This window comes from Hypomesus nipponensis, chromosome 27 (genome assembly GCF_054491055.1).
Source record: "Hypomesus nipponensis isolate SF chromosome 27, ASM5449105v1, whole genome shotgun sequence".
NCBI classification, from domain to species: domain Eukaryota; kingdom Metazoa; phylum Chordata; class Actinopteri; order Osmeriformes; family Osmeridae; genus Hypomesus; species Hypomesus nipponensis.
In genome coordinates this window covers 14271401-14338673 of record NC_140387.1, presented here as the reverse complement: position 1 = coordinate 14338673, position 67273 = coordinate 14271401, and the positions used below count along the sequence as shown (strand labels likewise).

Here is a 67273-nt window from a genome sequence, read left to right as displayed (position 1 = left end):
AGGTTGAAGTCCAGTCCAAGTAAAGGAGAATATCAAACATGTACTAAAGGGTCCTGAATTGTGGAAACGCATCAGTAGTAAACCCAGGGTCATTGGGTGTTTTCAGCCTTATTGTAATTCACTAGACACCCCTCTCCTTAGGCAGGGCCACCAGGGTTGAATCAAGTCCCAGTGACGGCGTCGAGGAGACACGTTGCGAAAATGGGATACTGGGAAATGCGGAACTCAAGATACGGTCCAACACTTCTTGATTGGGGGGTCAAAATGCAGGTTGTTTGCACAGGGATGGGTAATGCCCATTCTGTGACCATGGGTATGCAAGTGGGTCATATGAAGGTCCCCCTAGGGTTAGGGTTAGACGGCAAGTCTCCCAATTTGATGTGTTTATCACCCAGGGGTCCAGCAATCGGGGAGGACAACCTTGATTGGTTGGGTGTACAAGATGACATCAGTTTCATGACCGCCTCCACAGATAAAGATAATGGGCGGGGTTGTTTGGTGAGGTCCCAGGTGGTAGAGGGGATAGGGGCTGTTGGAGTAAAGGATGGGGTTTTCAAAATAAGTCCTGAAAAGGGTGAGAAGGCTAATGAGCGAGTAGGAGGGCCCGCCATGGGTTTTATTGAATGGGAGTACAAGGTCAAAGGTACTCGGTGGCGGAAAGCCAAAAAGGCTTGTCAAAATAAGTCCCTTTAGGAAGAGGACAATCAGGGTAAGGAAAGATCTTACAAGGGCCTTATTGAAGGAAGACCATGAATGACAGTGGAGGGTGAAAGGAAAGTCCTTCAAAATAAGAGTCCCTTCAAATTGTGCCCGAGAGGGAAAGTCATGATGGTAGCAGAGAGCTCCAATGAGGGTCTTATTAGAATGTGAGTGTGTGGGTAACCAGAGATAAATGGTATGATTTTCAAAATAAAAGTGCCAATGAAGTGAAATTATGGTAGGATGATGACCACTGGGGGCGGGAGGGCCCTACAAGGGTTCAACAAATGAAAGGCCATGGGTGACCAGTTGCAGGAGGGGAAAGCCTTTTAAAATAAAGGTCCTTTAGAATTTCAGGCACGGGGAGGGTGGGCAGAGACAATCAATGAGAGCTTGGTAAAATTGAGTGGAGGAGGATGCTGTACATCCAGTTTTAGGTTTAGGCATAGTTCCCAAATGGTTAGGGTTAGACTCAGAGGGTCGGGTAGGGTTCTGGTCACAACAGAGTGTAGTACAGTTCCGAAGCTCCAACAAGGTTACATTTTGGTGTTGGGGCTGACCCTAACCCAGAGGCTCAAATTGGGAGTGAACTACCAGGGTTGGTAATGAACTGCCAGGGTTGACGTAACAAGAGAAACCAGGTCAAGTATGGTAGGAATCCTGTCCATACTTGTAGGTAACTAGGTGATAGAGATAAGTTGTGGCATAAGATTGGTTGGTGCTGCAGGTGTGTGATATGAGGGTAAGACAATGTTGAAGATCAATGTAATTATGTGAGAGGAGATTGGTGCGATTCAAGAATGAGGGTATTGAATAAGAAAATGGTGAGACATCAGGAGGAATAATATCTTTACAGGGCTGAGAGATTGGTGACCGAGGAGATAAGGGTGGGGTCAAAGCTGGGGTGACTGGGAATGGAGGGGAATCGAAAAGGAGTTGGTGAGTTCAACTAGAGGGTAGGGATAAGTGGAGAATAAGGTGTGAGAAATGGAAGCTAGATATGGGTGAGGTGTTGGTGTAATAGGAGATGAGGGCCACTAGATGTGTGTGCATGCATCGGGGGGGGTGTCAAATTGAACTTTATTTTTTTGTGATTTTTTTTTGAAATGTTGATTTCAATGTCCCTGAACCTCAGGGATCCCCTGTCCAGCATGTTTTAGATGTTTCCCTGCTCCAACACACCTGATTCAAATGAATGGGTCGTTATGCAGAAGCCTGTTAACGACCATTCATTTGAATCAAGTGTGTTGGAGCAAGGAAACATATAAAACATGCAGGATAAGGGGACCAAGGTTGAGAACCACTGGTCTAAGGTAATGTGGAATAAAAAAAATAATAAGTTTGTTTAACAATCAGTGTTGAGCTAATAAGCTAAATTGTGCAATTCTTACCTTGGATCCTGCCCACTGCTCTCGCCACACGGAAAATGTTGGGGTAGAATGGATACCCAGTAAGAGGCACAAAATGTGCAAGAGAATGTCCAAGAGAAGAAATTTCTCATGAGGAAGCCGACAAGCGCCAGGAACCAGGGAGGCAAAAGCGTATCCTGGGGTATGGGTTTGATCACACCCCTCAGGCTAAAGGGTGATGATCAGGATCAGTCAAAGGTGCAGTGGTGCATGAGTGGGGCTACCCCCCGTAGAAGACTGGGCTACGATCAAGGTCCTGAGCCCTGGACCACCACATCCTGCGTGCTGTCCCAAATGGGACCCAGGAGGGCCGCATACTTACCGCCCACCCAAACAGACTGCTTGTTAACACCGCAAGGTTACCGCAGCCTGCCCGGAGAGGGCCTGAAGAACCACTTGCTCAGACAGACTGCTTGTGATCACAGCCTGCCCAGAGTGGATCAAAGTCTCCTGCCCACCCAGACAAGCTGTACCTGTCACAGCTTGCCCAGCAAGGGCAAAGTAGAGTGCTGGTGGAAGGGAGGTAAGGCTCTTATCGAGCCTTGGAACTCCCTACAAGCTTCTACCAGCGGCTAGGGCCTAGGATTGTCGGCGGGTGAATCCTGGGAATATGTCCCATTGTGCTAAACCACTGGACCCACCAATCTTCTACCGACGATAACTATACCTCGGAAAAGTATACTCACCAAAGCCATGGAAACCCCGGTCTGGAACCCCTACTTGAGGAGTCTGCCGAGGGATCCGGATGAGGCTTTGACATGTTTCAGGGAGACCCCATCAACTGAGGTAGCAAACCTTTCAACGGTGAGAGCGGCAAGCGGCGGCGAGTATCAAAACCCAATTGAGCCTCTGAATAAGAGCATCTGCTAAATGACTAAATGTAAATGTGAGCTTAATCAAACTGGAAAAATCTGGAAAATGTTCGAAGTCCATCAAACAGTCAGCCCCAAAGGATCATGGGAACTCAAAATGATTGAGAAACCAAAGGCAGGAATGGTAGCCCCGAAGAGGGGTATCTGCCTGAGGATTAGTGAAGATTCAATCGATCTGCTTGTCTATAGACGCAGCGATTGGTCAACTGACACCAAAGTATCAGGGCAGCTCCCCAGACATGGGGAGGGGCCCCTGTTAAATAAAACCGGTCACCCAACCTGTCAGTTCAAGGAATGTGGCAGTGTAGGGAGGACCCAGGCACCTGAGGGTGTCAGGGCCACCCCCTCCAGAAATGGGGAGGGGCCCTTGTGAAATAAAATAGTCCAGGGGACATGGCAGTGTAGGAACAAAACCAGGCACCTGAGGGTTAGAGAAAGAGATATTAGGACTTAGGAAGGCCCCAAACTTGGCCTGGCCTATTCCTCAGAGTCCCCTCTAGGGGCATGATTTGGACTGGACTTGGAGATTTTTTGGACCAAATTCACCCTGCTCTTTTGTCGGGCCCATAACTCTGCCTAGGAAGGCCCCAGAGGCCCCAAACTTGGCCTGGTCTGTTCATCAGAGTTCCCTCTACAGGCGTGTTTTGGACTGGATTTTGAGATTTTTTGGACCATATTCGCCCTGCTCTTTTGTCGGGCCCATAACTCTGCTTAGGAAGCCCCCAGAGGCCCCAAACTTGGCCTGGTCTGTTCATCAGAGTTCCCTCTACAGGCGTGTTTTGGACTGGATTTTGAGATTTTTTGGACCATATTCGCCCTGCCCTTTTGTTGGGCCCATAACTCTGCTTAGGAAGCCCCCAGAGGCCCCAAACTTGGCCTGTCCTGTTCATCAGAGTCCCCTCTACGGGCGTGTTTTGGATTGGATTTGGAGATCTTTTGGACCAAATTCGCCCTGCCCTTTTGTCGGGCCCATAACTCTGACTAGGAAGGCCCCAGAGACCCCAAACTTGGCCTGGCCTCTTCATCAGAGTCCCCTCTCGAGTTTACCTATGACTCCTTGTTTCAACCAAGCAATAACAGGGACAATACCTTTCCCTACTTCTCTATTACTAACATACTGAGGTACGGTTCTCAAGAGTCGTACTACAAACAATGATAACAATATGATTAGCTTGTGTGGACCACAGGAGCTCAGGCCCAGCTTCTAGCAAGGCCACATCTGCGGTCGCTAAAATCTTTGCATTCCACTGCTGGGGAAGGTGTCTGGAATTGCTAGGCCAAGTGTTCTTTATCCTAAGGAATAGACAAGAAAAATCAGTAGTGCATATCATTTCGGTTCAATTTGCACAACAAATTCCTTTCCAACAGATTTATTTGACACCCCATAGTTGAAAGAAATACATCATAATTCAAAGATCCATCTATCCACTGTGATGCCACGAGAGGCTACACAGCCCTCAGCGGGACGGCTCAAAATAGTGCGAGGACACCGGGGATGAACGAAAACAAGGGGTTTATTACTGATCCTCAGAATTAACAAAAAAACTTTAACTGTTGCATACAATGCCAGAAAACTTATACTGCCTCTTCCTTCTGCAGGCCTCCTTCTCCTCACCCCACACCGCTTAACTGTGGCTCTCCCTCTTTAACCGAACCCTTTCGGTCATTAGGGTCTGATCAGTCCCAGGTGTGCGGGAATGCCCCGCTTTGAGGGAGGGATGGAGCTCCCCACTCCCCCAGCAGAGGGAGCTATAGCTGCTCAGGGCATTATTATTATGATTGTGGTTGTTTACTGTCTGAGTGTCCTTGAGCAGGCCACAGCAAGCTCTTCGTTCTGAAGAAAACGGAAGGGATTGAGTACAGTAGTATAGAGTATGTGACTGAAGGATACTGACTGTACTATACTGTGCCTGGACAATCACTTTCCCTGTCTCGTATCTGTTTACAGAGTATGCACATGTCCCTGTCTATCTCTTACTCCCCTTGCTGTCTGCCCCTGGCTCTCCTTTTTTCTTTAAACGTAAGACATTCATTTGCAATGTTATTAATTTCTCAACTTTCTTTCCTGCATTCTCCTGCATCAATGTACAATTATGTTTGGCATAATCCATAATCATATCCACAGGTTTGTTCTTTCAATGTAGAACCTGTTTCTTACCTCCTATCTGGAGTAGAGGAAGCAATCCACATATGAACACATGACAAAGCGGCATGGGGATGCAGCTGCTGTAATATCCGAAAGTTTTTTTTTCAAAACACATTCTAGTAAGTCTTTCCAGATAATCTTTAGGATCCTCATATTTTCTCTGTCTGCGATCATACACTTTGCTCCAGTCAAGCAACACTCCTCCAGTATTACTACCATTAAACACCAACAGAAAAGTATGCTTTATGTTTTCTCAACATACCAGGCTGGAGTTCACCCTATAACTCTTGATTCAAATCAATAAAAGTAGGTATGTTAGCATTGATAGCTATTTGCAAATCTCTTAGAAAATGTTGCTGAGTCCTCTCATGTCAGGAAATCCCTTTCCTAGCTCCCTCAGGTCAGTCACTGACCATGGGCGATAAAGGTACAGAAGCTGTCATACATCAGGGCCTGGATATGCAACCATAGGGTTCATTGATACCTGGGGGTTCAATTGATAGTTACAGGCCTTCCTGAATAACCTCACCAATCATATTTGTTGTGATATGAACCTCGACCTTCTCTTGTAAGTACTGTTTTGGCTGTACCTGACCCGCTGCTTCCCTAATAATGCATTTTCCCTGTCTCTGGCTATCCTCTGTATAGCCACAGCTATAGCAACAACATCATCTTCATTGTCGGTAAATAGGCTACAAATCTTAGGCAGACTCTCTTGTTTCACTTGAGAATTAAGCTACCTTCAGCCTGTTTCACAACTATTGACTTCTCACAATTAGTTTTGGCCCTGTTAGTCTGTTCAAGCAACTTCATGCTAACATGTTCAAGCAATGTCTTGAGTTCCCTCACTCTATGACTTTGTTCAGTCTGATCAGCTTTTAATAATGACTTTTCTGTACATCTCGTCTCTGTCTGAATAGACTAGCATTCTATCAGAATCAGTTTTAGCTTGATCTGACCTTACTTTCTCAAGAAAATGCCACATCGTCTCGTAGATTCAGTTAACCATATCAACATTTGCCAGCTGTATTATTATTTACACGTCCGACTTGTTTCCTTGTCTTTCAGAATGGCCTTTTAAACTCCAATATCTTTACATCAAACGTTTCCTCCAGCGGAAAACAATGTCTCGGGTCATGATTAATCCACGCATACCATCTCTCAATACTTGAAACTGCTTGAATTCCATGTAAATCACACATATCGGGCTGGACTAACAACGTCTATCGCTCCCATACTGGAAGCTAGATTACCCATACTGAATTACAATGTATCTGAATACAAAGTATCTGTAACAAATCTCATAACTGTAGGCTATGTAACCAACTTTTAGGATTTACTGCAACAAGAATCACACAGCACTTTAGAATATCGGCACAAACCCAACCCAAAATCACATAGCACTGTAGAACAGTCGCACGATCTGGTAGTACTGTAAAACGGTCAAAATATTAAAGGATAAAAGAACTACAACATCATGTGGTTGTGAACTACAAATATGGCCCTTTTCAAGCCAAACTATCCTCGCCCTCCGGGCGCTCCATCATGGGACGCGCCTACAAAGACCCAACTCTTTGGGAACGCGCATACAATAATCTCCACAACTCCTTTACCTCATAAGTAACAAAAAAATACAATTTGTGCTTAAGAGAGTTAATTCCTAAACTGCCAGTTTGTCTTCCCCTTAGTATTCGATTGTGTCCCTCGCTGATCATTAAATGCCAAGCTTGTCAGTTAAAAGCCTAACTGTCCCTTTACATTGTCAAAGTATCCCTAACTTGTATAAAACCACTTTACCCTTAAAGTTGGTCTCTCGCATAAAGCCTTTGACCCTAATACATTATGACCGCCCACCTACTGTGCTTGGTCTTAAGAATAGCCCAAAACAAAACTTAATACAGTTACAATATAAGCAAAAATAAAAGTCCCAATAAGATCTCTGTTCAAAAGAGAAAAGCCCAACACAAAACGTTATACAATCCAGTTCAACTTAATACAATTCAAACAAACATAATATCTCTGTTCAACTAAAATTTTCAGCTGTAAACATGCATTAAAAAAAACAATACCTTTCCTTGTTTGGTTCACCCCTGGTCTGTATCTGTTGTGGAAGCAATTTAGATTTCCTGTGTGCTTACATTATTCACTAATTAAGAGAACTAGTCATTGGATACTAGTTAGTATGTTCTCATGTAAGCTTGCTATTAATAAGAGTAGATTGTGTCTATGTGTCAGGGTTAATAGATGTTTGAGATCAGGAGAAATTACTGGCTAAATGGTCCTTGTCATGACAACAAGGAGAGCTCCAACTATGTGTTGGGAGCTGTGAATCTTTTTCTCTGAGACTGTTGTAACGTCATTACTGCCTGACTGTCACTATCTATGTTTACATTCTTGTGCCCTATAAAAGATGGTCCTCTGTCCTTCAGAGCGGAGAGAAACTTGATTTAGACCTAAGCCTGGTGTTGTGTTGTCATTTATTGTCAGAGGTCTGGTTTTCTCTCCCAATCTGCAGATTGATAAATACTTATTAAAATCCAGAACTCAACTGAACTTAGTCACTCCGTTTATGAAGAGACGGACAAAACACTTTCTTCATCACTGTAAAACCATACTCTGTTAACAGATCCTTTACCTCAGATCAAGAGTATGGTCCGTATTCTCTGTTAACAGATCCTTTACCTCAGATCAAGAATACAGATTATATTACATACTTTTTCAATACTTCACGCGACCAGGGTTCTTGTACGCTATCAGAGTTTGCCAACTCTGACCTAGACAAAGTAAAAATAGCAAGTCAATTTAATGACCCAAATTTACTAAACCAAAACTCTACCTAAACTAAACCTAATATTATCTTCCTCCTGTTGAGGCCTAGCAGACTCTGGTCTGCTAAGACCAGGCTCCCAACTGAACGTCACAATAAAAGGTTCTTAAATTGTTTACGTTACCAGCATCGCAGAGGGACAGCAGGCGCACCAAGCATAAAGCAGTCCATGAATGGGGTTTTGGAAAAGGATCCCCTTACCATTTTGTTTTGTGCACCACGGGTTCTGCTTTATACTGGTGCCGCCGTGGGTCTCTCCTGGATCTGGTCCTGCAATCCTGCTGCTCGACAACGCCAATTGATGAAGAAAGTGTTTTTTCCGACTCTTCATAAACGGAGTGACTAAGTTCAGTTGGGTTCTGGATTTTATAGGGCACAAGAATGTAAACATAGATAGTGACAGTCAGGCAGTAATGACGTTACAACAGTCTCAGAGAAAGAGATTCACAGCTCCCAACACATGACCACTCAAACTACAGAGTTCATAGTTGGAGCTCTCCTTGTAGTCATGACAAGGACCATTTAGCCAGTACTTTCTCCTGATCCCAAACATCTATTAACCCTGACACATAGACACAATCTACTCTTATTAATAGCAAGCTTACATGAGAACATACTAAATAGTATCCAATGACTAGTTCTCTTGATTAGTGAATAATGTAAGCACACAGGAAATCTAAATTTCTTCCACAGAATCCTCAATTCCAAGCCGTTGGGTTATGCATCATCTGACCCAGTGGATCCTGATCCCATTACCACAAATCTTTTGCTCATGGGGCGGCAGGACGCCTCACTGCCCCAGGCAGTATATGGCGCCAGTGACCTGCTAGGACGCCGCCGGTGGAGACACAGCCAGATGCTTGTTGACCACTTCTGGGATCAGTTCACACGCAAGTACCTCCCCGGTCTCCAACCATGACAGAAGTGGAGGAATGCCACGCCTGATCTTGCTGTGGATACCGTCATTATGGTGGTGGACTCACAGCATCACTAGGATCATCCCCAGTGACGATGGCAAGGTACGCGCAGTGGAGGTGGATATTAAAGGCAACCTCTATACTAGTCTTGTCGCCAAGTTGATCGAGCTGCCTAGGGTGCCGGACGACGGTGAGACCAGCGCTCCCTAGCCCAGCATGGACTTTCCTATTACTGCGCATTCGCTCCACGAATCCGGGGGCGGCTGTGGAAAACTCCATTCTGGACTGTGAGCACACGTCACTGTTAGGGCTGAGGTGTTGCGCACGCGCACAAACTTTCCATTTCCTCTTTATACCAGCTGCTAACACGAGTGGACGTGCTTTCAAAATATCATGCTAGCATAAAGTTAATGTTGTGTTGCCGTTGGGTTACTGCCAATGTAAGTATATGGTTTCATGTTATTGCCAGTATTACTCTCCTCATGTTGATGTTTACTAGCACTAGCTAGTTATAACTAATCATTTCTCGCATATGTTGCATCGATTTGTTCTAACCCGTCTTCGACGTTGATCCGGAAATCCAATTGTTTGATATCGCTGGTAGCTTAGAGTTCAGACTGCCAGGCCATTTGTGGTCTTAGAGGGCCGTCTTGTGGTACAGTAATGTAACAGCATTAGCAAATCTGTTTATTGCATAAAAGTGAACCACATGTTATAAATGATTCATAATTGATATGTAATTGTGAGAATGCTGTTAAGCATTCTCACTATTGCTTTTCAACTTCTCAATTCTTCCGCCGTTTTTTGGCCTTTAACTAGTCCTGCATACTTTCACCGATTCCTACAATTTTTGCATCAAAACGTTCAGCCCCTTCATGAGATGATGGCTATGACTTCTGGTATTTCTCACTTTTATACTTTTTAAAGAATTAAGGTTTTTGTGCAAATAAAAAATTTAGCTCCTTCTTGATTTTTATGATTGAGCAGCCAACAGAGTGGCACACTCTGCTGGCTGCTCTTTTTCTGGTATTCAACTAAATTGTCAAACAAATTCCTCTGACGTTCATATAGTTTAACTTACAAAAACAAGTTATACCTTAAAATGTAGGAAAACTTGTCCTCTTTCAGCCAATGTAACTACTAAAGAGCTCACATTTACAGATTTTCAGCTTTGATCCTTGAAGCGAGACCAGCCTTTCAAATTCTCTCACTAACTTCAATGGAGAGGTGGGTAAAATTCGTCAGATAATTTCGAAAGTAGACGTATTTTTAAACTGCCGGTAGAGTCGTATTTCTGACCGCACAGACATATAAAGGACATGTCTGGTTTCGGGAGAGTCTTGGGTCTCGGAAAATATCCTCATTTTTTGGATTGGACGTATAGTTTTGCGTCTAGGTTAACTTGTTTGAGGTGCGGATGCTAGGTAAATGTTGGTTATTCTCTGCCCTCAGCGTGTTAGCAATCATAGCTGCACCATCACCGTGGCAACCAAACAAACGAGCACCATGAAAGCAGAATTGGGTCACGTTTTGGAAACTGCAGGTAGAGTCGTATTTCTGACCGCAGAGACATAATAAAGGACATCTCTGGTTTCGGCGGAGTCTTGGGTCTCGGAAAATATCCTTATATTTTGGATTGGACGTACAGTTTTGCGTCTAGGTTAACTTGTTTGAGGTGTGGATTCTAGCTAAATGTGTCGTTCTCTCTGCCCAGTTCTTTAGCGAGTACAGCTGCTCCATTGCAGTGGCAACCAAACAGACACGCACCATGAAAGCAGAATTGGGTCCTCTGAACGCGACCAGTTGTTCGTCCACGGTCATTTCGGGCCCTGGGTCGTAGAGGCGGGGTAATCTCTCTACCCACATATCCCAGACCACTGACATGCACTCTAGGCCTAGTGTATCAACAGAATAATATCATCACAATGTCTAATATGTCGGCTAAGGGATAATGTTAAAATAATATCATTAGGCTACAAAATAACAGTGTGTGAATCGCGCATGGTCATTTACTTTTGTTCGTATGTTAAGTATACATTTGTATCCTTCCTCCACAATTCATTCATTATTTTCATAGGTTACATCGGAAAGTCATCAATAGGCCTTCTAAGTAGCTTGATTAGATCAGTAACACTCCTGAAGCTCTAATGTACATAAATGGTTATTATGAAGATTTTGATCTCATTAGGCATACATCTTACCATTCTTTGTCAAGAATGGTCTGAAATAAAATAATGTATTTACCTCAGTGTATTCCCTAAATGCTTTGAGCTGTGTGTGTCATCCAAAAATACCACCAGTGGGACTATTTCTGTTGTCATGCCGTATTAATATTACAAGGGTGAAATCTGTCATTACGTAATGGTTTAACCAAAAGAAACAATTTGCTGGAAGGGAAATAATGGTAGAAATTTGTGAAAGTTAGAGTAGAAAGTTGTGTCCAGTCAATCTTGAGTCTTATGTAATGAGTACAAGCTAGTTTCAATTCCCTCAACATGCAATTAATTTCCAGATGTGATAAGTTGCCATTTATTCTCCACTTTTTTCCGGAACATTTTTATGATCTACTGTAATGGCAGAAATGTGTTAGAGTAGACAGTTGTGTCCAGTCAACCTTGAGTCTTAAGTAATGAGTTTGTGTGACAAAGACAATTGATTCAGTGACACCAACTAATAAGTATCCACAGTGGACCTTTTTTTATTCAGTCCACTACATTTTCAACTGAAACATAAAATGGACAATCAAATGTAAATAGCCTAATACAGACGTCAAATGATGCAGTTTGTAATGATGATGCTATACAAGCTAGTTTTAATTCACTCAACAAGCAATTAATTTCCAGATGTGATAAGATGCCATTTATTCTCCACTTTTTTCCAGAACTTTGTATGATCTAATGGATTCGTAGGGTAAAGAAGGTTGTACTCTAGAAGACACTACTCTCAGAATGCCAACGAGAGAGAGAGAGAGAGAGAGAGAGAGAGAGAGTGAGAGAAAGAGACAGAGAGAGAGAATGAGAGAGAGTGAATGAGTGAGAGAAGGAGAGAGGGAGAGAGAATGAGAGAGTGTGAGAGAGTGAGAGAGAGAGACAGAGAGAGAGAGAGAGAGAATGAGAGAGAGTGTGAGAGAGTGAGAGAGATAGACAGAGAGAGAGAGAGAGAGAGAGAGAGAGAGAGAGAGAGACAGAGAGAGGAAGAAAGAGAGTGTAAGAGACACAGAGATAGTGTGAGAGAGAGAGAGAGAGAGAGAGAGAGAGAGAGAGAGAGAGAGAGAGAGAGAGAGAGAGAGAGAGAGAAAGAAAGAAAGACAAAGAGAGACAAAGAGAGAGAAATAGAGTGAGTCAGTATTCTTCATGTTCTTTGGGTCCACCCTCTTTGACAGGTTGTAGTCATCTGGCAGTCTGATAAACTCCCTGGAAGCCTCCATCCTAAGCCACATAGAGAAATTTAGCATCTCATACTTCATGACCAAACTCAGTTTTACTCTCCCCTAAACTTTGCAGTAGTGCCCCAGTAGCGGAGGGGTGTTACCTGTCAAGTGAGTCCAGCTCCTCTCACTCTGAGCGCATCATCTGGCCCTCCGCCCGTTTCTGCTCTCTGAGCAGCTTGACGGATTGCAGACAACTTAGAGAGGACTTCCCTCTTGTACTCTGGTAGGCAGCCTGACACACATACACACACACAATCACATACCAGTTACAACTAATCTACAATGTGTTGGTTCTAGCTATATGGAACATGTTGTGTTTTTGTGTGTGTGTGTTACCTGCAGCTCTCAGCTCCTTCCTAACAGCTGGGACAGAGGGTGTCTGGGATTGGAGCCCTGACAGAGAACCCTTCTAAGAGGTGTGTGGGGGGGAGAGAGACATCAGTTTATACCTGTTTTCAGACCATGCTCTCCATACTACGTTTATGGTTTATACAAGCGGTAACTTACAGGCATGGGGGTGGTGGGGCATTTGCTGTCCATGCTGGGGGGACTGGAGGTGGACTGGGGGGCCCTGTGTCTCTTCTGGAGGGTAGGGATGGGGGGCGAGATCTCCCTTCGCACCTGCAGATAGACAGTAAGATGGGGATCATACTGATATTTCTGTTTGTTCAAATTTTTCTAATAAGGTTTTGTGGTCCTCTCACCTCTTGAATGCGCGCTTGTCTCTCTTTCTCATAGCGCATCCTCCCAGTAGCGATCTCCTTCTCCTCCACCTCTTTCCTCTTCTCCTCCACCTCTTTCTTCTTCTCCTCTGCAAGACGGAACAGCTCCTTGTTTTTGCCCCTTTTCTGTTGCAAAAGGAAGACCAAGCTTTATTTAGCTGATAACAGCTGAGTCACAAGAACATGTTACACTCGCTTAAAATCGACCCTTACGTCAAGTGTTTATTGTCCACACCATAAAAATGTAATTCTACTATCAAGATTGTTCAGCATTGTTATTCAAGAGTGTGGTCCACATAAGATAAGTTGTATACGTTATATTGCAAACGCATATACAGTCATTTCTGCCAAATCCCTCTTAGCCAATCAGTGCCCAGCTGACCTCCATCGCCATGAGTTTTCGGATCTCCTTGTCCTCGTCAAACTCCCTCTTCATTTCAGCCCTCTGCTCTGCCAGCCTCCTCTCCTCCTTCGCCTCCTCCAGGCGTAGCTTCTCCCTCTCCTCTGACTCCTTAAGGCGCTTCTCCTCAATCTGGGCAGGGCCCGAAAGGTAAACAGTTTGTTATACAACATCGTGTACCTGTGTGTGTGTGTGTGTGTGTGTTGGTGTACAGTACACAACATCCTTCAAATCAATGGCTTGTTGAAGCTAAAAGACCCTACAGCCACCAGAGGCCAGGGTCTTGAAATCTATACATAAGACATCCCAAACCATACCACACTGTACCTGTTGTTTTAGGGCAAGCTTATACTTATCCAGTTCAGTGAGTTGATGAAGCGTTGGCTGGTTTGGAAACATGGAGGTCTGGACAGGGGCAAAACCTGCAAAGATAAAGTAGAACAGTCATATGCATTGTGTGTACGTGTGTCTTACATTTGCGTGAAATGATGTGATGTCTGCAGTATGCCAGCTGGCGCAATGACTGTCTACCAGAGACTGTGTTGATGGGAGGCAGTCTGTCCTCTCTCAGGATGGGTCTGGGGGCTTTTTTCTGAGAGGTCTCGGGGTTCAGCCAAGCTTCCTCATTCTGCCTGTGCATCTGCTTCAGGTCAGCTAGACAGGCAAAGTACAGTCAGACACTTTGCACATCAATTGAACTCCAATCAACTTATGCAATTCTGTAAGGTGAGCCAACACGGAATGTAAGTGAAACATGCTACAACGTACTAATGAGGTCCCCTTGATTGTCTCTGAGGGGTGCGCCGCACCCTCCCCGGCCCCATGGGTCATAGTTTTTGATTTCGGCCTCCAGCTTGGCCTCAGCCCGGTCCCTCTCTGCCTTTTCCAGCCTCCGGCGCTCCTGCTTCTCCTGGATCTGCAGGGATTCAAGGTTGTGAAGGAATTTGGTGAGGAATACTGACTCCCCTGGAACAATATGTACCAGAGGTTTGAGGATAGACTCAGTCAGCGTACACAATGACATCATCATGAACATGAGACTTTCAACTTGCACAACTAGAATAATTCATCCTTTGTGAACAAAGATGGTCTTGCATTTACCTTTATCAGGTTATAAAAGCATAATGATTATTTCATTTTGAAACCGAGTCGCTAAAGGCTCTAAATGGGAAGGATGCCCATTGTGAATTAAAGTAAAGTATTAAAAAACCCACAAATCTACTTCGATGTACAACTACTCTGTTTCATCTGACCAAAAGGCTACCTACTCCCTTTTCTCTACCCTCTCTGTCAAAACCTGACATGCCCACCATCACAAGGTCCACCTTGGAATTTCAGTCCCCACATCTCAATTTCAACCACAACATCTCAAAGTTGATGAAGAACATTCGATGTTTTACTGTTCAGTCCACATGATGGTGAGTTTGTTCTTTCGATCCCGAAACATTATCTGTGAGCGGAACTAATTGCATTTGGTGCATTTTGGTACTGTATTCCAACTGATAGAGGTGGGGGGGAAGAGGTCACCTGCTGTTCCAGTTCCTCCTGGTATGTTGGCGCCCTCCACTCAACAGGCTCCACCTTTCCCAGTCTGGTGGTCCTGCTCTCTCTATAGGGAGGTCCACCCTCCTCAGCCCAGGGACCCCTGCCCTCGGCCAGGTGGTGCCTCCAGTGCGCCCCTGTCTGCTGGTTAGCAAACAAACTCCTGGAAATGTCACTGGTCCGGACATGATCAGAACCTGCAAAGATGAAATATATTACAACCATGTGTATTCCATGCACGTTAATGTATGTGTTATCTGCAAAGTGCCAGCTGGTGCAGTGACTGTCTACCTGAGACTGTGTTGATAGGAGGCAGTCTGTCCTCTCTCAGGTTGGGCCTGGTGACATTGGCTTTTCTCTGAGGGTTCAGCCAAGCGTCCTCATTCTGCCTGTGCATCTGCTTCAGGTCAGCTAGACAGACAAATCATAAGAAGTGTTTTAAATACATAGATTCAAAAGTAAAAATCAGCAGACCAGCAAACGTTTTTACCCCTGACTTCAAAACTGTTTAAAATGTGGCCCTCTACAAAGTGACTATATCAAATCATGTTATTCATATGTATAGCCCTTCTTACAAACAATGTCACGGAGGGCTTCACAGATCAGATGAGCACGTATATATATATATATATATATATATATATATATATATATATACATACATGTGTGTGTGTGTGTGTATATGTGTGTATATGTGTGTATATGGGGATGAGCCTGTATCTCTCATCAGTTTAACACAGATCCACTTATGCGATCCTGAAAGGTGAGCCAACAATGAAGGTAAGCGAAACATGCTACAACGTACTAATGAGGTCCCCTCGGGTGTCTCTGAGGGGTGCGCCGCACCCTCCCCGGCCCCATGGGTTGTAGTTCTTCATTTCAGCCTCCATCTTGGCCTCAGCCTGGTCCCTCTCTGCCTTTTCCAGCCTCCGGCGCTCCTGGTTCTCCTGGATCTGGAGGGATTCAAGATTTTGAAGGAATATGGTGAGGAATACTGACTCCCCTGGAACCACATGTACCAGAGATTTGAGGATAGACCCAGCATAGATTTCCGACATCATCATGAACGTAAGACTGACTTTCACTGGGTGAGACGGTCTAAATGGGATGAATCAAACTAACTTACAAATGATGTTAAAAATCGATATCAATCTACAACTTTTATAATTGATCTGACCAAAACATTCACTCCTCCATTCTCTGTACCATTCACGTCAAAACATTACATGCCCACCATCATTGCTCTACTTGTTTCAAACATAGACCGAGGTTAAACACAGAATCTCAACTCAAAGTTGATCAAGAAATTTCCATGTATCATAGTTCAGTCCATGTTTTGGTGAGTTTGTACCTTCAATACCAATCACTAATCTATGAGCAGAATCAATACTATTTACAGTATTGTGTGTATTTCTGTACAGTATCCCAACTCATAGAAGGGAGGGGGGCTCACCTGCTGTTCTAGTTCCTCCTGGTATGTTGGTGCCCTCCGCTCAACAGGCTCCAGCCTTCCCAGTCTGGTGGTCCTGCTCTCTCTATAGGGAGGTCCACCCTCCTCAGCCCAGGGACCCCTGCCCTCGGCCGGGTGGTGGCCCATGTACACCCCTCTCTCCCCTTCAGTCAGAGTGGAGGGATCTCTTCTGAGGGAGGCACCGTACTCCTAGGGAAGAGAGAAAAGGCTTCATGCTATGAGCAGTGATCTATTTAAAATTACATTTACTCACTACAAATGAGGTGCAATTCACAGAGCAGTATTTCCTCTCACACCATTTATGAAATAAAAGCCAGTCAGCTGTCTGTACTCTTCTGAATAAAGAGAAACTCACCCTTGTTTCCATGTAAGGACCATCTTGTTTAAAGTTAGGGTTAAGCTTCATTTTCTGAAACTTTGGCCCACTGTTGCTTGAGGAAGTTCTCAAGTTCAGTTTTCTCAATTTTGCAGATGGAAAATTGTGAACACTTCTGTGAATACAAGACGGTGTTTACCTGCAAGTATCTGGCAACTGCTAAGGCACACAGGTAGCCTACTTAAGGCTTCTCTTCCAACTATAGCACACCAAAAGTTCTCACACATGATGTAACTCCCATATTTCTGACAGTTTTTAACTGTGCAATGACACTAATATTACTGGTACGCATTAAGACCTTACCTTATCTCTGTACAGAGTTTCTGTTTGTGTCAGTCTTAGCTAATATCGGCTGCCACAAAGTGTCAGGCGTGACATCATAATGCTTTGGAATGCCAAGATGTGTCCGTTGCTATGTCAACTTCTGATTATGATGTCACGCCTGATGCTTCTTTGCAGGGAAGTTCCCTATGGTAAAAGTGAGGGTACGCGCACCCCGAAGGATGCGGATCGTTCTCTGGTGTACGCAAAATAAATCAGTGATTTTCCTCCCCAAACAGTCCTTTTGATGATTGGCCAACTGCAGTCTCGGTATCAAAAAGAAACACATGCACTCTAGGCCTAGTGTATCAACAGAATAATATCATCACAATGTCTAATATGTCGGCTAAGGGATAATGTTAAAATAATATCATTAGGCTACAAAATAACAGTGTGTGAATCGTGCATGGTCATTTACTTTTGTTCGTATGTTAAGTATACATTTGTATCCGATGGCTGAGCGGTGAGGGACTCGGGCTAGTAATCAGAAGGTTGCCGGATGGATTCCCCGCCGTGCCAAATGACGTTGTGTCCTTGGGCAAGGCACTTCACCCTACTTGCCTCGGGGGGAATGTCCCTGTACTCACTGTAAGTCGCTCTGGATAAGAGCGTCTGCTAAATGACTAAATGTAAATGTATCCTGCCTCCACAATTCATTCATTATTTTCATAAGTTACATGGGAAAGTCATCAATAGGCCTTCTAAGTAGCTTGATTAGATCAGTAACACTCCTGAAGCTCTAATGTACATAAATGGTTATTATGAAGATTTTGATCTCATTAGGCATACATCTTACCATTCTTTGTCAAGAATGGTCTGAAATAAAATAATGTATTTACCTCAGTGTATTCCCTAAATGCTTTGAGCTGTGTGTGTCATCCAAAAATACCACCAGTGGGACTATTTCTGTTGTCATGCCGTATTAATATTACAAGGGTGAAATCTGTCATTACGTAATGGTTTAACCAAAAGAAACAATTTGCTGGAAGGGAAATAATGGTAGAAATTTGTGAAAGTTAGAGTAGAAAGTTGTGTCCAGTCAATCTTGAGTCTTATGTAATGAGTACAAGCTAGTTTCAATTCCCTCAACATGCAATTAATTTCCAGATGTGATAAGTTGCCATTTATTCTCCACTTTTTTCCGGAACATTTTTATGATCTACTGTAATGGCAGAAATGTGTTAGAGTAGACAGTTGTGTCCAGTCAACCTTGAGTCTTAAGTAATGAGTTTGTGTGACAAAGACAATTGATTCAGTGACACCAACTAATAAGTATCCACAGTGGACCTTTTTTTATTCAGTCCACTACATTTTCAACTGAAACATAAAATGGACAATCAAATGTAAATAGCCTAATACAGACATCAAATGATGCAGTTTGTAATGATGATGCTATACAAGCTAGTTTTAATTCACTCAACAAGCAATTAATTTCCAGATGTGATAAGATGCCATTTATTCTCCACTTTTTTCCAGAACTTTGTATGATCTAATGGATTCGTAGGGTAAAGAAGGTTGTACTCTAGAAGACACTACTCTCAGAATGCCAACGAGAGAGAGAGAGAGAGAGAGAGAGAGAGAGTGAGAGAAAGAGACAGAGAGAGAGAATGAGAGAGAGTGAATGAGTGAGAGAAGGAGAGAGGGAGAGAGAATGAGAGAGTGTGAGAGAGTGAGAGAGAGAGAGAGAGAGAGAGAGAATGAGAGAGAGTGTGAGAGAGTGAGAGAGATAGACAGAGAGAGAGAGAGAGAGAGAGAGAGAGAGAGAGAGAGAGAGAGAGAGAGAAGAAAGAGAGTGTAAGAGACACAGAGATAGTGTGAGAGAGAGAGAGAGAGAGAGAGAGAGAGAGAGAGAGAGAGAGAGAGAGAGAGAGAGAGAGAGAGAAAGAAAGAAAGACAAAGAGAGACAAAGAGAGAGAAATAGAGTGAGTCAGTATTCTTCATGTTCTTTGGGTCCACCCTCTTTGACAGGTTGTAGTCATCTGGCAGTCTGATAAACTCCCTGGAAGCCTCCATCCTTAGCCACATAGAGAAATTTAGCATCTCATACTTCATGACCAAACTCAGTTTTACTCTCCCCTAAACTTTGCAGTAGTGCCCCAGTAGCGGAGGGGTGTTACCTGTCAAGTGAGTCCAGCTCCTCTCACTCTGAGCGCATCATCTGGCCCTCCGCCCGTTTCTGCTCTCTGAGCAGCTTTTGACGGATTGCAGACAACTTAGAGAGGACTTCCCTCTTGTACTCTGGTAGGCAGCCTGACACACATACACACACACAATCACATACCAGTTACAACTAATCTACAATGTGTTGGTTCTAGCTATATGGAACATGTTGTGTTTTTGTGTGTGTGTGTTACCTGCAGCTCTCAGCTCCTTCCTAACAGCTGGGACAGAGGGTGTCTGGGATTGGAGCCCTGACAGAGAACCCTTCTAAGAGGTGTGTGGGGGGGAGAGAGACATCAGTTTATACCTGTTTTCAGACCATGCTCTCCATACTACGTTTATGGTTTATACAAGCGGTAACTTACAGGCATGGGGGTGGTGGGGCATTTGCTGTCCATGCTGGGGGGACTGGAGGTGGACTGGGGGGCCCTGTGTCTCTTCTGGAGGGTAGGGATGGGGGGCGAGATCTCCCTTCGCACCTGCAGATAGACAGTAAGATGGGGATCATACTGATATTTCTGTTTGTTCAAATTTTTCTAATAAGGTTTTGTGGTCCTCTCACCTCTTGAATGCGCGCTTGTCTCTCTTTCTCATAGCGCATCCTCCCAGTAGCGATCTCCTTCTCCTCCACCTCTTTCCTCTTCTCCTCCACCTCTTTCTTCTTCTCCTCTGCAAGACGGAACAGCTCCTTGTTTTTGCCCCTTTTCTGTTGCAAAAGGAAGACCAAGCTTTATTTAGCTGATAACAGCTGAGTCACAAGAACATGTTACACTCGCTTAAAATCGACCCTTACGTCAAGTGTTTATTGTCCACACCATAAAAATGTAATTCTACTATCAAGATTGTTCAGCATTGTTATTCAAGAGTGTGGTCCACATAAGATAAGTTGTATACGTTATATTGCAAACGCATATACAGTCATTTCTGCCAAATCCCTCTTAGCCAATCAGTGCCCAGCTGACCTCCATCGCCATGAGTTTTCGGATCTCCTTGTCCTCGTCAAACTCCCTCTTCATTTCAGCCCTCTGCTCTGCCAGCCTCCTCTCCTCCTTCGCCTCCTCCAGGCGTAGCTTCTCCCTCTCCTCTGACTCCTTAAGGCGCTTCTCCTCAATCTGGGCAGGGCCCGAAAGGTAAACAGTTTGTTATACAACATCGTGTACCTGTGTGTGTGTGTGTGTGTGTGTTGGTGTACAGTACACAACATCCTTCAAATCAATGGCTTGTTGAAGCTAAAAGACCCTACAGCCACCAGAGGCCAGGGTCTTGAAATCTATACATAAGACATCCCAAACCATACCACACTGTACCTGTTGTTTTAGGGCAAGCTTATACTTATCCAGTTCAGTGAGTTGATGAAGCGTTGGCTGGTTTGGAAACATGGAGGTCTGGACAGGGGCAAAACCTGCAAAGATAAAGTAGAACAGTCATATGCATTGTGTGTACGTGTGTCTTACATTTGCGTGAAATGATGTGATGTCTGCAGTATGCCAGCTGGCGCAATGACTGTCTACCAGAGACTGTGTTGATGGGAGGCAGTCTGTCCTCTCTCAGGATGGGTCTGGGGGCTTTTTTCTGAGAGGTCTCGGGGTTCAGCCAAGCTTCCTCATTCTGCCTGTGCATCTGCTTCAGGTCAGCTAGACAGGCAAAGTACAGTCAGACACTTTGCACATCAATTGAACTCCAATCAACTTATGCAATTCTGTAAGGTGAGCCAACACGGAATGTAAGTGAAACATGCTACAACGTACTAATGAGGTCCCCTTGATTGTCTCTGAGGGGTGCGCCGCACCCTCCCCGGCCCCATGGGTCATAGTTTTTGATTTCGGCCTCCAGCTTGGCCTCAGCCCGGTCCCTCTCTGCCTTTTCCAGCCTCCGGCGCTCCTGCTTCTCCTGGATCTGCAGGGATTCAAGGTTGTGAAGGAATTTGGTGAGGAATACTGACTCCCCTGGAACAATATGTACCAGAGGTTTGAGGATAGACTCAGTCAGCGTACACAATGACATCATCATGAACATGAGACTTTCAACTTGCACAACTAGAATAATTCATCCTTTGTGAACAAAGATGGTCTTGCATTTACCTTTATCAGGTTATAAAAGCATAATGATTATTTCATTTTGAAACCGAGTCGCTAAAGGCTCTAAATGGGAAGGATGCCCATTGTGAATTAAAGTAAAGTATTAAAAAACCCACAAATCTACTTCGATGTACAACTACTCTGTTTCATCTGACCAAAAGGCTACCTACTCCCTTTTCTCTACCCTCTCTGTCAAAACCTGACATGCCCACCATCACAAGGTCCACCTTGGAATTTCAGTCCCCACATCTCAATTTCAACCACAACATCTCAAAGTTGATGAAGAACATTCGATGTTTTACTGTTCAGTCCACATGATGGTGAGTTTGTTCTTTCGATCCCGAAACATTATCTGTGAGCGGAACTAATTGCATTTGGTGCATTTTGGTACTGTATTCCAACTGATAGAGGTGGGGGGAAGAGGTCACCTGCTGTTCCAGTTCCTCCTGGTATGTTGGCGCCCTCCACTCAACAGGCTCCACCTTTCCCAGTCTGGTGGTCCTGCTCTCTCTATAGGGAGGTCCACCCTCCTCAGCCCAGGGACCCCTGCCCTCGGCCAGGTGGTGCCTCCAGTGCGCCCCTGTCTGCTGGTTAGCAAACAAACTCCTGGAAATGTCACTGGTCCGGACATGATCAGAACCTGCAAAGATGAAATATATTACAACCATGTGTATTCCATGCACGTTAATGTATGTGTTATCTGCAATGTGCCAGCTGGTGCAGTGACTGTCTACCTGAGACTGTGTTGATAGGAGGCAGTCTGTCCTCTCTCAGGTTGGGCCTGGTGACATTGGCTTTTCTCTGAGGGTTCAGCCAAGCGTCCTCATTCTGCCTGTGCATCTGCTTCAGGTCAGCTAGACAGACAAATCATAAGAAGTGTTTTAAATACATAGATTCAAAAGTAAAAATCAGCAGACCAGCAAACGTTTTTACCCCTGACTTCAAAACTGTTTAAAATGTGGCCCTCTACAAAGTGACTATATCAAATCATGTTATTCATATGTATAGCCCTTCTTACAAACAATGTCACGGAGGGCTTCACAGATCAGATGAGCACGTATATATATATATATATATATATATATATATATATATATATATATATATACATACATGTGTGTGTGTGTGTGTATATGTGTGTATATGTGTGTATATGGGGATGAGCCTGTATCTCTCATCAGTTTAACACAGATCCACTTATGCGATCCTGAAAGGTGAGCCAACAATGAAGGTAAGCGAAACATGCTACAACGTACTAATGAGGTCCCCTCGGGTGTCTCTGAGGGGTGCGCCGCACCCTCCCCGGCCCCATGGGTTGTAGTTCTTCATTTCAGCCTCCATCTTGGCCTCAGCCTGGTCCCTCTCTGCCTTTTCCAGCCTCCGGCGCTCCTGGTTCTCCTGGATCTGGAGGGATTCAAGATTTTGAAGGAATATGGTGAGGAATACTGACTCCCCTGGAACCACATGTACCAGAGATTTGAGGATAGACCCAGCATAGATTTCCGACATCATCATGAACGTAAGACTGACTTTCACTGGGTGAGACGGTCTAAATGGGATGAATCAAACTAACTTACAAATGATGTTAAAAATCGATATCAATCTACAACTTTTATAATTGATCTGACCAAAACATTCACTCCTCCATTCTCTGTACCATTCACGTCAAAACATTACATGCCCACCATCATTGCTCTACTTGTTTCAAACATAGACCGAGGTTAAACACAGAATCTCAACTCAAAGTTGATCAAGAAATTTCCATGTATCATAGTTCAGTCCATGTTTTGGTGAGTTTGTACCTTCAATACCAATCACTAATCTATGAGCAGAATCAATACTATTTACAGTATTGTGTGTATTTCTGTACAGTATCCCAACTCATAGAAGGGAGGGGGGCTCACCTGCTGTTCTAGTTCCTCCTGGTATGTTGGTGCCCTCCGCTCAACAGGCTCCAGCCTTCCCAGTCTGGTGGTCCTGCTCTCTCTATAGGGAGGTCCACCCTCCTCAGCCCAGGGACCCCTGCCCTCGGCCGGGTGGTGGCCCATGTACACCCCTCTCTCCCCTTCAGTCAGAGTGGAGGGATCTCTTCTGAGGGAGGCACCGTACTCCTAGGGAAGAGAGAAAAGGCTTCATGCTATGAGCAGTGATCTATTTAAAATTACATTTACTCACTACAAATGAGGTGCAATTCACAGAGCAGTATTTCCTCTCACACCATTTATGAAATAAAAGCCAGTCAGCTGTCTGTACTCTTCTGAATAAAGAGAAACTCACCCTTGTTTCCATGTAAGGACCATCTTGTTTAAAGTTAGGGTTAAGCTTCATTTTCTGAAACTTTGGCCCACTGTTGCTTGAGGAAGTTCTCAAGTTCAGTTTTCTCAATTTTGCAGATGGAAAATTGTGAACACTTCTGTGAATACAAGACGGTGTTTACCTGCAAGTATCTGGCAACTGCTAAGGCACACAGGTAGCCTACTTAAGGCTTCTCTTCCAACTATAGCACACCAAAAGTTCTCACACATGATGTAACTCCCATATTTCTGACAGTTTTTAACTGTGCAATGACACTAATATTACTGGTACGCATTAAGACCTTACCTTATCTCTGTACAGAGTTTCTGTTTGTGTCAGTCTTAGCTAATATCGGCTGCCACAAAGTGTCAGGCGTGACATCATAATGCTTTGGAATGCCAAGATGTGTCCGTTGCTATGTCAACTTCTGATTATGATGTCACGCCTGATGCTTCTTTGCAGGGAAGTTCCCTATGGTAAAAGTGAGGGTACGCGCACCCCGAAGGATGCGGATCGTTCTCTGGTGTACGCAAAATAAATCAGTGATTTTCCTCCCCAAACAGTCCTTTTGATGATTGGCCAACTGCAGTCTCGGTATCAAAAAGAAACACATGCACTCTAGGCCTAGTGTATCAACAGAATAATATCATCACAATGTCTAATATGTCGGCTAAGGGATAATGTTAAAATAATATCATTAGGCTACAAAATAACAGTGTGTGAATCGTGCATGGTCATTTACTTTTGTTCGTATGTTAAGTATACATTTGTATCCGATGGCTGAGCGGTGAGGGACTCGGGCTAGTAATCAGAAGGTTGCCGGATGGATTCCCCGCCGTGCCAAATGACGTTGTGTCCTTGGGCAAGGCACTTCACCCTACTTGCCTCGGGGGGAATGTCCCTGTACTCACTGTAAGTCGCTCTGGATAAGAGCGTCTGCTAAATGACTAAATGTAAATGTATCCTGCCTCCACAATTCATTCATTATTTTCATAAGTTACATGGGAAAGTCATCAATAGGCCTTCTAAGTAGCTTGATTAGATCAGTAACACTCCTGAAGCTCTAATGTACATAAATGGTTATTATGAAGATTTTGATCTCATTAGGCATACATCTTACCATTCTTTGTCAAGAATGGTCTGAAATAAAATAATGTATTTACCTCAGTGTATTCCCTAAATGCTTTGAGCTGTGTGTGTCATCCAAAAATACCACCAGTGGGACTATTTCTGTTGTCATGCCGTATTAATATTACAAGGGTGAAATCTGTCATTACGTAATGGTTTAACCAAAAGAAACAATTTGCTGGAAGGGAAATAATGGTAGAAATTTGTGAAAGTTAGAGTAGAAAGTTGTGTCCAGTCAATCTTGAGTCTTATGTAATGAGTACAAGCTAGTTTCAATTCCCTCAACATGCAATTAATTTCCAGATGTGATAAGTTGCCATTTATTCTCCACTTTTTTCCGGAACATTTTTATGATCTACTGTAATGGCAGAAATGTGTTAGAGTAGACAGTTGTGTCCAGTCAACCTTGAGTCTTAAGTAATGAGTTTGTGTGACAAAGACAATTGATTCAGTGACACCAACTAATAAGTATCCACAGTGGACCTTTTTTTATTCAGTCCACTACATTTTCAACTGAAACATAAAATGGACAATCAAATGTAAATAGCCTAATACAGACATCAAATGATGCAGTTTGTAATGATGATGCTATACAAGCTAGTTTTAATTCACTCAACAAGCAATTAATTTCCAGATGTGATAAGATGCCATTTATTCTCCACTTTTTTCCAGAACTTTGTATGATCTAATGGATTCGTAGGGTAAAGAAGGTTGTACTCTAGAAGACACTACTCTCAGAATGCCAACGAGAGAGAGAGAGAGAGAGAGAGAGAGAGAGTGAGAGAAAGAGACAGAGAGAGAGAATGAGAGAGAGTGAATGAGTGAGAGAAGGAGAGAGGGAGAGAGAATGAGAGAGTGTGAGAGAGTGAGAGAGAGAGACAGAGAGAGAGAGAGAGAATGAGAGAGAGTGTGAGAGAGTGAGAGAGATAGACAGAGAGAGAGAGAGAGAGAGAGAGAGAGAGAGAGAGAGAGAGGAAGAAAGAGAGTGTAAGAGACACAGAGATAGTGTGAGAGAGAGAGAGAGAGAGAGAGAGAGAGAGAGAGAGAGAGAGAGAGAGAAAGAAAGAAAGACAAAGAGAGACAAAGAGAGAGAAATAGAGTGAGTCAGTATTCTTCATGTTCTTTGGGTCCACCCTCTTTGACAGGTTGTAGTCATCTGGCAGTCTGATAAACTCCCTGGAAGCCTCCATCCTTAGCCACATAGAGAAATTTAGCATCTCATACTTCATGACCAAACTCAGTTTTACTCTCCCCTAAACTTTGCAGTAGTGCCCCAGTAGCGGAGGGGTGTTACCTGTCAAGTGAGTCCAGCTCCTCTCACTCTGAGCGCATCATCTGGCCCTCCGCCCGTTTCTGCTCTCTGAGCAGCTTTTGACGGATTGCAGACAACTTAGAGAGGACTTCCCTCTTGTACTCTGGTAGGCAGCCTGACACACATACACACACACAATCACATACCAGTTACAACTAATCTACAATGTGTTGGTTCTAGCTATATGGAACATGTTGTGTTTTTGTGTGTGTGTGTTACCTGCAGCTCTCAGCTCCTTCCTAACAGCTGGGACAGAGGGTGTCTGGGATTGGAGCCCTGACAGAGAACCCTTCTAAGAGGTGTGTGGGGGGGAGAGAGACATCAGTTTATACCTGTTTTCAGACCATGCTCTCCATACTACGTTTATGGTTTATACAAGCGGTAACTTACAGGCATGGGGGTGGTGGGGCATTTGCTGTCCATGCTGGGGGGACTGGAGGTGGACTGGGGGGCCCTGTGTCTCTTCTGGAGGGTAGGGATGGGGGGCGAGATCTCCCTTCGCACCTGCAGATAGACAGTAAGATGGGGATCATACTGATATTTCTGTTTGTTCAAATTTTTCTAATAAGGTTTTGTGGTCCTCTCACCTCTTGAATGCGCGCTTGTCTCTCTTTCTCATAGCGCATCCTCCCAGTAGCGATCTCCTTCTCCTCCACCTCTTTCCTCTTCTCCTCCACCTCTTTCTTCTTCTCCTCTGCAAGACGGAACAGCTCCTTGTTTTTGCCCCTTTTCTGTTGCAAAAGGAAGACCAAGCTTTATTTAGCTGATAACAGCTGAGTCACAAGAACATGTTACACTCGCTTAAAATCGACCCTTACGTCAAGTGTTTATTGTCCACACCATAAAAATGTAATTCTACTATCAAGATTGTTCAGCATTGTTATTCAAGAGTGTGGTCCACATAAGATAAGTTGTATACGTTATATTGCAAACGCATATACAGTCATTTCTGCCAAATCCCTCTTAGCCAATCAGTGCCCAGCTGACCTCCATCGCCATGAGTTTTCGGATCTCCTTGTCTTCGTCAAACTCCCTCTTCATTTCAGCCCTCTGCTCTGCCAGCCTCCTCTCCTCCTTCGCCTCCTCCAGGCGTAGCTTCTCCCTCTCCTCTGACTCCTTAAGGCGCTTCTCCTCAATCTGGGCAGGGCCCGAAAGGTAAACAGTTTGTTATACAACATCGTGTACCTGTGTGTGTGTGTGTGTGTGTGTTGGTGTACAGTACACAACATCCTTCAAATCAATGGCTTGTTGAAGCTAAAAGACCCTACAGCCACCAGAGGCCAGGGTCTTGAAATCTATACATAAGACATCCCAAACCATACCACACTGTACCTGTTGTTTTAGGGCAAGCTTATACTTATCCAGTTCAGTGAGTTGATGAAGCGTTGGCTGGTTTGGAAACATGGAGGTCTGGACAGGGGCAAAACCTGCAAAGATAAAGTAGAACAGTCATATGCATTGTGTGTACGTGTGTCTTACATTTGCGTGAAATGATGTGATGTCTGCAGTGTGCCAGCTGGCGCAATGACTGTCTACCAGAGACTGTGTTGATGGGAGGCAGTCTGTCCTCTCTCAGGATGGGTCTGGGGGCTTTTTTCTGAGAGGTCTCGGGGTTCAGCCAAGCTTCCTCATTCTGCCTGTGCATCTGCTTCAGGTCAGCTAGACAGGCAAATTACAGTCAGACACTTTGCACATCAATTGAACTCCAATCAACTTATGCAATTCTGTAAGGTGAGCCAACACGGAATGTAAGTGAAACATGCTACAACGTACTAATGAGGTCCCCTTGATTGTCTCTGAGGGGTGCGCCGCACCCTCCCCGGCCCCATGGGTCATAGTTTTTGATTTCGGCCTCCAGCTTGGCCTCAGCCCGGTCCCTCTCTGCCTTTTCCAGCCTCCGGCGCTCCTGCTTCTCCTGGATCTGCAGGGATTCAAGGTTGTGAAGGAATTTGGTGAGGAATACTGACTCCCCTGGAACAATATGTACCAGAGGTTTGAGGATAGACTCAGTCAGCGTACACAATGACATCATCATGAACATGAGACTTTCAACTTGCACAACTAGAATAATTCATCCTTTGTGAACAAAGATGGTCTTGCATTTACCTTTATCAGGTTATAAAAGCATAATGATTATTTCATTTTGAAACCGAGTCGCTAAAGGCTCTAAATGGGAAGGATGCCCATTGTGAATTAAAGTAAAGTATTAAAAAACCCACAAATCTACTTCGATGTACAACTACTCTGTTTCATCTGACCAAAAGGCTACCTACTCCCTTTTCTCTACCCTCTCTGTCAAAACCTGACATGCCCACCATCACAAGGTCCACCTTGGAATTTCAGTCCCCACATCTCAATTTCAACCACAACATCTCAAAGTTGATGAAGAACATTCAATGTTTTACTGTTCAGTCCACATGATGGTGAGTTTGTTCTTTCGATCCCGAAACATTATCTGTGAGCGGAACTAATTGCATTTGGTGCATTTTGGTACTGTATTCCAACTGATAGAGGTGGGGGGAAGAGGTCACCTGCTGTTCCAGTTCCTCCTGGTATGTTGGCGCCCTCCACTCAACAGGCTCCACCTTTCCCAGTCTGGTGGTCCTGCTCTCTCTATAGGGAGGTCCACCCTCCTCAGCCCAGGGACCCCTGCCCTCGGCCAGGTGGTGCCTCCGGTGCGCCCCTGTCTGCTGGTTAGCAAACAAACTGCTGGAAATGTCACTGGTCCGGACATGATCAGAACCTGCAAAGATGAAATATATTACAACCATGTGTATTCCATGCACGTTAATGTATGTGTTATCTGCAATGTGCCAGCTGGTGCAGTGACTGTCTACCAGAGACTGTGTTGATGGGAGGCAGTCTGTCCTCTCTCAGGTTGGGCCTGGTGGCTTTTTTCAGAGAGGCCTCAGGGTTCAGCCAAGCTTCCTCATTCTGCCTGTGCATCTGCTTCAGGTCAGCTAGACAGGCAAAGTACAGTCAGACACTTTGCACAGTAATATCTGCCATCAATTGAACTCCAATCAACTTATGCAATTCTGTAAGGTGAGCCAACACGGAATGTAAGTGAAACATGCTACAACGTACTAATGAGGTCCCCTTGATTGTCTCTGAGGGGTGCGCCGCACCCTCCCCGGCCCCATGGGTCATAGTTTTTGATTTCGGCCTCCAGCTAGGCCTCAGCCCGGTCCCTCTCTGCCTTTTCCAGCCTCCGGCGCTCCTGCTTCTCCTGGATCTGCAGGGATTCAAGGTTGTGAAGGAATTTGCTGAGGAATACTGACTCCCCTGGAACAATATGTACCAGAGGTTTGAGGATAGACTCAGTCAGCGTACACAATGACATCATCATGAACATGAGACTTTCAACTTGCACAACTAGAATAATTCATCCTTTGTGAACAAAGATGGTCTTGCATTTACCTTTATCAGGTTATAAAAGCATAATGATTATTTCATTTTGAAACCGAGTCGCTAAAGGCTCTAAATGGGAAGGATGCCCATTGTGAATTAAAGTAAAGTATTAAAAAACCCACAAATCTACTTCGATGTACAACTACTCTGTTTCATCTGACCAAAAGGCTACCTACTCCCTTTTCTCTACCCTCTCTGTCAAAACCTGACATGCCCACCATCACAAGGTCCACCTTGGAATTTCAGTCCCCACATCTCAATTTCAACCACAACATCTCAAAGTTGATGAAGAACATTCGATGTTTTACTGTTCAGTCCACATGAGGGTGAGTTTGTTCTTTCGATCCCGAAACATTATCTGTGAGCGGAACTAATTGCATTTGGTGCATTTTGGTACTGTATTCCAACTGATAGAGGTGGGGGGAAGAGGTCACCTGCTGTTCCAGTTCCTCCTGGTATGTTGGCGCCCTCCACTCAACAGGCTCCACCTTTCCCAGTCTGGTGGTCCTGCTCTCTCTATAGGGAGGTCCACCCTCCTCAGCCCAGGGACCCCTGCCCTCGGCCAGGTGGTGCCTCCGGTGCGCCCCTGTCTGCTGGTTAGCAAACAAACTGCTGGAAATGTCACTGGTCCGGACATGATCAGAACCTGCAAAGATGAAATATATTACAACCATGTGTATTCCATGCACGTTAATGTATGTGTTATCTGCAATGTGCCAGCTGGTGCAGTGACTGTCTACCAGAGACTGTGTTGATGGGAGGCAGTCTGTCCTCTCTCAGGTTGGGCCTGGTGGCTTTTTTCAGAGAGGCCTCAGGGTTCAGCCAAGCTTCCTCATTCTGCCTGTGCATCTGCTTCAGGTCAGCTAGACAGGCAAAGTACAATCAGACACTTTGCACAGTCATATCTGCCATCAATTGAACTCCAATCAACTTATGCAATTCTGTAAGGTGAGCCAACACGGAATGTAAGTGAAACATGCTACAACGTACTAATGAGGTCCCCTTGATTGTCTCTGAGGGGTGCGCCGCACCCTCCCCGGCCCCATGGGTCATAGTTTTTGATTTCGGCCTCCAGCTTGGCCTCAGCCCGGTCCCTCTCTGCCTTTTCCAGCCTCCGGCGCTCCTGCTTCTCCTGGATCTGCAGGGATTCAAGGTTGTGAAGGAATTTGGTGAGGAATACTGACTCCCCTGGAACAATATGTACCAGAGGTTTGAGGATAGACTCAGTCAGCGTACACAATGACATCATCATGAACATGAGACTTTCAACTTGCACAACTAGAATAATTCATCCTTTGTGAACAAAGATGGTCTTGCATTTACCTTTATCAGGTTATAAAAGCATAATGATTATTTCATTTTGAAACCGAGTCGCTAAAGGCTCTAAATGGGAAGGATGCCCATTGTGAATTAAAGTAAAGTATTAAAAAACCCACAAATCTACTTCGATGTACAACTACTCTGTTTCATCTGACCAAAAGGCTACCTACTCCCTTTTCTCTACCCTCTCTGTCAAAACCTGACATGCCCACCATCACAAGGTCCACCTTGGAATTTCAGTCCCCACATCTCAATTTCAACCACAACATCTCAAAGTTGATGAAGAACATTCGATGTTTTACTGTTCAGTCCACATGATGGTGAGTTTGTTCTTTCGATCCCGAAACATTATCTGTGAGCGGAACTAATTGCATTTGGTGCATTTTGGTACTGTATTCCAACTGATAGAGGTGGGGGGGAAGAGGTCACCTGCTGTTCCAGTTCCTCCTGGTATGTTGGCGCCCTCCACTCAACAGGCTCCACCTTTCCCAGTCTGGTGGTCCTGCTCTCTCTATAGGGAGGTCCACCCTCCTCAGCCCAGGGACCCCTGCCCTCGGCCAGGTGGTGCCTCCAGTGCGCCCCTGTCTGCTGGTTAGCAAACAAACTCCTGGAAATGTCACTGGTCCGGACATGATCAGAACCTGCAAAGATGAAATATATTACAACCATGTGTATTCCATGCACGTTAATGTATGTGTTATCTGCAATGTGCCAGCTGGTGCAGTGACTGTCTACCTGAGACTGTGTTGATAGGAGGCAGTCTGTCCTCTCTCAGGTTGGGCCTGGTGACATTGGCTTTTCTCTGAGGGTTCAGCCAAGCGTCCTCATTCTGCCTGTGCATCTGCTTCAGGTCAGCTAGACAGACAAATCATAAGAAGTGTTTTAAATACATAGATTCAAAAGTAAAAATCAGCAGACCAGCAAACGTTTTTACCCCTGACTCCAAAACTGTTTAAAATGTGGCCCTCTACAAAGTGACTATATCAAATCATGTTATTCATATGTATAGCCCTTCTTACAAACAATGTCACGGAGGGCTTCACAGATCAGATGAGCACGTATATATATATATATATATATATATATATATATATATACATACATGTGTGTGTGTGTGTGTATATGTGTGTATATGTGTGTATATGGGGATGAGCCTGTATCTCTCATCAGTTTAACACAGATCCACTTATGCGATCCTGAAAGGTGAGCCAACAATGAAGGTAAGCGAAACATGCTACAACGTACTAATGAGGTCCCCTCGGGTGTCTCTGAGGGGTGCGCCGCACCCTCCCCGGCCCCATGGGTTGTAGTTCTTCATTTCAGCCTCCATCTTGGCCTCAGCCTGGTCCCTCTCTGCCTTTTCCAGCCTCCGGCGCTCCTGGTTCTCCTGGATCTGGAGGGATTCAAGATTTTGAAGGAATATGGTGAGGAATACTGACTCCCCTGGAACCACATGTACCAGAGATTTGAGGATAGACCCAGCATAGATTTCCGACATCATCATGAACGTAAGACTGACTTTCACTGGGTGAGACGGTCTAAATGGGATGAATCAAACTAACTTACAAATGATGTTAAAAATCGATATCAATCTACAACTTTTATAATTGATCTGACCAAAACATTCACTCCTCCATTCTCTGTACCATTCACGTCAAAACATTACATGCCCACCATCATTGCTCTACTTGTTTCAAACATAGACCGAGGTTAAACACAGAATCTCAACTCAAAGTTGATCAAGAAATTTCCATGTATCATAGTTCAGTCCATGTTTTGGTGAGTTTGTACCTTCAATACCAATCACTAATCTATGAGCAGAATCAATACTATTTACAGTATTGTGTGTATTTCTGTACAGTATCCCAACTCATAGAAGGGAGGGGGGCTCACCTGCTGTTCTAGTTCCTCCTGGTATGTTGGTGCCCTCCGCTCAACAGGCTCCAGCCTTCCCAGTCTGGTGGTCCTGCTCTCTCTATAGGGAGGTCCACCCTCCTCAGCCCAGGGACCCCTGCCCTCGGCCGGGTGGTGGCCCATGTACACCCCTCTCTCCCCTTCAGTCAGAGTGGAGGGATCTCTTCTGAGGGAGGCACCGTACTCCTAGGGAAGAGAGAAAAGGCTTCATGCTATGAGCAGTGATCTATTTAAAATTACATTTACTCACTACAAATGAGGTGCAATTCACAGAGCAGTATTTCCTCTCACACCATTTATGAAATAAAAGCCAGTCAGCTGTCTGTACTCTTCTGAATAAAGAGAAACTCACCCTTGTTTCCATGTAAGGACCATCTTGTTTAAAGTTAGGGTTAAGCTTCATTTTCTGAAACTTTGGCCCACTGTTGCTTGAGGAAGTTCTCAAGTTCAGTTTTCTCAATTTTGCAGATGGAAAATTGTGAACACTTCTGTGAATACAAGACGGTGTTTACCTGCAAGTATCTGGCAACTGCTAAGGCACACAGGTAGCCTACTTAAGGCTTCTCTTCCAACTATAGCACACCAAAAGTTCTCACACATGATGTAACTCCCATATTTCTGACAGTTTTTAACTGTGCAATGACACTAATATTACTGGTACGCATTAAGACCTTACCTTATCTCTGTACAGAGTTTCTGTTTGTGTCAGTCTTAGCTAATATCGGCTGCCACAAAGTGTCAGGCGTGACATCATAATGCTTTGGAATGCCAAGATGTGTCCGTTGCTATGTCAACTTCTGATTATGATGTCACGCCTGATGCTTCTTTGCAGGGAAGTTCCCTATGGTAAAAGTGAGGGTACGCGCACCCCGAAGGATGCGGATCGTTCTCTGGTGTACGCAAAATAAATCAGTGATTTTCCTCCCCAAACAGTCCTTTTGATGATTGGCCAACTGCAGTCTCGGTATCAAAAAGAAACACATGCACTCTAGGCCTAGTGTATCAACAGAATAATATCATCACAATGTCTAATATGTCGGCTAAGGGATAATGTTAAAATAATATCATTAGGCTACAAAATAACAGTGTGTGAATCGTGCATGGTCATTTACTTTTGTTCGTATGTTAAGTATACATTTGTATCCGATGGCTGAGCGGTGAGGGACTCGGGCTAGTAATCAGAAGGTTGCCGGATGGATTCCCCGCCGTGCCAAATGACGTTGTGTCCTTGGGCAAGGCACTTCACCCTACTTGCCTCGGGGGGAATGTCCCTGTACTCACTGTAAGTCGCTCTGGATAAGAGCGTCTGCTAAATGACTAAATGTAAATGTATCCTGCCTCCACAATTCATTCATTATTTTCATAAGTTACATGGGAAAGTCATCAATAGGCCTTCTAAGTAGCTTGATTAGATCAGTAACACTCCTGAAGCTCTAATGTACATAAATGGTTATTATGAAGATTTTGATCTCATTAGGCATACATCTTACCATTCTTTGTCAAGAATGGTCTGAAATAAAATAATGTATTTACCTCAGTGTATTCCCTAAATGCTTTGAGCTGTGTGTGTCATCCAAAAATACCACCAGTGGGACTATTTCTGTTGTCATGCCGTATTAATATTACAAGGGTGAAATCTGTCATTACGTAATGGTTTAACCAAAAGAAACAATTTGCTGGAAGGGAAATAATGGTAGAAATTTGTGAAAGTTAGAGTAGAAAGTTGTGTCCAGTCAATCTTGAGTCTTATGTAATGAGTACAAGCTAGTTTCAATTCCCTCAACATGCAATTAATTTCCAGATGTGATAAGTTGCCATTTATTCTCCACTTTTTTCCGGAACATTTTTATGATCTACTGTAATGGCAGAAATGTGTTAGAGTAGACAGTTGTGTCCAGTCAACCTTGAGTCTTAAGTAATGAGTTTGTGTGACAAAGACAATTGATTCAGTGACACCAACTAATAAGTATCCACAGTGGACCTTTTTTTATTCAGTCCACTACATTTTCAACTGAAACATAAAATGGACAATCAAATGTAAATAGCCTAATACAGACGTCAAATGATGCAGTTTGTAATGATGATGCTATACAAGCTAGTTTTAATTCACTCAACAAGCAATTAATTTCCAGATGTGATAAGATGCCATTTATTCTCCACTTTTTTCCAGAACTTTGTATGATCTAATGGATTCGTAGGGTAAAGAAGGTTGTACTCTAGAAGACACTACTCTCAGAATGAAAACAAGAGAGAGAGAGAGAGAGAGAGTGAGTGAGAGAAAGAGACAGAGAGAGAGAATGAGAGAGAGTGAATGAGTGAGAGAAGGAGAGAGGGAGAGAGAATGAGAGAGTGTGAGAGAGTGAGAGAGAGAGACAGAGAGAGAGAGAGAGAGAATGAGAGAGAGTGTGAGAGAGTGAGAGAGATAGACAGAGAGAGAGAGAGAGAGAGAGAGAGAGAGAGAGAGAGAGAGAGAGAGAAGAAAGAGAGTGTAAGAGACACAGAGATAGTGTGAGAGAGAGAGAGAGAGAGAGAGAGAGAGAGAGAGAGAGAGAGAGAAAGAAAGAAAGACAAAGAGAGACAAAGAGAGAGAAATAGAGTGAGTCAGTATTCTTCATGTTCTTTGGGTCCACCCTCTTTGACAGGTTGTAGTCATCTGGCAGTCTGATAAACTCCCTGGAAGCCTCCATCCTTAGCCACATAGAGAAATTTAGCATCTCATACTTCATGACCAAACTCAGTTTTACTCTCCCCTAAACTTTGCAGTAGTGCCCCAGTAGCGGAGGGGTGTTACCTGTCAAGTGAGTCCAGCTCCTCTCACTCTGAGCGCATCATCTGGCCCTCCGCCCGTTTCTGCTCTCTGAGCAGCTTTTGACGGATTGCAGACAACTTAGAGAGGACTTCCCTCTTGTACTCTGGTAGGCAGCCTGACACACATACACACACACAATCACATACCAGTTACAACTAATCTACAATGTGTTGGTTCTAGCTATATGGAACATGTTGTGTTTTTGTGTGTGTGTGTTACCTGCAGCTCTCAGCTCCTTCCTAACAGCTGGGACAGAGGGTGTCTGGGATTGGAGCCCTGACAGAGAACCCTTCTAAGAGGTGTGTGGGGGGGAGAGAGACATCAGTTTATACCTGTTTTCAGACCATGCTCTCCATACTACGTTTATGGTTTATACAAGCGGTAACTTACAGGCATGGGGGTGGTGGGGCATTTGCTGTCCATGCTGGGGGGACTGGAGGTGGACTGGGGGGCCCTGTGTCTCTTCTGGAGGGTAGGGATGGGGGGCGAGATCTCCCTTCGCACCTGCAGATAGACAGTAAGATGGGGATCATACTGATATTTCTGTTTGTTCAAATTTTTCTAATAAGGTTTTGTGGTCCTCTCACCTCTTGAATGCGCGCTTGTCTCTCTTTCTCATAGCGCATCCTCCCAGTAGCGATCTCCTTCTCCTCCACCTCTTTCCTCTTCTCCTCCACCTCTTTCTTCTTCTCCTCTGCAAGACGGAACAGCTCCTTGTTTTTGCCCCTTTTCTGTTGCAAAAGGAAGACCAAGCTTTATTTAGCTGATAACAGCTGAGTCACAAGAACATGTTACACTCGCTTAAAATCGACCCTTACGTCAAGTGTTTATTGTCCACACCATAAAAATGTAATTCTACTATCAAGATTGTTCAGCATTGTTATTCAAGAGTGTGGTCCACATAAGATAAGTTGTATACGTTATATTGCAAACGCATATACAGTCATTTCTGCCAAATCCCTCTTAGCCAATCAGTGCCCAGCTGACCTCCATCGCCATGAGTTTTCGGATCTCCTTGTCTTCGTCAAACTCCCTCTTCATTTCAGCCCTCTGCTCTGCCAGCCTCCTCTCCTCCTTCGCCTCCTCCAGGCGTAGCTTCTCCCTCTCCTCTGACTCCTTAAGGCACTTCTCCTCAATCTGGGCAGGGCCCGAAAGGTAAACAGTTTGTTATACAACATCGTGTACCTGTGTGTGTGTGTGTGTGTGTGTTGGTGTACAGTACACAACATCCTTCAAATCAATGGCTTGTTGAAGCTAAAAGACCCTACAGCCACCAGAGGCCAGGGTCTTGAAATCTATACATAAGACATCCCAAACCATACCACACTGTACCTGTTGTTTTAGGGCAAGCTTATACTTATCCAGTTCAGTGAGTTGATGAAGCGTTGGCTGGTTTGGAAACATGGAGGTCTGGACAGGGGCAAAACCTGCAAAGATAAAGTAGAACAGTCATATGCATTGTGTGTACGTGTGTCTTACATTTGCGTGAAATGATGTGATGTCTGCAGTGTGCCAGCTGGCGCAATGACTGTCTACCAGAGACTGTGTTGATGGGAGGCAGTCTGTCCTCTCTCAGGATGGGTCTGGGGGCTTTTTTCTGAGAGGTCTCGGGGTTCAGCCAAGCTTCCTCATTCTGCCTGTGCATCTGCTTCAGGTCAGCTAGACAGGCAAATTACAGTCAGACACTTTGCACATCAATTGAACTCCAATCAACTTATGCAATTCTGTAAGGTGAGCCAACACGGAATGTAAGTGAAACATGCTACAACGTACTAATGAGGTCCCCTTGATTGTCTCTGAGGGGTGCGCCGCACCCTCCCCGGCCCCATGGGTCATAGTTTTTGATTTCGGCCTCCAGCTTGGCCTCAGCCCGGTCCCTCTCTGCCTTTTCCAGCCTCCGGCGCTCCTGCTTCTCCTGGATCTGCAGGGATTCAAGGTTGTGAAGGAATTTGGTGAGGAATACTGACTCCCCTGGAACAATATGTACCAGAGGTTTGAGGATAGACTCAGTCAGCGTACACAATGACATCATCATGAACATGAGACTTTCAACTTGCACAACTAGAATAATTCATCCTTTGTGAACAAAGATGGTCTTGCATTTACCTTTATCAGGTTATAAAAGCATAATGATTATTTCATTTTGAAACCGAGTCGCTAAAGGCTCTAAATGGGAAGGATGCCCATTGTGAATTAAAGTAAAGTATTAAAAAACCCACAAATCTACTTCGATGTACAACTACTCTGTTTCATCTGACCAAAAGGCTACCTACTCCCTTTTCTCTACCCTCTCTGTCAAAACCTGACATGCCCACCATCACAAGGTCCACCTTGGAATTTCAGTCCCCACATCTCAATTTCAACCACAACATCTCAAAGTTGATGAAGAACATTCAATGTTTTACTGTTCAGTCCACATGATGGTGAGTTTGTTCTTTCGATCCCGAAACATTATCTGTGAGCGGAACTAATTGCATTTGGTGCATTTTGGTACTGTATTCCAACTGATAGAGGTGGGGGGGAAGAGGTCACCTGCTGTTCCAGTTCCTCCTGGTATGTTGGCGCCCTCCACTCAACAGGCTCCACCTTTCCCAGTCTGGTGGTCCTGCTCTCTCTATAGGGAGGTCCACCCTCCTCAGCCCAGGGACCCCTGCCCTCGGCCAGGTGGTGCCTCCGGTGCGCCCCTGTCTGCTGGTTAGCAAACAAACTGCTGGAAATGTCACTGGTCCGGACATGATCAGAACCTGCAAAGATGAAATATATTACAACCATGTGTATTCCATGCACGTTAATGTATGTGTTATCTGCAATGTGCCAGCTGGTGCAGTGACTGTCTACCAGAGACTGTGTTGATGGGAGGCAGTCTGTCCTCTCTCAGGTTGGGCCTGGTGGCTTTTTTCAGAGAGGCCTCAGGGTTCAGCCAAGCTTCCTCATTCTGCCTGTGCATCTGCTTCAGGTCAGCTAGACAGGCAAAGTACAGTCAGACACTTTGCACAGTAATATCTGCCATCAATTGAACTCCAATCAACTTATGCAATTCTGTAAGGTGAGCCAACACGGAATGTAAGTGAAACATGCTACAACGTACTAATGAGGTCCCCTTGATTGTCTCTGAGGGGTGCGCCGCACCCTCCCCGGCCCCATGGGTCATAGTTTTTGATTTCGGCCTCCAGCTTGGCCTCAGCCCGGTCCCTCTCTGCCTTTTCCAGCCTCCGGCGCTCCTGCTTCTCCTGGATCTGCAGGGATTCAAGGTTGTGAAGGAATTTGCTGAGGAATACTGACTCCCCTGGAACAATATGTACCAGAGGTTTGAGGATAGACTCAGTCAGCGTACACAATGACATCATCATGAACATGAGACTTTCAACTTGCACAACTAGAATAATTCATCCTTTGTGAACAAAGATGGTCTTGCATTTACCTTTATCAGGTTATAAAAGCATAATGATTATTTCATTTTGAAACCGAGTCGCTAAAGGCTCTAAATGGGAAGGATGCCCATTGTGAATTAAAGTAAAGTATTAAAAAACCCACAAATCTACTTCGATGTACAACTACTCTGTTTCATCTGACCAAAAGGCTACCTACTCCCTTTTCTCTACCCTCTCTGTCAAAACCTGACATGCCCACCATCACAAGGTCCACCTTGGAATTTCAGTCCCCACATCTCAATTTCAACCACAACATCTCAAAGTTGATGAAGAACATTCGATGTTTTACTGTTCAGTCCACATGAGGGTGAGTTTGTTCTTTCGATCCCGAAACATTATCTGTGAGCGGAACTAATTGCATTTGGTGCATTTTGGTACTGTATTCCAACTGATAGAGGTGGGGGGAAGAGGTCACCTGCTGTTCCAGTTCCTCCTGGTATGTTGGCGCCCTCCACTCAACAGGCTCCACCTTTCCCAGTCTGGTGGTCCTGCTCTCTCTATAGGGAGGTCCACCCTCCTCAGCCCAGGGACCCCTGCCCTCGGCCAGGTGGTGCCTCCGGTGCGCCCCTGTCTGCTGGTTAGCAAACAAACTGCTGGAAATGTCACTGGTCCGGACATGATCAGAACCTGCAAAGATGAAATATATTACAACCATGTGTATTCCATGCACGTTAATGTATGTGTTATCTGCAATGTGCCAGCTGGTGCAGTGACTGTCTACCAGAGACTGTGTTGATGGGAGGCAGTCTGTCCTCTCTCAGGTTGGGCCTGGTGGCTTTTTTCAGAGAGGCCTCAGGGTTCAGCCAAGCTTCCTCATTCTGCCTGTGCATCTGCTTCAGGTCAGCTAGACAGGCAAAGTACAATCAGACACTTTGCACAGTCATATCTGCCATCAATTGAACTCCAATCAACTTATGCAATTCTGTAAGGTGAGCCAACACGGAATGTAAGTGAAACATGCTACAACGTACTAATGAGGTCCCCTTGATTGTCTCTGAGGGGTGCGCCGCACCCTCCCCGGCCCCATGGGTCATAGTTTTTGATTTCGGCCTCCAGCTTGGCCTCAGCCCGGTCCCTCTCTGCCTTTTCCAGCCTCCGGCGCTCCTGCTTCTCCTGGATCTGCAGGGATTCAAGGTTGTGAAGGAATTTGGTGAGGAATACTGACTCCCCTGGAACAATATGTACCAGAGGTTTGAGGATAGACTCAGTCAGCGTACACAATGACATCATCATGAACATGAGACTTTCAACTTGCACAACTAGAATAATTCATCCTTTGTGAACAAAGATGGTCTTGCATTTACCTTTATCAGGTTATAAAAGCATAATGATTATTTCATTTTGAAACCGAGTCGCTAAAGGCTCTAAATGGGAAGGATGCCCATTGTGAATTAAAGTAAAGTATTAAAAAACCCACAAATCTACTTCGATGTACAACTACTCTGTTTCATCTGACCAAAAGGCTACCTACTCCCTTTTCTCTACCCTCTCTGTCAAAACCTGACATGCCCACCATCACAAGGTCCACCTTGGAATTTCAGTCCCCACATCTCAATTTCAACCACAACATCTCAAAGTTGATGAAGAACATTCGATGTTTTACTGTTCAGTCCACATGATGGTGAGTTTGTTCTTTCGATCCCGAAACATTATCTGTGAGCGGAACTAATTGCATTTGGTGCATTTTGGTACTGTATTCCAACTGATAGAGGTGGGGGGGAAGAGGTCACCTGCTGTTCCAGTTCCTCCTGGTATGTTGGCGCCCTCCACTCAACAGGCTCCACCTTTCCCAGTCTGGTGGTCCTGCTCTCTCTATAGGGAGGTCCACCCTCCTCAGCCCAGGGACCCCTGCCCTCGGCCAGGTGGTGCCTCCAGTGCGCCCCTGTCTGCTGGTTAGCAAACAAACTCCTGGAAATGTCACTGGTCCGGACATGATCAGAACCTGCAAAGATGAAATATATTACAACCATGTGTATTCCATGCACGTTAATGTATGTGTTATCTGCAATGTGCCAGCTGGTGCAGTGACTGTCTACCTGAGACTGTGTTGATAGGAGGCAGTCTGTCCTCTCTCAGGTTGGGCCTGGTGACATTGGCTTTTCTCTGAGGGTTCAGCCAAGCGTCCTCATTCTGCCTGTGCATCTGCTTCAGGTCAGCTAGACAGGCAAATCATAAGAAGTGTTTTAAATACATAGATTCAAAAGTAAAAATCAGCAGACCAGCAAACGTTTTTACCCCTGACTTCAAAACTGTTTAAAATGTGGCCCTCTACAAAGTGACTATATCAAATCATGTTATTCATATGTATAGCCCTTCTTACAAACAATGTCACGGAGGGCTTCACAGATCAGATGAGCACGTATATATATATATATATACATACATGTGTGTGTGTGTGTGTGTATATGTGTGTATATGGGGATGAGCCTGTATCTCTCATCAGTTTAACACAGATCCACTTATGCGATCCTGAAAGGTGAGCCAACAATGAAGGTAAGCGAAACATGCTACAACGTACTAATGAGGTCCCCTCGGGTGTCTCTGAGGGGTGCGCCGCACCCTCCCCGGCCCCATGGGTTGTAGTTCTTCATTTCAGCCTCCATCTTGGCCTCAGCCTGGTCCCTCTCTGCCTTTTCCAGCCTCCGGCGCTCCTGGTTCTCCTGGATCTGGAGGGATTCAAGATTTTGAAGGAATATGGTGAGGAATACTGACTCCCCTGGAACCACATGTACCAGAGATTTGAGGATAGACCCAGCATAGATTTCCGACATCATCATGAACGTAAGACTGACTTTCACTGGGTGAGACGGTCTAAATGGGATGAATCAAACTAACTTACAAATGATGTTAAAAATCGATATCAATCTACAACTTTTACAATTGATCTGACCAAAACATTCACTCCTCCATTCTCTGTACCATTCACGTCAAAACATTACATGCCCACCATCATTGCTCTACTTGTTTCAAACATAGACCGAGGTTAAACACAGAATCTCAACTCAAAGTTGATCAAGAAATTTCCATGTATCATAGTTCAGTCCATGTTTTGGTGAGTTTGTACCTTCAATACCAATCACTAATCTATGAGCAGAATCAATACTATTTACAGTATTGTGTGTATTTCTGTACAGTATCCCAACTCATAGAAGGGAGGGGGGCTCACCTGCTGTTCTAGTTCCTCCTGGTATGTTGGTGCCCTCCGCTCAACAGGCTCCAGCCTTCCCAGTCTGGTGGTCCTGCTCTCTCTATAGGGAGGTCCACCCTCCTCAGCCCAGGGACCCCTGCCCTCGGCCGGGTGGTGGCCCATGTACACCCCTCTCTCCCCTTCAGTCAGAGTGGAGGGATCTCTTCTGAGGGAGGCACCGTACTCCTAGGGAAGAGAGAAAAGGCTTCATGCTATGAGCAGTGATCCATTTAAAATTACATTTACTCACTACAAATGAGGTGCAATTCACAGAGCAGTATTTCCTCTCACACCATTTATGAAATAAAAGCCAGTCAGCTGTCTGTACTCTTCTGAATAAAGAGAAACTCACCCTTGTTTCCATGTAAGGACCATCTTGTTTAAAGTTAGGGTTAAGCTTCATTTTCTGAAACTTTGGCCCACTGTTGCTTGAGGAAGTTCTCAAGTTCAGTTTTCTCAATTTTGCAGATGGAAAATTGTGAACACTTCTGTGAATACAAGACGGTGTTTACCTGCAAGTATCTGGCAACTGCTAAGGCACACAGGTAGCCTACTTAAGGCTTCTCTTCCAACTATAGCACACCAAAAGTTCTCACACATGATGTAACTCCCATATTTCTGACAGTTTTTAACTGTGCAATGACACTAATATTACTGGTACGCATTAAGACCTTACCTTATCTCTGTACAGAGTTTCTGTTTGTGTCAGTCTTAGCTAATATCGGCTGCCACAAAGTGTCAGGCGTGACATCATAATGCTTTGGAATGCCAAGATGTGTCCGTTGCTATGTCAACTTCTGATTATGATGTCACGCCTGATGCTTCTTTGCAGGGAAGTTCCCTATGGTAAAAGTGAGGGTACGCGCACCCCGAAGGATGCGGATCGTTCTCTGGTGTACGCAAAATAAATCAGTGATTTTCCTCCCCAAACAGTCCTTTTGATGATTGGCCAACTGCAGTCTCGGTATCAAAAAGAAACACATGCACTCTAGGCCTAGTGTATCAACAGAATAATATCATCACAATGTCTAATATGTCGGCTAAGGGATAATGTTAAAATAATATCATTAGGCTACAAAATAACAGTGTGTGAATCGTGCATGGTCATTTACTTTTGTTCGTATGTTAAGTATACATTTGTATCCGATGGCTGAGCGGTGAGGGACTCGGGCTAGTAATCAGAAGGTTGCCGGATGGATTCCCCGCCGTGCCAAATGACGTTTTGTCCTTGGGCAAGGCACTTCACCCTACTTGCCTCGGGGGGAATGTCCCTGTACTCACTGTAAGTCGCTCTGGATAAGAGCGTCTGCTAAATGACTAAATGTAAATGTATCCTGCCTCCACAATTCATTCATTATTTTCATAAGTTACATGGGAAAGTCATCAATAGGCCTTCTAAGTAGCTTGATTAGATCAGTAACACTCCTGAAGCTCTAATGTACATAAATGGTTATTATGAAGATTTTGATCTCATTAGGCATACATCTTACCATTCTTTGTCAAGAATGGTCTGAAATAAAATAATGTATTTACCTCAGTGTATTCCCTAAATGCTTTGAGCTGTGTGTGTCATCCAAAAATACCACCAGTGGGACTATTTCTGTTGTCATGCCGTATTAATATTACAAGGGTGAAATCTGTCATTACGTAATGGTTTAACCAAAAGAAACAATTTGCTGGAAGGGAAATAATGGTAGAAATTTGTGAAAGTTAGAGTAGAAAGTTGTGTCCAGTCAATCTTGAGTCTTATGTAATGAGTACAAGCTAGTTTCAATTCCCTCAACATGCAATTAATTTCCAGATGTGATAAGTTGCCATTTATTCTCCACTTTTTTCCGGAACATTTTTATGATCTACTGTAATGGCAGAAATGTGTTAGAGTAGACAGTTGTGTCCAGTCAACCTTGAGTCTTAAGTAATGAGTTTGTGTGACAAAGACAATTGATTCAGTGACACCAACTAATAAGTATCCACAGTGGACCTTTTTTTATTCAGTCCACTACATTTTCAACTGAAACATAAAATGGACAATCAAATGTAAATAGCCTAATACAGACGTCAAATGATGCAGTTTGTAATGATGATGCTATACAAGCTAGTTTTAATTCACTCAACAAGCAATTAATTTCCAGATGTGATAAGATGCCATTTATTCTCCACTTTTTTCCAGAACTTTGTATGATCTAATGGATTCGTAGGGTAAAGAAGGTTGTACTCTAGAAGACACTACTCTCAGAATGCCAACGAGAGAGAGAGAGAGAGAGAGAGAGAGAGAGAGAGAGAGAGAGAGAGAGTGAGAGAAAGAGACAGAGAGAGAGAATGAGAGAGAGTGAATGAGTGAGAGAAGGAGAGAGGGAGAGAGAATGAGAGAGTGTGAGAGAGTGAGAGAGAGAGACAGAGAGAGAGAGAGAGAGAGAGAGAGAGAGAGAGAATGAGAGAGAGTGTGAGAGAGTGAGAGAGATAGACAGAGAGAGAGAGAGTGTGAGAGAGACAGAGAGAGTGAGAGAGAGACAGAGTGAGAGAGAAAGAGAGAGAGAGAGAGAGAGAGTGTAAGAGACACAGAAATAGTGTGAGAGAGAGAGGGAGAGAGAGAATGAGAGAGAGTGTGAGAGAGTGAGAGAGAGTGTGAGAGAGAGAGAGAGAGAGAGAGAGAGAGAGAGAGAGAGAGAGAGAGAGAGAGAGAGAGAGAGAGAGAGAGAGAGAAAGAAAGAAAGACAAAGAGAGACAAAGAGAGAGAAAGAGAGTGAGTCAGTATTCTTCATGTTCTTTGGGTCCACCCTCTTTGACAGGTTGTAGTCATCTGGCAGTCTGATAAACTCCCTGGAAGCCTCCATCCTAAGCCACATAGAGAAATTTAGCATCTCATACTTCATGACCAAACTCAGTTTTACTCTCCCCTAAACTTTGCAGTAGTGCCCCAGTAGCGGAGGGGTGTTACCTGTCAAGTGAGTCCAGCTCCTCTCACTCTGAGCGCATCATCTGGCCCTCCGCCCGTTTCTGCTCTCTGAGCAGCTTTTGACGGATTGCAGACAACTTAGAGAGGACTTCCCTCTTGTACTCTGGTAGGCAGCCTGACACACATACACACACACAATCACATACCAGTTACAACTAATCTACAATGTGTTGGTTCTAGCTATATGGAACATGTTGTGTTTTTGTGTGTGTGTGTTACCTGCAGCTCTCAGCTCCTTCCTAACAGCTGGGACAGAGGGTGTCTGGGATTGGAGCCCTGACAGAGAACCCTTCTAAGAGGTGTGTGGGGGAGAGAGACATCAGTTTATACCTGTTTTCAGACCATGCTCTCCATACTACGTTTATGGTTTATACAAGCGGTAACTTACAGGCATGGGGGTGGTGGGGCATTTGCTGTCCATGCTGGGGGGACTGGAGGTGGACTGGGGGGCCCTGTGTCTCTTCTGGAGGGTAGGGATGGGGGGCGAGATCTCCCTTCGCACCTGCAGATAGACAGTAAGATGGGGATCATACTGATATTTCTGTTTGTTCAAATCTTTCTAATAAGGTTTTGTGGTCCTCTCACCTCTTGAATGCGCGCTTGTCTCTCTTTCTCATAGCGCATCCTCCCAGTAGCGATCTCCTTCTCCTCCACCTCTTTCCTCTTCTCCTCCACCTCTTTCTTCTTCTCCTCTGCAAGACGGAACAGCTCCTTGTTTTTGCCCCTTTTCTGTTGCAAAAGGAAGACCAAGCTTTATTTAGCTGATAACAGCTGAGTCACAAGAACATGTTACACTCGCTTAAAATCGACCCTTACGTCAAGTGTTTATTGTCCACACCATAAAAATGTAATTCTACTATCAAGATTGTTCAGCATTGTTATTCAAGAGTGTGGTCCACATAAGATAAGTTGTATACGTTATATTGCAAACGCATATACAGTCATTTCTGCCAAATCCCTCTTAGCCAATCAGTGCCCAGCTGACCTCCATCGCCATGAGTTTTCGGATCTCCTTGTCCTCGTCAAACTCCCTCTTCATTTCAGCCCTCTGCTCTGCCAGCCTCCTCTCCTCCTTCGCCTCCTCCAGGCGTAGCTTCTCCCTCTCCTCTGACTCCTTAAGGCGCTTCTCCTCAATCTGGGCAGGGCCCGAAAGGTAAACAGTTTGTTATACAACATTGTGTACCTGTGTGTGTGTGTTTGTGTGTGTTGGTGTACAGTACACAACATCCTTCAAATCAATGGCTTGTTGAAGCTAAAAGACCCTACAGCCACCAGAGGCCAGGGTCTTGAAATCTATACATAAGACATCCCAAACCATACCACACTGTACCTGTTGTTTTAGGGCAAGCTTATACTTATCCAGTTCAGTGAGTTGATGAAGCGTTGGCTGGTTTGGAAACATGGAGGTCTGGACAGGGGCAAAACCTGCAAAGATAAAGTAGAACAGTCATATGCATTGTGTGTACGTGTGTCTTACATTTGCGTGAAATGATGTGATGTCTGCAGTGTGCCAGCTGGCGCAATGACTGTCTACCAGAGACTGTGTTGATGGGAGGCAGTCTGTCCTCTCTCAGGATGGGTCTGGGGGCTTTTTTCTGAGAGGTCTCGGGGTTCAGCCAAGCTTCCTCATTCTGCCTGTGCATCTGCTTCAGGTCAGCTAGACAGGCAAATTACAGTCAGACACTTTGCACATCAATTGAACTCCAATCAACTTATGCAATTCTGTAAGGTGAGCCAACACGGAATGTAAGTGAAACATGCTACAACGTACTAATGAGGTCCCCTTGATTGTCTCTGAGGGGTGCGCCGCACCCTCCCCGGCCCCATGGGTCATAGTTTTTGATTTCGGCCTCCAGCTTGGCCTCAGCCCGGTCCCTCTCTGCCTTTTCCAGCCTCCGGCGCTCCTGCTTCTCCTGGATCTGCAGGGATTCAAGGTTGTGAAGGAATTTGGTGAGGAATACTGACTCCCCTGGAACAATATGTACCAGAGGTTTGAGGATAGACTCAGTCAGCGTACACAATGACATCATCATGAACATGAGACTTTCAACTTGCACAACTAGAATAATTCATCCTTTGTGAATAAAGATGGTCTTGTATTTACCTTTATCAGGTTATAAAAGCATAAAGATTATTTCATTATGAAACCGAGTCGCTATAGGCTCTTAATGGGAAGGATCCCCTTTGTGAATTAAAGTAACATATAAAAAAAAAAAAACACAAACCCACTTTGATGTACAACTGCTCTGTTTCATCTGACCAAAAGGCTACCTACTCCCTTTTCTCTACCCTCTCTGTCAAAACCTGACATGCCCACCATCACAAGGTCCACCTTGGAATTTCAGTCCCCACATCTCAATTTCAACCACAACATCTCAAAGTTGATGAAGAACATTCGATGTTTTACTGTTCAGTCCACATGATGGTGAGTTTGTTCTTTCGATCCCGAAACATTATCTGTGAGCGGAACTAATTGCATTTGGTGTATTTTGGTACTGTATTCCAACTGATAGAGGTGGGGGGAAGAGGTCACCTGCTGTTCCAGTTCCTCCTGGTATGTTGGCGCCCTCCACTCAACAGGCTCCACCTTTCCCAGTCTGGTGGTCCTGCTCTCTCTATAGGGAGGTCCACCCTCCTCAGCCCAGGGACCCCTGCCCTCGGCCAGGTGGTGCCTCCGGTGCGCCCCTGTCTGCTGGTTAGCAAACAAACTGCTGGAAATGTCACTGGTCCGGACATGATCAGAACCTGCAAAGATGAAATATATTACAACCATGTGTATTCCATGCACGTTAATGTATGTGTTATCTGCAATGTGCCAGCTGGTGCAGTGACTGTCTACCAGAGACTGTGTTGATGGGAGGCAGTCTGTCCTCTCTCAGGTTGGGCCTGGTGGCTTTTTTCAGAGAGGCCTCAGGGTTCAGCCAAGCTTCCTCATTCTGCCTGTGCATCTGCTTCAGGTCAGCTAGACAGGCAAAGTACAGTCAGACACTTTGCACAGTAATATCTGCCATCAATTGAACTCCAATCAACTTATGCAATTCTGTAAGGTGAGCCAACACGGAATGTAAGTGAAACATGCTACAACGTACTAATGAGGTCCCCTTGATTGTCTCTGAGGGGTGCGCCGCACCCTCCCCGGCCCCATGGGTCATAGTTTTTGATTTCGGCCTCCAGCTTGGCCTCAGCCCGGTCCCTCTCTGCCTTTTCCAGCCTCCGGCGCTCCTGCTTCTCCTGGATCTGCAGGGATTCAAGGTTGTGAAGGAATTTGGTGAGGAATACTGACTCCCCTGGAACAATATGTACCAGAGGTTTGAGGATAGACTCAGTCAGCGTACACAATGACATCATCATGAACATGAGACTTTCAACTTGCACAACTAGAATAATTCATCCTTTGTGAACAAAGATGGTCTTGCATTTACCTTTATCAGGTTATAAAAGCATAATGATTATTTCATTTTGAAACCGAGTCGCTAAAGGCTCTAAATGGGAAGGATGCCCATTGTGTATTAAAGTAAAGTATTAAAAAACCCACAAATCTACTTCGATGTACAACTACTCTGTTTCATCTGACCAAAAGGCTACCTACTCTCTTTTCTCTACCCTCTCTGTCAAAACCTGACATGCCCACCATCACAAGGTCCACCTTGGAATTTCAGTCCCCACATCTCAATTTCAACCACAACATCTCAAAGTTGATGAAGAACATTCGATGTTTTACTGTTCAGTCCACATGATGGTGAGTTTGTTCTTTCGATCCCGAAACATTATCTGTGAGCGGAACTAATTGCATTTGGTGCATTTTGGTACTGTATTCCAACTGATAGAGGTGGGGGGAAGAGGTCACCTGCTGTTCCAGTTCCTCCTGGTATGTTGGCGCCCTCCACTCAACAGGCTCCACCTTTCCCAGTCTGGTGGTCCTGCTCTCTCTATAGGGAGGTCCACCCTCCTCAGCCCAGGGACCCCTGCCCTCGGCCAGGTGGTGCCTCCAGTGCGCCCCTGTCTGCTGGTTAGCAAACAAACTCCTGGAAATGTCACTGGTCCGGACATGATCAGAACCTGCAAAGATGAAATATATTACAACCATGTGTATTCCATGCACGTTAATGTATGTGTTATCTGCAATGTGCCAGCTGGTGCAGTGACTGTCTACCTGAGACTGTGTTGATAGGAGGCAGTCTGTCCTCTCTCAGGTTGGGCCTGGTGACATTGGCTTTTCTCTGAGGGTTCAGCCAAGCGTCCTCATTCTGCCTGTGCATCTGCTTCAGGTCAGCTAGACAGGCAAATCATAAGAAGTGTTTTAAATACATAGATTCAAAAGTAAAAATCAGCAGACCAGCAAACGTTTTTACCCCTGACTTCAAAACTGTTTAAAATGTGGCCCTCTACAAAGTGACTATATCAAATCATGTTATTCATATGTATAGCCCTTCTTACAAACAATGTCACGGAGGGCTTCACAGATCAGATGAGCACGTATATATATATATATATATATATATATATATATATATATATATATATATATATATATATATATATACATACATGTGTGTGTGTGTGTGTATATGTGTGTATATGTGTGTATATGGGGATGAGCCTGTATCTCTCATCAGTTTAACACAGATCCACTTATGCGATCCTGAAAGGTGAGCCAACAATGAAGGTAAGCGAAACATGCTACAACGTACTAATGAGGTCCCCTCGGGTGTCTCTGAGGGGTGCGCCGCACCCTCCCCGGCCCCATGGGTTGTAGTTCTTCATTTCAGCCTCCATCTTGGCCTCAGCCTGGTCCCTCTCTGCCTTTTCCAGCCTCCGGCGCTCCTGGTTCTCCTGGATCTGGAGGGATTCAAGATTTTGAAGGAATATGGTGAGGAATACTGACTCCCCTGGAACCACATGTACCAGAGATTTGAGGATAGACCCAGCATAGATTTCCGACATCATCATGAACGTAAGACTGACTTTCACTGGGTGAGACGGTCTAAATGGGATGAATCAAACTAACTTACAAATGATGTTAAAAATCGATATCAATCTACAACTTTTATAATTGATCTGACCAAAACATTCACTCCTCCATTCTCTGTACCATTCACGTCAAAACATTACATGCCCACCATCATTGCTCTACTTGTTTCAAACATAGACCGAGGTTAAACACAGAATCTCAACTCAAAGTTGATCAAGAAATTTCCATGTATCATAGTTCAGTCCATGTTTTGGTGAGTTTGTACCTTCAATACCAATCACTAATCTATGAGCAGAATCAATACTATTTACAGTATTGTGTGTATTTCTGTACAGTATCCCAACTCATAGAAGGGAGGGGGGCTCACCTGCTGTTCTAGTTCCTCCTGGTATGTTGGTGCCCTCCGCTCAACAGGCTCCAGCCTTCCCAGTCTGGTGGTCCTGCTCTCTCTATAGGGAGGTCCACCCTCCTCAGCCCAGGGACCCCTGCCCTCGGCCGGGTGGTGGCCCATGTACACCCCTCTCTCCCCTTCAGTCAGAGTGGAGGGATCTCTTCTGAGGGAGGCACCGTACTCCTAGGGAAGAGAGAAAAGGCTTCATGCTATGAGCAGTGATCTATTTAAAATTACATTTACTCACTACAAATGAGGTGCAATTCACAGAGCAGTATTTCCTCTCACACCATTTATGAAATAAAAGCCAGTCAGCTGTCTGTACTCTTCTGAATAAAGAGAAACTCACCCTTGTTTCCATGTAAGGACCATCTTGTTTAAAGTTAGGGTTAAGCTTCATTTTCTGAAACTTTGGCCCACTGTTGCTTGAGGAAGTTCTCAAGTTCAGTTTTCTCAATTTTGCAGATGGAAAATTGTGAACACTTCTGTGAATACAAGACGGTGTTTACCTGCAAGTATCTGGCAACTGCTAAGGCACACAGGTAGCCTACTTAAGGCTTCTCTTCCAACTATAGCACACCAAAAGTTCTCACACATGATGTAACTCCCATATTTCTGACAGTTTTTAACTGTGCAATGACACTAATATTACTGGTACGCATTAAGACCTTACCTTATCTCTGTACAGAGTTTCTGTTTGTGTCAGTCTTAGCTAATATCGGCTGCCACAAAGTGTCAGGCGTGACATCATAATGCTTTGGAATGCCAAGATGTGTCCGTTGCTATGTCAACTTCTGATTATGATGTCACGCCTGATGCTTCTTTGCAGGGAAGTTCCCTATGGTAAAAGTGAGGGTACGCGCACCCCGAAGGATGCGGATCGTTCTCTGGTGTACGCAAAATAAATCAGTGATTTTCCTCCCCAAACAGTCCTTTTGATGATTGGCCAACTGCAGTCTCGGTATCAAAAAGAAACACATGCACTCTAGGCCTAGTGTATCAACAGAATAATATCATCACAATGTCTAATATGTCGGCTAAGGGATAATGTTAAAATAATATCATTAGGCTACAAAATAACAGTGTGTGAATCGTGCATGGTCATTTACTTTTGTTCGTATGTTAAGTATACATTTGTATCCGATGGCTGAGCGGTGAGGGACTCGGGCTAGTAATCAGAAGGTTGCCGGATGGATTCCCCGCCGTGCCAAATGACGTTTTGTCCTTGGGCAAGGCACTTCACCCTACTTGCCTCGGGGGGAATGTCCCTGTACTCACTGTAAGTCGCTCTGGATAAGAGCGTCTGCTAAATGACTAAATGTAAATGTATCCTGCCTCCACAATTCATTCATTATTTTCATAAGTTACATGGGAAAGTCATCAATAGGCCTTCTAAGTAGCTTGATTAGATCAGTAACACTCCTGAAGCTCTAATGTACATAAATGGTTATTATGAAGATTTTGATCTCATTAGGCATACATCTTACCATTCTTTGTCAAGAATGGTCTGAAATAAAATAATGTATTTACCTCAGTGTATTCCCTAAATGCTTTGAGCTGTGTGTGTCATCCAAAAATACCACCAGTGGGACTATTTCTGTTGTCATGCCGTATTAATATTACAAGGGTGAAATCTGTCATTACGTAATGGTTTAACCAAAAGAAACAATTTGCTGGAAGGGAAATAATGGTAGAAATTTGTGAAAGTTAGAGTAGAAAGTTGTGTCCAGTCAATCTTGAGTCTTATGTAATGAGTACAAGCTAGTTTCAATTCCCTCAACATGCAATTAATTTCCAGATGTGATAAGTTGCCATTTATTCTCCACTTTTTTCCGGAACATTTTTATGATCTACTGTAATGGCAGAAATGTGTTAGAGTAGACAGTTGTGTCCAGTCAACCTTGAGTCTTAAGTAATGAGTTTGTGTGACAAAGACAATTGATTCAGTGACACCAACTAATAAGTATCCACAGTGGACCTTTTTTTATTCAGTCCACTACATTTTCAACTGAAACATAAAATGGACAATCAAATGTAAATAGCCTAATACAGACGTCAAATGATGCAGTTTGTAATGATGATGCTATACAAGCTAGTTTTAATTCACTCAACAAGCAATTAATTTCCAGATGTGATAAGATGCCATTTATTCTCCACTTTTTTCCAGAACTTTGTATGATCTAATGGATTCGTAGGGTAAAAAAGGTTGTACTCTAGAAGACACTACTCTCAGAATGCCAACGAGAGAGAGAGAGAGAGAGAGAGAGAGAGAGAGAGAGAGAGAGTGAGAGAAAGAGACAGAGAGAGAGAATGAGAGAGAGTGAATGAGTGAGAGAAGGAGAGAGGGAGAGAGAATGAGAGAGTGTGAGAGAGTGAGAGAGAGAGACAGAGAGAGAGAGAGAGAGAGAGAGAGAGAGAGAGAATGAGAGAGAGTGTGAGAGAGTGAGAGAGATAGACAGAGAGAGAGAGAGTGTGAGAGAGACAGAGAGAGTGAGAGAGAGACAGAGTGAGAGAGAAAGAGAGAGAGAGAGAGAGAGAGTGTAAGAGACACAGAAATAGTGTGAGAGAGAGAGGGAGAGAGAGAATGAGAGAGAGTGTGAGAGAGTGAGAGAGAGTGTGAGAGAGAGAGAGAGAGAGAGAGAGAGAGAGAGAGAGAGAGAGAGAGAGAGAGAGAGAGAGAGAGAGAGAGAGAGAGAGAGAGAGAGAGAGAGAAAGAAAGAAAGACAAAGAGAGACAAAGAGAGAGAAAGAGAGTGAGTCAGTATTCTTCATGTTCTTTGGGTCCACCCTCTTTGACAGGTTGTAGTCATCTGGCAGTCTGATAAACTCCCTGGAAGCCTCCATCCTAAGCCACATAGAGAAATTTAGCATCTCATACTTCATGACCAAACTCAGTTTTACTCTCCCCTAAACTTTGCAGTAGTGCCCCAGTAGCGGAGGGGTGTTACCTGTCAAGTGAGTCCAGCTCCTCTCACTCTGAGCGCATCATCTGGCCCTCCGCCCGTTTCTGCTCTCTGAGCAGCTTTTGACGGATTGCAGACAACTTAGAGAGGACTTCCCTCTTGTACTCTGGTAGGCAGCCTGACACACATACACACACACAATCACATACCAGTTACAACTAATCTACAATGTGTTGGTTCTAGCTATATGGAACATGTTGTGTTTTTGTGTGTGTGTGTTACCTGCAGCTCTCAGCTCCTTCCTAACAGCTGGGACAGAGGGTGTCTGGGATTGGAGCCCTGACAGAGAACCCTTCTAAGAGGTGTGTGGGGGGGAGAGAGACATCAGTTTATACCTGTTTTCAGACCATGCTCTCCATACTACGTTTATGGTTTATACAAGCGGTAACTTACAGGCATGGGGGTGGTGGGGCATTTGCTGTCCATGCTGGGGGGACTGGAGGTGGACTGGGGGGCCCTGTGTCTCTTCTGGAGGGTAGGGATGGGGGGCGAGATCTCCCTTCGCACCTGCAGATAGACAGTAAGATGGGGATCATACTGATATTTCTGTTTGTTCAAATCTTTCTAATAAGGTTTTGTGGTCCTCTCACCTCTTGAATGCGCGCTTGTCTCTCTTTCTCATAGCGCATCCTCCCAGTAGCGATCTCCTTCTCCTCCACCTCTTTCCTCTTCTCCTCCACCTCTTTCTTCTTCTCCTCTGCAAGACGGAACAGCTCCTTGTTTTTGCCCCTTTTCTGTTGCAAAAGGAAGACCAAGCTTTATTTAGCTGATAACAGCTGAGTCACAAGAACATGTTACACTCGCTTAAAATCGACCCTTACGTCAAGTGTTTATTGTCCACACCATAAAAATGTAATTCTACTATCAAGATTGTTCAGCATTGTTATTCAAGAGTGTGGTCCACATAAGATAAGTTGTATACGTTATATTGCAAACGCATATACAGTCATTTCTGCCAAATCCCTCTTAGCCAATCAGTGCCCAGCTGACCTCCATCGCCATGAGTTTTCGGATCTCCTTGTCCTCGTCAAACTCCCTCTTCATTTCAGCCCTCTGCTCTGCCAGCCTCCTCTCCTCCTTCGCCTCCTCCAGGCGTAGCTTCTCCCTCTCCTCTGACTCCTTAAGGCGCTTCTCCTCAATCTGGGCAGGGCCCGAAAGGTAAACAGTTTGTTATACAACATTGTGTACCTGTGTGTGTGTGTTTGTGTGTGTTGGTGTACAGTACACAACATCCTTCAAATCAATGGCTTGTTGAAGCTAAAAGACCCTACAGCCACCAGAGGCCAGGGTCTTGAAATCTATACATAAGACATCCCAAACCATACCACACTGTACCTGTTGTTTTAGGGCAAGCTTATACTTATCCAGTTCAGTGAGTTGATGAAGCGTTGGCTGGTTTGGAAACATGGAGGTCTGGACAGGGGCAAAACCTGCAAAGATAAAGTAGAACAGTCATATGCATTGTGTGTACGTGTGTCTTACATTTGCGTGAAATGATGTGATGTCTGCAGTGTGCCAGCTGGCGCAATGACTGTCTACCAGAGACTGTGTTGATGGGAGGCAGTCTGTCCTCTCTCAGGATGGGTCTGGGGGCTTTTTTCTGAGAGGTCTCGGGGTTCAGCCAAGCTTCCTCATTCTGCCTGTGCATCTGCTTCAGGTCAGCTAGACAGGCAAATTACAGTCAGACACTTTGCACATCAATTGAACTCCAATCAACTTATGCAATTCTGTAAGGTGAGCCAACACGGAATGTAAGTGAAACATGCTACAACGTACTAATGAGGTCCCCTTGATTGTCTCTGAGGGGTGCGCCGCACCCTCCCCGGCCCCATGGGTCATAGTTTTTGATTTCGGCCTCCAGCTTGGCCTCAGCCCGGTCCCTCTCTGCCTTTTCCAGCCTCCGGCGCTCCTGCTTCTCCTGGATCTGCAGGGATTCAAGGTTGTGAAGGAATTTGGTGAGGAATACTGACTCCCCTGGAACAATATGTACCAGAGGTTTGAGGATAGACTCAGTCAGCGTACACAATGACATCATCATGAACATGAGACTTTCAACTTGCACAACTAGAATAATTCATCCTTTGTGAATAAAGATGGTCTTGTATTTACCTTTATCAGGTTATAAAAGCATAAAGATTATTTCATTATGAAACCGAGTCGCTATAGGCTCTTAATGGGAAGGATCCCCTTTGTGAATTAAAGTAACATATAAAAAAAAAAAAAAACACAAACCCACTTTGATGTACAACTGCTCTGTTTCATCTGACCAAAAGGCTACCTACTCCCTTTTCTCTACCCTCTCTGTCAAAACCTGACATGCCCACCATCACAAGGTCCACCTTGGAATTTCAGTCCCCACATCTCAATTTCAACCACAACATCTCAAAGTTGATGAAGAACATTCGATGTTTTACTGTTCAGTCCACATGATGGTGAGTTTGTTCTTTCGATCCCGAAACATTATCTGTGAGCGGAACTAATTGCATTTGGTGTATTTTGGTACTGTATTCCAACTGATAGAGGTGGGGGGAAGAGGTCACCTGCTGTTCCAGTTCCTCCTGGTATGTTGGCGCCCTCCACTCAACAGGCTCCACCTTTCCCAGTCTGGTGGTCCTGCTCTCTCTATAGGGAGGTCCACCCTCCTCAGCCCAGGGACCCCTGCCCTCGGCCAGGTGGTGCCTCCGGTGCGCCCCTGTCTGCTGGTTAGCAAACAAACTGCTGGAAATGTCACTGGTCCGGACATGATCAGAACCTGCAAAGATGAAATATATTACAACCATGTGTATTCCATGCACGTTAATGTATGTGTTATCTGCAATGTGCCAGCTGGTGCAGTGACTGTCTACCAGAGACTGTGTTGATGGGAGGCAGTCTGTCCTCTCTCAGGTTGGGCCTGGTGGCTTTTTTCAGAGAGGCCTCAGGGTTCAGCCAAGCTTCCTCATTCTGCCTGTGCATCTGCTTCAGGTCAGCTAGACAGGCAAAGTACAGTCAGACACTTTGCACAGTAATATCTGCCATCAATTGAACTCCAATCAACTTATGCAATTCTGTAAGGTGAGCCAACACGGAATGTAAGTGAAACATGCTACAACGTACTAATGAGGTCCCCTTGATTGTCTCTGAGGGGTGCGCCGCACCCTCCCCGGCCCCATGGGTCATAGTTTTTGATTTCGGCCTCCAGCTTGGCCTCAGCCCGGTCCCTCTCTGCCTTTTCCAGCCTCCGGCGCTCCTGCTTCTCCTGGATCTGCAGGGATTCAAGGTTGTGAAGGAATTTGGTGAGGAATACTGACTCCCCTGGAACAATATGTACCAGAGGTTTGAGGATAGACTCAGTCAGCGTACACAATGACATCATCATGAACATGAGACTTTCAACTTGCACAACTAGAATAATTCATCCTTTGTGAACAAAGATGGTCTTGCATTTACCTTTATCAGGTTATAAAAGCATAATGATTATTTCATTTTGAAACCGAGTCGCTAAAGGCTCTAAATGGGAAGGATGCCCATTGTGTATTAAAGTAAAGTATTAAAAAACCCACAAATCTACTTCGATGTACAACTACTCTGTTTCATCTGACCAAAAGGCTACCTACTCTCTTTTCTCTACCCTCTCTGTCAAAACCTGACATGCCCACCATCACAAGGTCCACCTTGGAATTTCAGTCCCCACATCTCAATTTCAACCACAACATCTCAAAGTTGATGAAGAACATTCGATGTTTTACTGTTCAGTCCACATGATGGTGAGTTTGTTCTTTCGATCCCGAAACATTATCTGTGAGCGGAACTAATTGCATTTGGTGCATTTTGGTACTGTATTCCAACTGATAGAGGTGGGGGGAAGAGGTCACCTGCTGTTCCAGTTCCTCCTGGTATGTTGGCGCCCTCCACTCAACAGGCTCCACCTTTCCCAGTCTGGTGGTCCTGCTCTCTCTATAGGGAGGTCCACCCTCCTCAGCCCAGGGACCCCTGCCCTCGGCCAGGTGGTGCCTCCAGTGCGCCCCTGTCTGCTGGTTAGCAAACAAACTCCTGGAAATGTCACTGGTCCGGACATGATCAGAACCTGCAAAGATGAAATATATTACAACCATGTGTATTCCATGCACGTTAATGTATGTGTTATCTGCAATGTGCCAGCTGGTGCAGTGACTGTCTACCTGAGACTGTGTTGATAGGAGGCAGTCTGTCCTCTCTCAGGTTGGGCCTGGTGACATTGGCTTTTCTCTGAGGGTTCAGCCAAGCGTCCTCATTCTGCCTGTGCATCTGCTTCAGGTCAGCTAGACAGGCAAATCATAAGAAGTGTTTTAAATACATAGATTCAAAAGTAAAAATCAGCAGACCAGCAAACGTTTTTACCCCTGACTTCAAAACTGTTTAAAATGTGGCCCTCTACAAAGTGACTATATCAAATCATGTTATTCATATGTATAGCCCTTCTTACAAACAATGTCACGGAGGGCTTCACAGATCAGATGAGCACGTATATATATATATATATATATATATATATATATATATATATATATATATATATATATACATACATGTGTGTGTGTGTATATGGGGATGAGCCTGTATCTCTCATCAGTTTAACACAGATCCACTTATGCGATCCTGAAAGGTGAGCCAACAATGAAGGTAAGCGAAACATGCTACAACGTACTAATGAGGTCCCCTCGGGTGTCTCTGAGGGGTGCGCCGCACCCTCCCCGGCCCCATGGGTTGTAGTTCTTCATTTCAGCCTCCATCTTGGCCTCAGCCTGGTCCCTCTCTGCCTTTTCCAGCCTCCGGCGCTCCTGGTTCTCCTGGATCTGGAGGGATTCAAGATTTTGAAGGAATATGGTGAGGAATACTGACTCCCCTGGAACCACATGTACCAGAGATTTGAGGATAGACCCAGCATAGATTTCCGACATCATCATGAACGTAAGACTGACTTTCACTGGGTGAGACGGTCTAAATGGGATGAATCAAACTAACTTACAAATGATGTTAAAAATCGATATCAATCTACAACTTTTACAATTGATCTGACCAAAACATTCACTCCTCCATTCTCTGTACCATTCACGTCAAAACATTACATGCCCACCATCATTGCTCTACTTGTTTCAAACATAGACCGAGGTTAAACACAGAATCTCAACTCAAAGTTGATCAAGAAATTTCCATGTATCATAGTTCAGTCCATGTTTTGGTGAGTTTGTACCTTCAATACCAATCACTAATCTATGAGCAGAATCAATACTATTTACAGTATTGTGTGTATTTCTGTACAGTATCCCAACTCATAGAAGGGAGGGGGGCTCACCTGCTGTTCTAGTTCCTCCTGGTATGTTGGTGCCCTCCGCTCAACAGGCTCCAGCCTTCCCAGTCTGGTGGTCCTGCTCTCTCTATAGGGAGGTCCACCCTCCTCAGCCCAGGGACCCCTGCCCTCGGCCGGGTGGTGGCCCATGTACACCCCTCTCTCCCCTTCAGTCAGAGTGGAGGGATCTCTTCTGAGGGAGGCACCGTACTCCTAGGGAAGAGAGAAAAGGCTTCATGCTATGAGCAGTGATCCATTTAAAATTACATTTACTCACTACAAATGAGGTGCAATTCACAGAGCAGTATTTCCTCTCACACCATTTATGAAATAAAAGCCAGTCAGCTGTCTGTACTCTTCTGAATAAAGAGAAACTCACCCTTGTTTCCATGTAAGGACCATCTTGTTTAAAGTTAGGGTTAAGCTTCATTTTCTGAAACTTTGGCCCACTGTTGCTTGAGGAAGTTCTCAAGTTCAGTTTTCTCAATTTTGCAGATGGAAAATTGTGAACACTTCTGTGAATACAAGACGGTGTTTACCTGCAAGTATCTGGCAACTGCTAAGGCACACAGGTAGCCTACTTAAGGCTTCTCTTCCAACTATAGCACACCAAAAGTTCTCACACATGATGTAACTCCCATATTTCTGACAGTTTTTAACTGTGCAATGACACTAATATTACTGGTACGCATTAAGACCTTACCTTATCTCTGTACAGAGTTTCTGTTTGTGTCAGTCTTAGCTAATATCGGCTGCCACAAAGTGTCAGGCGTGACATCATAATGCTTTGGAATGCCAAGATGTGTCCGTTGCTATGTCAACTTCTGATTATGATGTCACGCCTGATGCTTCTTTGCAGGGAAGTTCCCTATGGTAAAAGTGAGGGTACGCGCACCCCGAAGGATGCGGATCGTTCTCTGGTGTACGCAAAATAAATCAGTGATTTTCCTCCCCAAACAGTCCTTTTGATGATTGGCCAACTGCAGTCTCGGTATCAAAAAGAAACACATGCACTCTAGGCCTAGTGTATCAACAGAATAATATCATCACAATGTCTAATATGTCGGCTAAGGGATAATGTTAAAATAATATCATTAGGCTACAAAATAACAGTGTGTGAATCGTGCATGGTCATTTACTTTTGTTCGTATGTTAAGTATACATTTGTATCCGATGGCTGAGCGGTGAGGGACTCGGGCTAGTAATCAGAAGGTTGCCGGATGGATTCCCCGCCGTGCCAAATGACGTTTTGTCCTTGGGCAAGGCACTTCACCCTACTTGCCTCGGGGGGAATGTCCCTGTACTCACTGTAAGTCGCTCTGGATAAGAGCGTCTGCTAAATGACTAAATGTAAATGTATCCTGCCTCCACAATTCATTCATTATTTTCATAAGTTACATGGGAAAGTCATCAATAGGCCTTCTAAGTAGCTTGATTAGATCAGTAACACTCCTGAAGCTCTAATGTACATAAATGGTTATTATGAAGATTTTGATCTCATTAGGCATACATCTTACCATTCTTTGTCAAGAATGGTCTGAAATAAAATAATGTATTTACCTCAGTGTATTCCCTAAATGCTTTGAGCTGTGTGTGTCATCCAAAAATACCACCAGTGGGACTATTTCTGTTGTCATGCCGTATTAATATTACAAGGGTGAAATCTGTCATTACGTAATGGTTTAACCAAAAGAAACAATTTGCTGGAAGGGAAATAATGGTAGAAATTTGTGAAAGTTAGAGTAGAAAGTTGTGTCCAGTCAATCTTGAGTCTTATGTAATGAGTACAAGCTAGTTTCAATTCCCTCAACATGCAATTAATTTCCAGATGTGATAAGTTGCCATTTATTCTCCACTTTTTTCCGGAACATTTTTATGATCTACTGTAATGGCAGAAATGTGTTAGAGTAGACAGTTGTGTCCAGTCAACCTTGAGTCTTAAGTAATGAGTTTGTGTGACAAAGACAATTGATTCAGTGACACCAACTAATAAGTATCCACAGTGGACCTTTTTTTATTCAGTCCACTACATTTTCAACTGAAACATAAAATGGACAATCAAATGTAAATAGCCTAATACAGACGTCAAATGATGCAGTTTGTAATGATGATGCTATACAAGCTAGTTTTAATTCACTCAACAAGCAATTAATTTCCAGATGTGATAAGATGCCATTTATTCTCCACTTTTTTCCAGAACTTTGTATGATCTAATGGATTCGTAGGGTAAAGAAGGTTGTACTCTAGAAGACACTACTCTCAGAATGCCAACGAGAGAGAGAGAGAGAGAGAGAGAGAGAGAGAGAGAGAGAGAGTGAGAGAAAGAGACAGAGAGAGAGAATGAGAGAGAGTGAATGAGTGAGAGAAGGAGAGAGGGAGAGAGAATGAGAGAGTGTGAGAGAGTGAGAGAGAGAGACAGAGAGAGAGAGAGAGAGAGAGAGAGAGAGAGAGAATGAGAGAGAGTGTGAGAGAGTGAGAGAGATAGACAGAGAGAGAGAGAGTGTGAGAGAGACAGAGAGAGTGAGAGAGAGACAGAGTGAGAGAGAAAGAGAGAGAGAGAGAGAGAGAGTGTAAGAGACACAGAAATAGTGTGAGAGAGAGAGGGAGAGAGAGAATGAGAGAGAGTGTGAGAGAGTGAGAGAGAGTGTGAGAGAGAGAGAGAGAGAGAGAGAGAGAGAGAGAGAGAGAGAGAGAGAGAGAGAGAGAGAGAGAAAGAAAGAAAGACAAAGAGAGACAAAGAGAGAGAAAGAGAGTGAGTCAGTATTCTTCATGTTCTTTGGGTCCACCCTCTTTGACAGGTTGTAGTCATCTGGCAGTCTGATAAACTCCCTGGAAGCCTCCATCCTAAGCCACATAGAGAAATTTAGCATCTCATACTTCATGACCAAACTCAGTTTTACTCTCCCCTAAACTTTGCAGTAGTGCCCCAGTAGCGGAGGGGTGTTACCTGTCAAGTGAGTCCAGCTCCTCTCACTCTGAGCGCATCATCTGGCCCTCCGCCCGTTTCTGCTCTCTGAGCAGCTTTTGACGGATTGCAGACAACTTAGAGAGGACTTCCCTCTTGTACTCTGGTAGGCAGCCTGACACACATACACACACACAATCACATACCAGTTACAACTAATCTACAATGTGTTGGTTCTAGCTATATGGAACATGTTGTGTTTTTGTGTGTGTGTGTTACCTGCAGCTCTCAGCTCCTTCCTAACAGCTGGGACAGAGGGTGTCTGGGATTGGAGCCCTGACAGAGAACCCTTCTAAGAGGTGTGTGGGGGGGAGAGAGACATCAGTTTATACCTGTTTTCAGACCATGCTCTCCATACTACGTTTATGGTTTATACAAGCGGTAACTTACAGGCATGGGGGTGGTGGGGCATTTGCTGTCCATGCTGGGGGGACTGGAGGTGGACTGGGGGGCCCTGTGTCTCTTCTGGAGGGTAGGGATGGGGGGCGAGATCTCCCTTCGCACCTGCAGATAGACAGTAAGATGGGGATCATACTGATATTTCTGTTTGTTCAAATCTTTCTAATAAGGTTTTGTGGTCCTCTCACCTCTTGAATGCGCGCTTGTCTCTCTTTCTCATAGCGCATCCTCCCAGTAGCGATCTCCATCTCCTCCACCTCTTTCCTCTTCTCCTCCACCTCTTTCTTCTTCTCCTCTGCAAGACGGAACAGCTCCTTGTTTTTGCCCCTTTTCTGTTGCAAAAGGAAGACCAAGCTTTATTTAGCTGATAACAGCTGAGTCACAAGAACATGTTACACTCGCTTAAAATCGATCCTTACGTCAAGTGTTTATTGTCCACACCATAAAAATGTAATTCTACTATCAAGATTGTTCAGCATTGTTATTCAAGAGTGTGGTCCACATAAGATAAGTTGTATACGTTATATTGCAAACGCATATACAGTCATTTCTGCCAAATCCCTCTTAGCCAATCAGTGCCCAGCTGACCTCCATCGCCATGAGTTTTCGGATCTCCTTGTCCTCGTCAAACTCCCTCTTCATTTCAGCCCTCTGCTCTGCCAGCCTCCTCTCCTCCTTCGCCTCCTCCAGGCGTAGCTTCTCCCTCTCCTCTGACTCCTTAAGGCGCTTCTCCTCAATCTGGGCAGGGCCCGAAAGGTAAACAGTTTGTTATACAACATTGTGTACCTGTGTGTGTGTGTTTGTGTGTGTTGGTGTACAGTACACAACATCCTTCAAATCAATGGCTTGTTGAAGCTAAAAGACCCTACAGCCACCAGAGGCCAGGGTCTTGAAATCTATACATAAGACATCCCAAACCATACCACACTGTACCTGTTGTTTTAGGGCAAGCTTATACTTATCCAGTTCAGTGAGTTGATGAAGCGTTGGCTGGTTTGGAAACATGGAGGTCTGGACAGGGGCAAAACCTGCAAAGATAAAGTAGAACAGTCATATGCATTGTGTGTACGTGTGTCTTACATTTGCGTGAAATGATGTGATGTCTGCAGTGTGCCAGCTGGCGCAATGACTGTCTACCAGAGACTGTGTTGATGGGAGGCAGTCTGTCCTCTCTCAGGATGGGTCTGGGGGCTTTTTTCTGAGAGGTCTCGGGGTTCAGCCAAGCTTCCTCATTCTGCCTGTGCATCTGCTTCAGGTCAGCTAGACAGGCAAATTACAGTCAGACACTTTGCACATCAATTGAACTCCAATCAACTTATGCAATTCTGTAAGGTGAGCCAACACGGAATGTAAGTGAAACATGCTACAACGTACTAATGAGGTCCCCTTGATTGTCTCTGAGGGGTGCGCCGCACCCTCCCCGGCCCCATGGGTCATAGTTTTTGATTTCGGCCTCCAGCTTGGCCTCAGCCCGGTCCCTCTCTGCCTTTTCCAGCCTCCGGCGCTCCTGCTTCTCCTGGATCTGCAGGGATTCAAGGTTGTGAAGGAATTTGGTGAGGAATACTGACTCCCCTGGAACAATATGTACCAGAGGTTTGAGGATAGACTCAGTCAGCGTACACAATGACATCATCATGAACATGAGACTTTCAACTTGCACAACTAGAATAATTCATCCTTTGTGAATAAAGATGGTCTTGTATTTACCTTTATCAGGTTATAAAAGCATAAAGATTATTTCATTATGAAACCGAGTCGCTATAGGCTCTTAATGGGAAGGATCCCCTTTGTGAATTAAAGTAACATATAAAAAAAAAAAAAACACAAACCCACTTTGATGTACAACTGCTCTGTTTCATCTGACCAAAAGGCTACCTACTCCCTTTTCTCTACCCTCTCTGTCAAAACCTGACATGCCCACCATCACAAGGTCCACCTTGGAATTTCAGTCCCCACATCTCAATTTCAACCACAACATCTCAAAGTTGATGAAGAACATTCGATGTTTTACTGTTCAGTCCACATGATGGTGAGTTTGTTCTTTCGATCCCGAAACATTATCTGTGAGCGGAACTAATTGCATTTGGTGTATTTTGGTACTGTATTCCAACTGATAGAGGTGGGGGGGAAGAGGTCACCTGCTGTTCCAGTTCCTCCTGGTATGTTGGCGCCCTCCACTCAACAGGCTCCACCTTTCCCAGTCTGGTGGTCCTGCTCTCTCTATAGGGAGGTCCACCCTCCTCAGCCCAGGGACCCCTGCCCTCGGCCAGGTGGTGCCTCCGGTGCGCCCCTGTCTGCTGGTTAGCAAACAAACTGCTGGAAATGTCACTGGTCCGGACATGATCAGAACCTGCAAAGATGAAATATATTACAACCATGTGTATTCCATGCACGTTAATGTATGTGTTATCTGCAATGTGCCAGCTGGTGCAGTGACTGTCTACCAGAGACTGTGTTGATGGGAGGCAGTCTGTCCTCTCTCAGGTTGGGCCTGGTGGCTTTTTTCAGAGAGGCCTCAGGGTTCAGCCAAGCTTCCTCATTCTGCCTGTGCATCTGCTTCAGGTCAGCTAGACAGGCAAAGTACAGTCAGACACTTTGCACAGTAATATCTGCCATCAATTGAACTCCAATCAACTTATGCAATTCTGTAAGGTGAGCCAACACGGAATGTAAGTGAAACATGCTACAACGTACTAATGAGGTCCCCTTGATTGTCTCTGAGGGGTGCGCCGCACCCTCCCCGGCCCCATGGGTCATAGTTTTTGATTTCGGCCTCCAGCTTGGCCTCAGCCCGGTCCCTCTCTGCCTTTTCCAGCCTCCGGCGCTCCTGCTTCTCCTGGATCTGCAGGGATTCAAGGTTGTGAAGGAATTTGGTGAGGAATACTGACTCCCCTGGAACAATATGTACCAGAGGTTTGAGGATAGACTCAGTCAGCGTACACAATGACATCATCATGAACATGAGACTTTCAACTTGCACAACTAGAATAATTCATCCTTTGTGAACAAAGATGGTCTTGCATTTACCTTTATCAGGTTATAAAAGCATAATGATTATTTCATTTTGAAACCGAGTCGCTAAAGGCTCTAAATGGGAAGGATGCCCATTGTGAATTAAAGTAAAGTATTAAAAAACCCACAAATCTACTTCGATGTACAACTACTCTGTTTCATCTGACCAAAAGGCTACCTACTCCCTTTTCTCTACCCTCTCTGTCAAAACCTGACATGCCCACCATCACAAGGTCCACCTTGGAATTTCAGTCCCCACATCTCAATTTCAACCACAACATCTCAAAGTTGATGAAGAACATTCGATGTTTTACTGTTCAGTCCACATGATGGTGAGTTTGTTCTTTCGATCCCGAAACATTATCTGTGAGCGGAACTAATTGCATTTGGTGCATTTTGGTACTGTATTCCAACTGATAGAGGTGGGGGGAAGAGGTCACCTGCTGTTCCAGTTCCTCCTGGTATGTTGGCGCCCTCCACTCAACAGGCTCCACCTTTCCCAGTCTGGTGGTCCTGCTCTCTCTATAGGGAGGTCCACCCTCCTCAGCCCAGGGACCCCTGCCCTCGGCCAGGTGGTGCCTCCAGTGCGCCCCTGTCTGCTGGTTAGCAAACAAACTCCTGGAAATGTCACTGGTCCGGACATGATCAGAACCTGCAAAGATGAAATATATTACAACCATGTGTATTCCATGCACGTTAATGTATGTGTTATCTGCAATGTGCCAGCTGGTGCAGTGACTGTCTACCTGAGACTGTGTTGATAGGAGGCAGTCTGTCCTCTCTCAGGTTGGGCCTGGTGACATTGGCTTTTCTCTGAGGGTTCAGCCAAGCGTCCTCATTCTGCCTGTGCATCTGCTTCAGGTCAGCTAGACAGACAAATCATAAGAAGTGTTTTAAATACATAGATTCAAAAGTAAAAATCAGCAGACCAGCAAACGTTTTTACCCCTGACTTCAAAACTGTTTAAAATGTGGCCCTCTACAAAGTGACTATATCAAATCATGTTATTCATATGTATAGCCCTTCTTACAAACAATGTCACGGAGGGCTTCACAGATCAGATGAGCACGTATATATATATATATATATATATATATATATATATATACATACATGTGTGTGTATGTGTGTGTGTGTGTATATGTGTGTATATGGGGATGAGCCTGTATCTCTCATCAGTTTAACACAGATCCACTTATGCGATCCTGAAAGGTGAGCCAACAATGAAGGTAAGCGAAACATGCTACAACGTACTAATGAGGTCCCCTCGGGTGTCTCTGAGGGGTGCGCCGCACCCTCCCCGGCCCCATGGGTTGTAGTTCTTCATTTCAGCCTCCATCTTGGCCTCAGCCTGGTCCCTCTCTGCCTTTTCCAGCCTCCGGCGCTCCTGGTTCTCCTGGATCTGGAGGGATTCAAGATTTTGAAGGAATATGGTGAGGAATACTGACTCCCCTGGAACCACATGTACCAGAGATTTGAGGATAGACCCAGCATAGATTTCCGACATCATCATGAACGTAAGACTGACTTTCACTGGGTGAGACGGTCTAAATGGGATGAATCAAACTAACTTACAAATGATGTTAAAAATCGATATCAATCTACAACTTTTACAATTGATCTGACCAAAACATTCACTCCTCCATTCTCTGTACCATTCCCGTCAAAACATTACATGCCCACCATCATTGCTCTACTTGTTTCAAACATAGACCGAGGTTAAACACAGAATCTCAACTCAAAGTTGATCAAGAAATTTCCATGTATCATAGTTCAGTCCATGTTTTGGTGAGTTTGTACCTTCAATACCAATCACTAATCTATGAGCAGAATCAATACTATTTACAGTATTGTGTGTATTTCTGTACAGTATCCCAACTCATAGAAGGGAGGGGGGCTCACCTGCTGTTCTAGTTCCTCCTGGTATGTTGGTGCCCTCCGCTCAACAGGCTCCAGCCTTCCCAGTCTGGTGGTCCTGCTCTCTCTATAGGGAGGTCCACCCTCCTCAGCCCAGGGACCCCTGCCCTCGGCCGGGTGGTGGCCCATGTACACCCCTCTCTCCCCTTCAGTCAGAGTGGAGGGATCTCTTCTGAGGGAGGCACCGTACTCCTAGGGAAGAGAGAAAAGGCTT

General features: G+C 44.7%; 10 protein-coding genes and 1 long non-coding RNA gene across 11 annotated transcripts in view; all 11 read right to left on the bottom strand.

The window, feature by feature from the left end:
• Positions 1-14868: 14868 nt before the first annotated feature.
• On the bottom strand, positions 14869-18343 carry LOC146220896 (uncharacterized). Its single transcript, XM_084693230.1, has 5 exons — positions 16791-18343; positions 16418-16624; positions 15770-15917; positions 15256-15375; positions 14869-15161 (listed from the first exon to the last, which is right to left on the bottom strand). The coding sequence occupies exons 1-5, from the start codon at positions 16839-16841 to the stop codon at positions 14869-14871; spliced, it is 819 nt and encodes a 272-aa protein (XP_084549356.1). The 5' UTR covers positions 16842-18343.
• Positions 18344-18937: 594 nt separating this feature from the next.
• On the bottom strand, positions 18938-21171 carry LOC146220895 (uncharacterized). The gene is made up of 8 exons (XM_084693986.1): positions 21041-21171; positions 20804-20926; positions 20255-20694; positions 19855-19998; positions 19658-19771; positions 19487-19559; positions 19250-19382; positions 18938-19146 (listed from the first exon to the last, which is right to left on the bottom strand). Exons 3-7 carry the CDS (start codon positions 20306-20308, stop codon positions 19273-19275), a joined length of 495 nt encoding a protein of 164 aa, XP_084550112.1. The 5' UTR covers positions 20309-20694; positions 20804-20926; positions 21041-21171; the 3' UTR covers positions 18938-19146; positions 19250-19272.
• A 504-nt stretch (positions 21172-21675) lies between these two features.
• On the bottom strand, positions 21676-25200 carry LOC146220894 (uncharacterized). The gene is made up of 5 exons (XM_084693229.1): positions 23648-25200; positions 23275-23481; positions 22627-22774; positions 22105-22224; positions 21676-22010 (listed from the first exon to the last, which is right to left on the bottom strand). Exons 1-5 carry the CDS (start codon positions 23696-23698, stop codon positions 21676-21678), a joined length of 861 nt encoding a protein of 286 aa, XP_084549355.1. The 5' UTR covers positions 23699-25200.
• A 161-nt stretch (positions 25201-25361) lies between these two features.
• Positions 25362-28024, bottom strand: LOC146220893 (uncharacterized). The gene is made up of 8 exons (XM_084694181.1): positions 27879-28024; positions 27642-27764; positions 27093-27532; positions 26693-26836; positions 26496-26609; positions 26325-26397; positions 26088-26220; positions 25362-25984 (listed from the first exon to the last, which is right to left on the bottom strand). Exons 3-7 carry the CDS (start codon positions 27144-27146, stop codon positions 26111-26113), a joined length of 495 nt encoding a protein of 164 aa, XP_084550307.1. The 5' UTR covers positions 27147-27532; positions 27642-27764; positions 27879-28024; the 3' UTR covers positions 25362-25984; positions 26088-26110.
• A 2346-nt stretch (positions 28025-30370) lies between these two features.
• On the bottom strand, positions 30371-35131 carry LOC146220892 (uncharacterized). Its single transcript, XM_084693228.1, has 6 exons — positions 33103-35131; positions 32730-32936; positions 32082-32229; positions 31572-31691; positions 31266-31477; positions 30371-30379 (listed from the first exon to the last, which is right to left on the bottom strand). Exons 1-6 carry the CDS (start codon positions 33151-33153, stop codon positions 30371-30373), a joined length of 747 nt encoding a protein of 248 aa, XP_084549354.1. The 5' UTR covers positions 33154-35131.
• Positions 35132-35240: 109 nt separating this feature from the next.
• LOC146220891 (uncharacterized) lies at positions 35241-37478 on the bottom strand. Its single transcript, XM_084694182.1, has 8 exons — positions 37333-37478; positions 37096-37218; positions 36547-36986; positions 36147-36290; positions 35950-36063; positions 35779-35851; positions 35542-35674; positions 35241-35438 (listed from the first exon to the last, which is right to left on the bottom strand). Exons 3-7 carry the CDS (start codon positions 36598-36600, stop codon positions 35565-35567), a joined length of 495 nt encoding a protein of 164 aa, XP_084550308.1. The 5' UTR covers positions 36601-36986; positions 37096-37218; positions 37333-37478; the 3' UTR covers positions 35241-35438; positions 35542-35564.
• Positions 37479-40639: 3161 nt separating this feature from the next.
• On the bottom strand, positions 40640-42864 carry LOC146220890 (uncharacterized). Its single transcript, XM_084693227.1, has 6 exons — positions 42854-42864; positions 42530-42665; positions 42157-42363; positions 41509-41656; positions 41027-41146; positions 40640-40932 (listed from the first exon to the last, which is right to left on the bottom strand). The coding sequence occupies exons 2-6, from the start codon at positions 42578-42580 to the stop codon at positions 40640-40642; spliced, it is 819 nt and encodes a 272-aa protein (XP_084549353.1). The 5' UTR covers positions 42581-42665; positions 42854-42864.
• A 5993-nt stretch (positions 42865-48857) lies between these two features.
• On the bottom strand, positions 48858-51180 carry LOC146220889 (uncharacterized). The gene is made up of 6 exons (XM_084693226.1): positions 51170-51180; positions 50846-50981; positions 50473-50679; positions 49825-49972; positions 49287-49406; positions 48858-49192 (listed from the first exon to the last, which is right to left on the bottom strand). The coding sequence occupies exons 2-6, from the start codon at positions 50894-50896 to the stop codon at positions 48858-48860; spliced, it is 861 nt and encodes a 286-aa protein (XP_084549352.1). The 5' UTR covers positions 50897-50981; positions 51170-51180.
• Positions 51181-57189: 6009 nt separating this feature from the next.
• LOC146220888 (uncharacterized) lies at positions 57190-59480 on the bottom strand. Its single transcript, XM_084693225.1, has 6 exons — positions 59470-59480; positions 59146-59281; positions 58773-58979; positions 58125-58272; positions 57619-57738; positions 57190-57524 (listed from the first exon to the last, which is right to left on the bottom strand). The coding sequence occupies exons 2-6, from the start codon at positions 59194-59196 to the stop codon at positions 57190-57192; spliced, it is 861 nt and encodes a 286-aa protein (XP_084549351.1). The 5' UTR covers positions 59197-59281; positions 59470-59480.
• A 2897-nt stretch (positions 59481-62377) lies between these two features.
• LOC146220887 (uncharacterized) lies at positions 62378-63650 on the bottom strand. The gene is made up of 4 exons (XR_014750889.1): positions 63505-63650; positions 63268-63390; positions 62719-63158; positions 62378-62462 (listed from the first exon to the last, which is right to left on the bottom strand). It is a non-coding gene; the product is annotated as an uncharacterized LOC146220887 (long non-coding RNA).
• Positions 63651-65459: 1809 nt separating this feature from the next.
• The window catches only part of LOC146220886 (uncharacterized), a 3265-nt gene continuing 1451 nt past the window's right edge, over positions 65460-67273 (bottom strand). The window contains exons 3-6 of the mRNA XM_084693224.1: positions 67045-67251; positions 66397-66544; positions 65889-66008; positions 65460-65794 (exon numbers count right to left, since the gene is read on the bottom strand). Of these exons, the coding sequence (XP_084549350.1) occupies positions 65460-65794; positions 65889-66008; positions 66397-66544; positions 67045-67251 (810 nt within the window). The remainder of the gene's footprint in view (positions 65795-65888; positions 66009-66396; positions 66545-67044; positions 67252-67273) is intronic.

Coding starts and splice junctions, on each gene's coding strand:
- LOC146220896 (XM_084693230.1), bottom strand. CDS start 16,841: ATGAAGCTTAACCCTAACTTTAAACAAGATGGTCCTTACATGGAAACA. Junction 15,918..16,417: donor AGGAGGAACTAGAACAGCAG/GTGAGCCCCCCT, acceptor GAATCCCTCCAG/ATCCAGGAGAACCAGGAGCG. Junction 15,162..15,255: donor TCCTATCAACACAGTCTCAG/GTAGACAGTCAC, acceptor TCATCTTTGCAG/GTTCTGATCATGTCCGGACC.
- LOC146220895 (XM_084693986.1), bottom strand. CDS start 20,308: ATGAAGAGGGAGTTTGACGAGGACAAGGAGATCCGAAAACTCATGGCG. Junction 19,772..19,854: donor GACAAGCGCGCATTCAAGAG/GTGAGAGGACCA, acceptor GTCTATCTGCAG/GTGCGAAGGGAGATCTCGCC. Junction 19,560..19,657: donor GCCCCACCACCCCCATGCCT/GTAAGTTACCGC, acceptor CACACCTCTTAG/AAGGGTTCTCTGTCAGGGCT.
- LOC146220894 (XM_084693229.1), bottom strand. CDS start 23,698: ATGAAGCTTAACCCTAACTTTAAACAAGATGGTCCTTACATGGAAACA. Junction 23,482..23,647: donor GTCCTTACATGGAAACAAGG/GTGAGTTTCTCT, acceptor TCTCTTCCCTAG/GAGTACGGTGCCTCCCTCAG. Junction 22,225..22,626: donor CACCCGAGGGGACCTCATTA/GTACGTTGTAGC, acceptor TTGTCTGTCTAG/CTGACCTGAAGCAGATGCAC.
- LOC146220893 (XM_084694181.1), bottom strand. CDS start 27,146: ATGAAGAGGGAGTTTGACGAAGACAAGGAGATCCGAAAACTCATGGCG. Junction 26,837..27,092: donor GAAAACTCATGGCGATGGAG/GTCAGCTGGGCA, acceptor CTTTTGCAACAG/AAAAGGGGCAAAAACAAGGA. Junction 26,221..26,324: donor GAAGGAGCTGAGAGCTGCAG/GTAACACACACA, acceptor TATGTGTGTCAG/GCTGCCTACCAGAGTACAAG.
- LOC146220892 (XM_084693228.1), bottom strand. CDS start 33,153: ATGAAGCTTAACCCTAACTTTAAACAAGATGGTCCTTACATGGAAACA. Junction 32,230..32,729: donor AGGAGGAACTAGAACAGCAG/GTGAGCCCCCCT, acceptor GAATCCCTCCAG/ATCCAGGAGAACCAGGAGCG. Junction 31,692..32,081: donor CACCCGAGGGGACCTCATTA/GTACGTTGTAGC, acceptor TTGTCTGTCTAG/CTGACCTGAAGCAGATGCAC.
- LOC146220891 (XM_084694182.1), bottom strand. CDS start 36,600: ATGAAGAGGGAGTTTGACGAAGACAAGGAGATCCGAAAACTCATGGCG. Junction 36,291..36,546: donor GAAAACTCATGGCGATGGAG/GTCAGCTGGGCA, acceptor CTTTTGCAACAG/AAAAGGGGCAAAAACAAGGA. Junction 36,064..36,146: donor GACAAGCGCGCATTCAAGAG/GTGAGAGGACCA, acceptor GTCTATCTGCAG/GTGCGAAGGGAGATCTCGCC.
- LOC146220890 (XM_084693227.1), bottom strand. CDS start 42,580: ATGAAGCTTAACCCTAACTTTAAACAAGATGGTCCTTACATGGAAACA. Junction 42,364..42,529: donor GTCCTTACATGGAAACAAGG/GTGAGTTTCTCT, acceptor TCTCTTCCCTAG/GAGTACGGTGCCTCCCTCAG. Junction 41,657..42,156: donor AGGAGGAACTAGAACAGCAG/GTGAGCCCCCCT, acceptor GAATCCCTCCAG/ATCCAGGAGAACCAGGAGCG.
- LOC146220889 (XM_084693226.1), bottom strand. CDS start 50,896: ATGAAGCTTAACCCTAACTTTAAACAAGATGGTCCTTACATGGAAACA. Junction 50,680..50,845: donor GTCCTTACATGGAAACAAGG/GTGAGTTTCTCT, acceptor TCTCTTCCCTAG/GAGTACGGTGCCTCCCTCAG. Junction 49,407..49,824: donor CACCCGAGGGGACCTCATTA/GTACGTTGTAGC, acceptor TTGCCTGTCTAG/CTGACCTGAAGCAGATGCAC.
- LOC146220888 (XM_084693225.1), bottom strand. CDS start 59,196: ATGAAGCTTAACCCTAACTTTAAACAAGATGGTCCTTACATGGAAACA. Junction 58,980..59,145: donor GTCCTTACATGGAAACAAGG/GTGAGTTTCTCT, acceptor TCTCTTCCCTAG/GAGTACGGTGCCTCCCTCAG. Junction 58,273..58,772: donor AGGAGGAACTAGAACAGCAG/GTGAGCCCCCCT, acceptor GAATCCCTCCAG/ATCCAGGAGAACCAGGAGCG.